The 70,368-nt window shown below is 54.9% G+C and overlaps 2 protein-coding genes across 2 annotated transcripts; both read left to right on the top strand.

Annotated features, from left to right (window-relative positions):
• Window positions 1-27,105: 27,105 nt before the first annotated feature.
• On the top strand, window positions 27,106-28,047 carry LOC310891861 (olfactory receptor 14C36-like; the record flags this gene model as incomplete). Its single annotated transcript, XM_083854091.1, has 1 exon — window positions 27,106-28,047. The coding sequence occupies one exon, from the start codon at window positions 27,106-27,108 to the stop codon at window positions 28,045-28,047; it is 942 nt and encodes a 313-aa protein (XP_083710217.1).
• A 16,852-nt stretch (window positions 28,048-44,899) lies between these two features.
• Window positions 44,900-45,841, top strand: LOC310891860 (olfactory receptor 14C36-like; the record flags this gene model as incomplete). The annotated part of the gene is made up of 1 exon (XM_083854090.1): window positions 44,900-45,841. The coding sequence occupies one exon, from the start codon at window positions 44,900-44,902 to the stop codon at window positions 45,839-45,841; it is 942 nt and encodes a 313-aa protein (XP_083710216.1).
• Window positions 45,842-70,368: the final 24,527 nt, after the last annotated feature.

The following is a 70,368-nucleotide window of genomic DNA, read 5'->3' as shown; positions in this document are numbered from 1 at the left end:
ACGTCAGAACACCAATGTCCCTGAAGGCAAAGGGGACGTGCTCCTTGCTCCTCAGGAGGAAGCAGTACAAGAGGATGGTCTCTTGCACACAGTTCTTCACCACGTGCAGTGGGAAGGAGGTGGCTCGCGATAGCTGCACGCAGTTCAGCGGCTCGATCTTGACACCATCTGCAAGGAGAAGCAACATCCTCACTGCCACAGCAAGCCCAAGTTGCTTGCAACATTCAGAACAAGTTCCCAGAGAAAGGGTCGCTCAGACGAACTGCTCCTGGGGCACAGTTTCTTTTGGGGGAACTCAAGCTGTACCCTGACCGTCGGAGACAATCCTCTACTTCTCCCAGGCCTTTCCAAAGAGCAGGGAGAACAAACCGTTGCGGACATGGGGCAGGAAGAGGGGGGCTGCTGCCTTCTCACCAGGGAGGATCTCAGTGGGACAGTAGATCTCCTCCAGCCACAACTCATCGATGTCCAGCTGGAAGAAAGGTCTTCGAATCAAGAGCAGCTCTTCTTTGCCATGGAACTGCTCTCGGACAACACCAAAGGTCCCGAGTCCCGCAACCCAAACGCCCTGCACACAGAAAAGACAGAAAGGCCGAGGAGGGAGTTCTTGAGAGACGGGAAAAGGGATGACTGTCAGAGCAGGGGGACACTGCTCTGTGCCCTGCCCGCTCCTCAGGGACAATGGGGCAAGGTGGGGCACTTTGGAAAGCTTTGCAAAAGAGCCGCATCCTCTGTTTCTTTCGTCACCCCCCTCACAGGATTTGCCAACATCCCTTGGCTAGAGAAGCGCCCGGAGGTTTCCAGCACACGGATTAGGCCTGGGACTGACTGCCAGCAACTGTCCTAGGCACGGAGCCAGGATATTCCCCCATCTCTCTGCTCGCCCTCCCCACTCAGGCCGCAGGGAAGAGTGAAGCCCTAGGGTGTGCCAAACACCTGAGAGGCAGAGCACATCTGGCCTTGGTTTCTCTCCCAGCTGGCCAAGAAGCTGCTCCGGGCACCCCGGGCAGTCTCAGAGCACTGCCATGGTGCTCGAGCAGGGATTGCTCTGCAGGGCCCAGGACACCAGCCCACCTTACTCCGCTTCAGCTCTTCCAGAATGTACTCGGATACGGAGTACCGAGGCCCCCTCGGGACCCTGGGGTCCCCTCTAGTCCTTGACTAGAGGTGTGGTGCTGAGACCTTGTTCAGGTCCCTTGAGAAAGGCTGGGCATTGACAGATTGGCAGTGGATTCATCTGGTCTCAGCAGCATCTGGCTTCTTTTCAGGGTAACATAAATGTGATTGCCCTCCATCTACAAAAGCTCAGGCAGCTGGGGACAAGTCCAGCCAGCTCCCTCACTCTGCTCTGAGCCACAGGGAATCCCTTTGCCTCTCAGGTCTCACAACCATTCCCTGTGAGTGCAGCAGAAATGCTCAGGATTTCTGACTTCAGAGAACACTGTGTGGGCATGAAGAGGGGGAAGAGAATGTGTATAAAACATTGCCCCTAAAACTCCTTTCTGCCAACTACATTATGTAGCAGCGGAATGCAGATGTTAACATGCTGACATGAAGATGATCAGCATGCTGGAGCACCTCTCCTTCGAAGAAAGGCTGAGAGAGCTGGGGCTGAGCAGGGTGACCTCACTGCAGCTTTTCCGCATTTAAAGGGGTCTTCTAAAAATATGGAGAGCTATTTTTTTGATCAATCAAATCATGACAGGATCAGGGGAATGTTTTTAAACTAAAAGCGGGGAGATTTAGATTAGAGATTAGGAGGAAATTCTTCACTCAGAGGGAGGCGAGGTACTGAAACATATTGCCCAGATAGGCTGGGCATTCATTTCATCTGACAAAATCTGAAAATAAAACCTTGCCCTCCTGCTATGTTCCTGTGTACTCCCTGCACTGGGTCAGGACTGATTCCCTCGCGAGACCAGCAGCAGAGGCCCCTGCTCCTCATCGCACACTGAACCTTAAAAACGAAGCTCATGTCATGGAGCTAAATGAAAGATTCCAGCAGAGAAACAAAAAGCATTGGAGTATGGCAGGGGGAGGTCTACAAGGAATGGCATAGGGTTCACTCAGAGAAACCTGTCCTAACTTTTCATTGCCTTTTACTACATGTACAGATCTCCATACCCAACAGGCATCAGATGTCCAACAGCAGCTCCATCAGCGAGTTCCTCCTCCTGCCATTCGCAGACACGCGGGAGCTGCAGCTCCTGCACTTCGCGCTCTTCCTGGCCATCTACCTGGCTGCCCTCCTGGGCAACGGCCTCATCCTCACCGCCGCAGCCTGCGACCACCGCCTCCACACCCCCATGTACTTCTTCCTCCTCGACCTCGCCCTCCTCGACCTGGGCTGCATCTCCACCACTCTCCCCAAAGCCGTGGTCAATTCCCTCTGGGACACCAGGGCCATTTCCTACACAGGATGTGCTGCCCAGGTCTTTTTCTTTTTCTTTTTGTTTTCAGCAGAGTGTTATCTTCTCACTGTCATGTCCTACGACCGCTACGTTGCCATCTGCAAGCCCCTGCACTACGGGAGCCTCCTGGGCAGCAGAGCTTGTGCCCAGATGGCAGCAGCTGCCTGGGGCAGTGGCTTTCTCCATGCTGTGCTGCACACTGCTAATGCATTTTCTCTGACACTTTGCCAAGGCAATGCTGTGGACCAGTTCTTCTGTGAAGTTCCAAAGATCCTCAAGCTCTCCTGCTCAAACTCCTACCTCAGGGAAGTTTGGATAATTATGGTTGGATTCTGTTTAGCGTCTGGCTGTTTCGTTTTCATCGTGCTGTCCTATGTGCAGATTTTCAGGGCTGTACTGAGGATGCCCTCTGAGCAGGGACAGCTCAAAGCCTTTTCCACGTGCCTCCCTCACCTGGCCGTGGCCTCCCTGTTTCTCAGCATGACCATATTTGCCTACCTGAAGTCCCCCTCCATCTCACCATCTCTGGACCTGGTGGTGGCAGTTCTGTACTCAGTTGTGCCACCGGCATTGAACCCCCTCATCTACAGCATGAGAAACAAGGAGCTTAAGAGTGCTGTTAGGAAAGTGATTGCATGGATATTTCTGATTAGTGATAAATTTAAATGATCTACACAAATGACTTCCCTTGCAGGCCTGCTCCTTGTTTATCATTATTGAAGTTTTTATCCTCAGTATCATTTGCATTTACTAATTTCTTAGAAATATGTTTCTTTATTCTTCGGCCACCTACTGCGGAATGAAACTGTTCTGTTTACTCTCGAGGCTTTATAATATGTGTATAACAGCAGGCCAGAGTAAACTCTGTGATAGCGTCTGCCTAATAAAATTGCATCTCCCCAGTGCTCTTCTTGAAGACTTGGTTCTTCTTTCAAAGCTGGTGCCAAGACCAGGGCTGAGCAGCTGCTCCCCGAAAAGCCTGTTGCTCCACGGATAAGGCAAAGAAAAAGCTCATTTTGTGAGCTGTGAGAGACCGAGGGTAGGATTTAGGAGTAAGCTGTTGGTGTCTGATGACAGCAGAAATGGTGAACAGTCACTGAGGTACACAGCCGTGACTGTCCCACAACCGTCAGGGCAGAGGACATCGTCCAGGAAATTAACGGGGAGCTGCCTGAAGCTGCCACAACCATGGAACCCAGTGAGAGGGTTTGGCAGCAGTGATCCCAACCCAGCTGGGTCTACTTCTCACCCTGTGCAGCTGTGTCTGTTTGCTTCTGTCCTGCAGTTCCTAGGGCCAGCACGCATCCTTGAGACAGTTTCCCCCAAGCTATCTGTTGGCCCTTACCTCAAAAGTCACCACCGGACGAGGCTTCTCAGCTCACGTACACCTGAAGGACTGGAGTGAAGCTGTGATCACAGAAAGAGCAAGCCCTTGGATCCTTGCAACATCCTTGGATCTCTGCATGGCTGGAAGCCTCTGCAAGCCCCATGGGAAAAGAGAGCCTACTGAGAACATCCTGATGCTCCATATACCATCCCCTCAGGCCATCAAGAAAGGTCCCTCAGCCCTAAGATCCAGCCCAGCTTCTTGTTGCATCAGCAACCAGGAGAAATTGCCCCAGAATACCCAACACTCTTGCGCTAGCAAGCAAATACGCCCATGTGTGTACATAAACACACCGTCTTGTACACACACACAAACGTGCACACACGGATACAGCTGAGCACACACAAACCGGTTCAACTGGGAACAGCATTTGCCCAGGGTAGGCAGTGACTGGAGCCTCACAAAGGGAGAGATCAGTCAAGCTGGAGTCACCCACAGGGACAGTACCGAATTAAGATGTCCACAGGCAAAAGATGACTCTGCAGCTCCTGTGGGATTCAGTGGGAGACAGCATGCACGAGGAAGGGAAGACACACAGGGACTGATGCTGTATAACCTGCCAGGCACCTAAGCACCGCACAGCCATTTTTTCCCCTCTCCCCTCACAGCAGGATGAATGAGAGAATTGAAAAAGGTAAAAGTGTGAGAACTCGGGGGTTCAGATGGGTAACAACTTCATAAGAAAGAAGACAAAGAAATAAACCAACAAATATAAGGGGAAAAACAAATACGAAAAAAACCACCTTCTTCTCGTATTTATAGGCATTGGTGAGATCCCTTCAGACCCTCCTCTGCTCTAGGCTAAAAACGTCCCTTATCACCCCGAGCCCGTGTAGAAACAAGCAAAACAAGGTCCCTATTTAGAGTCTGTTTTCTGGTGAGTGTGTTTGACAGCAACTGCGCAAGAAGACCCAAGCCCTCAGGTGCTATCCCGAGCAGCTTCCCTTCACGTGATGCAAATGCTGTGGCAAAGACTTATCCCTTGCTCGTCCCCGCCTGCAGTCACAGGACTGCCACCCAGCAGCACTGTGCCCAAGCTCCAGGAGCAATCGGGCCCAACCCAACACAAGGCCCAGGAGGAGAGCGCGGAAGTGAGAGCAGAGGAAAGAAGCAGCACCGGTTGCCGGGCGCCGATTGGCTGCCAGAGCCGCCAGGCAAAGGGAGCCCCACCCCCTGCCGGCTGCCTGGGGCTCGCTGCCATGGCAACCGTGCGACCGCCTGACCAGGCAGGGCGGGCGCCGCCATCTTAGGGGTCGTGGGCGGGCTGGGGGCGTCTCGGGGCCTGAGGGGGGGACCCGGCCCGTGTGCCCGGGGCGCCCCTGCCCGCCCCTGCCCGCCCCTGCCTTTGCTCGCTCCCTGTGCCTCACCGCCTTGTCTTCCCTTTTCTTTGCGGTGTCGAATGCACGAGAAGCCCGACAGGCTCGGGAAGGCGGCCAGTCACTTGCACGAGAAGCAATAGGGCTGGATGCTCCTGAAATGCTGCTTGTTGCTGGCCGGGGCGGCACCCTGCCACAGTCATGGTGCCAGCCTGGCAGCTTTGTGCCTGGGTATCACTGTGAGATCAGGCTAACAGGATGAAGGCTTTGTTCCTCATCCCTTCTGCTGAGAGAGGGGTTTTGCCTCTCGGCAGCAGCTATCCCCAGGCTCTCAGCATATTTAAGCAAACTAAATGCAGCTACAGCCTCTTCTTTGTCTGAGACCTGATCTCAGCTGATGAGGAAGGAATGGGACCAGCAAACCCTTTCCGGCTGCAGCAGCTCAGGCCCGGCTGCCCTGGCCCTGGGGCAGGAGGAGCTGCCTGAAGACCCCCAGGGATGGCACGGAGGGGCTGCAGGCCTCCCAGGGGCTGGCTTGTGCCTCGGATGTCCCATCTGTGGGGCTGAGCCCTCTGTGCCCCCAGGAGCTGCCGTGCCCTTCAGAGGGACTGGGGCTGTGGTGGCAGTGCCCAGAGCCCTGCAGCAGCCTGCTCCGGACACTGCCCTGGGGCCAGCCCAGCATGAGAAGCTGGGCTGGGCTGGGCAGAGGGCAGGGAGGTGGGCAGAGGGCAGGAAGGTGGGAGTGCCTCCACAGCAGAAAGGGATCCCTCAGCCTCTGTCAGACACCCCTTCTGCCTCTCCCCTCATCCAGACCCTGCAGCCATGCGGTGCCACGTGCACCCACCCTTCCAACCTGTGATGAGTTTTAGGCCTTGGCGGTAACCAAGGTCATGCCCGCTTTAGGAGGAATCAAAGGGTGTCAGAGGCAAGCCCAGGACTCAGGGACCGGGCTCCTGGACATGTCCTGACATCACTCAAGAGCTACTCGAGTGCCCCAGGACGGGAACGGAGCCGGCACACACTTACTCAGGCTGGAGTCTCTCCAGCTTGGCTGCTGCTCCCAACTCCTCTGCTGGGGCAGGGTTCTCAGCCTTCCTCCACCTCTTCCTGACCTCCTTGCTCCTGGGCTGGGCTGGAGGACGGGGAGTCCAAGCATGTTGGCTGTTGAATCGCTGCAAGGAGAAGACGCTCTCATCAAACAGGACTGGACACACAGGTGCTGTTTCCCAGAGGACCTCTTGAAAGGGCCCTGCAACAGGACCTGGGAACCAGGCGACTCGGCGCTGCCAGCCCACGTCTGGCTGCTGCTTTTATCCCTCACTTTCTGCTGACAACCTCTCCCTCACAGGGAGGAGCAGGCAAAGCCCTGCCCTGCGGCCTGGTGCCCGTCCTGCTCCCACCACCCTGGGACCTGCCGCCCTCGGAGCCCTGGCGGAGAGGATCGCTGCTGTTCTCAGCGCTGTTGATCACTGCCAGTAGCTGGGGTATCTGTTGGTCCTCCCCCTCAGACCAGGCTTCCCATGCAGCCATTTCTGCCCGGGCTTGCTCTTGTAGCTTTCGGTACGTGGGCCATGAGCTGTCTGTTTGGTCCCACTGTGAAGACAGGTTCCAGACCTCCTGGAGGAAAAAAAAACAAAACAAAAACACAACAGCAGACAGGATTGGTCTCAGCTGTCCCTCAGGCCTAACCCGCACTCCTGCCCCCTCGCCTCAGCCGGTCTGTCAGCAGTGCTTCGACCCTCCAGGATGAGGGGCCCTGAAGCTAGGCCAGGCTCCTCAACTCGTGACAAACACAGCTGAACAGCCCGCGGTGACCAAAGCCCTCTGCCATCAATGACCCAGAAAGGCCTTGTTCCTTTTCCATGGCCCCTGGTCAAAATGAAGTGGCTCATGGCAACACGGGAGGCAGTAAGAGGCAGGGAAGGTGTGCGGGACGCCACCTTCTGTCTCCTGAGGAAGAGATGAAGGAGGTAACAAACGTGAAAAAGAACGCATCCCAAGGGACCTGCTCGGGATCGCTCCACACAAAGAGGCTTTTGCACAGGCCCAAACAGCACGGTCATTGCAGCAAGGCAGAGCAGGTACCTGCAGCGCTCTCCTGGAGGCTTCAGGAGCAGGGAGCGCAGTGGTGGTTGTAAGGAATGGTCCAGCAATTCGTGCCACTAAGGGATTTGAAGGGTTAACATTGAGGCCTGGGTTTAGGTGATAAGAGAACAAAGGGATTTCTTCAGAGAAAACCTGCTGACTCTGCACGGACGTGCAGTAACTTCTGACAGCCGGCCAAGAGACCACTAGATAAGGAGGAAGAATATGAGCCTCCCCGTCTGAGCGGCCCCCAAGAGACTAACAGAGACTGATAAGCAGGCGCACCTGGGAGGACTTTGGATTCGGGAAACCAATTATAATAACCCTGCCTCTTCTAGAAGTAGTAATGAATATGTATTAGCCTAGGAGCATAAAAACCAGCCGCCTTACGTAACAGGTGTGCGTCCTGGTGGAGCAGAGACTCCCGGCGCACCCAGCGCTGTTTGCTCGCCTCTATTCGTTTAATAAATTGTAAACTTTGATTGTAATCCTATTTGGGACTCAGTCATTTATAACAGTGGTGGACTTGGCTCGAGGAGCTGTTTCCTGCCTGTCTGCCTTCTTCGTCCCGGGGGAGCTGCCCGGACACGGGGGGAGCACACTGCAAACAGACACCAGGAGGAGGCTGCATGAGCCCAGGGGAATTCAGTCTCCAGTCCAAGCTCGCAAGCTGCGTCAGCTGGCCAACAGCGGTCGGATTCCTCACCCTTCACTAGGATTCCCAAAGAAATTGAAGTAGCCCTCAAAACCTCACCAACTTACACTGTGGAGCAGTGCAACAAGGCCCGCAGTGCTCTCCAGACGTTTGACACAGTCCAGATAAAACTTCATGCACGGGAAACCATCTTCGCACGTCAGAACACCAATGTCCCTGAAGGCAAAGGGGACGTGCTCCTTGCTCCTCAGGAGGAAGCAGTACAAGAGGATGGTCTCTTGCACACAGTTCTTCACCACGTGCAGTGGGAAGGAGGTGGCTCGCGATAGCTGCACGCAGTTCAGCGGCTCGATCTTGACACCATCTGCAAGGAGAAGCAACATCCTCACTGCCACAGCAAGCCCAAGTTGCTTGCAACATTCAGAACAAGTTCCCAGAGAAAGGGTCGCTCAGACGAACTGCTCCTGGGGCACAGTTTCTTTTGGGGGAACTCAAGCTGTACCCTGACCGTCGGAGACAATCCTCTACTTCTCCCAGGCCTTTCCAAAGAGCAGGGAGAACAAACCGTTGCGGACATGGGGCAGGAAGAGGGGGGCTGCTGCCTTCTCACCAGGGAGGATCTCAGTGGGACAGTAGATCTCCTCCAGCCACAACTCATCGATGTCCAGCTGGAAGAAAGGTCTTCGAATCAAGAGCAGCTCTTCTTTGCCATGGAACTGCTCTCGGACAACACCAAAGGTCCCGAGTCCCGCAACCCAAACGCCCTGCACACAGAAAAGACAGAAAGGCCGAGGAGGGAGTTCTTGAGAGACGGGAAAAGGGATGACTGTCAGAGCAGGGGGACACTGCTCTGTGCCCTGCCCGCTCCTCAGGGACAATGGGGCAAGGTGGGGCACTTTGGAAAGCTTTGCAAAAGAGCCGCATCCTCTGTTTCTTTCGTCACCCCCCTCACAGGATTTGCCAACATCCCTTGGCTAGAGAAGCGCCCGGAGGTTTCCAGCACACGGATTAGGCCTGGGACTGACTGCCAGCAACTGTCCTAGGCACGGAGCCAGGATATTCCCCCATCTCTCTGCTCGCCCTCCCCACTCAGGCCGCAGGGAAGAGTGAAGCCCTAGGGTGTGCCAAACACCTGAGAGGCAGAGCACATCTGGCCTTGGTTTCTCTCCCAGCTGGCCAAGAAGCTGCTCCGGGCACCCCGGGCAGTCTCAGAGCACTGCCATGGTGCTCGAGCAGGGATTGCTCTGCAGGGCCCAGGACACCAGCCCACCTTACTCCGCTTCAGCTCTTCCAGAATGTACTCGGATACGGAGTACCGAGGCCCCCTCGGGACCCTGGGGTCCCCTCTAGTCCTTGACTAGAGGTGTGGTGCTGAGACCTTGTTCAGGTCCCTTGAGAAAGGCTGGGCATTGACAGATTGGCAGTGGATTCATCTGGTCTCAGCAGCATCTGGCTTCTTTTCAGGGTAACATAAATGTGATTGCCCTCCATCTACAAAAGCTCAGGCAGCTGGGGACAAGTCCAGCCAGCTCCCTCACTCTGCTCTGAGCCACAGGGAATCCCTTTGCCTCTCAGGTCTCACAACCATTCCCTGTGAGTGCAGCAGAAATGCTCAGGATTTCTGACTTCAGAGAACACTGTGTGGGCATGAAGAGGGGGAAGAGAATGTGTATAAAACATTGCCCCTAAAACTCCTTTCTGCCAACTACATTATGTAGCAGCGGAATGCAGATGTTAACATGCTGACATGAAGATGATCAGCATGCTGGAGCACCTCTCCTTCGAAGAAAGGCTGAGAGAGCTGGGGCTGAGCAGGGTGACCTCACTGCAGCTTTTCCGCATTTAAAGGGGTCTTCTAAAAATATGGAGAGCTATTTTTTTGATCAATCAAATCATGACAGGATCAGGGGAATGTTTTTAAACTAAAAGCGGGGAGATTTAGATTAGAGATTAGGAGGAAATTCTTCACTCAGAGGGAGGCGAGGTACTGAAACATATTGCCCAGATAGGCTGGGCATTCATTTCATCTGACAAAATCTGAAAATAAAACCTTGCCCTCCTGCTATGTTCCTGTGTACTCCCTGCACTGGGTCAGGACTGATTCCCTCGCGAGACCAGCAGCAGAGGCCCCTGCTCCTCATCGCACACTGAACCTTAAAAACGAAGCTCATGTCATGGAGCTAAATGAAAGATTCCAGCAGAGAAACAAAAAGCATTGGAGTATGGCAGGGGGAGGTCTACAAGGAATGGCATAGGGTTCACTCAGAGAAACCTGTCCTAACTTTTCATTGCCTTTTACTACATGTACAGATCTCCATACCCAACAGGCATCAGATGTCCAACAGCAGCTCCATCAGCGAGTTCCTCCTCCTGCCATTCGCAGACACGCGGGAGCTGCAGCTCCTGCACTTCGCGCTCTTCCTGGCCATCTACCTGGCTGCCCTCCTGGGCAACGGCCTCATCCTCACCGCCGCAGCCTGCGACCACCGCCTCCACACCCCCATGTACTTCTTCCTCCTCGACCTCGCCCTCCTCGACCTGGGCTGCATCTCCACCACTCTCCCCAAAGCCGTGGTCAATTCCCTCTGGGACACCAGGGCCATTTCCTACACAGGATGTGCTGCCCAGGTCTTTTTCTTTTTCTTTTTGTTTTCAGCAGAGTGTTATCTTCTCACTGTCATGTCCTACGACCGCTACGTTGCCATCTGCAAGCCCCTGCACTACGGGAGCCTCCTGGGCAGCAGAGCTTGTGCCCAGATGGCAGCAGCTGCCTGGGGCAGTGGCTTTCTCCATGCTGTGCTGCACACTGCTAATGCATTTTCTCTGACACTTTGCCAAGGCAATGCTGTGGACCAGTTCTTCTGTGAAGTTCCAAAGATCCTCAAGCTCTCCTGCTCAAACTCCTACCTCAGGGAAGTTTGGATAATTATGGTTGGATTCTGTTTAGCGTCTGGCTGTTTTGTTTTCATCGTGCTGTCCTATGTGCAGATTTTCAGGGCTGTACTGAGGATGCCCTCTGAGCAGGGACAGCTCAAAGCCTTTTCCATGTGTCTCCCTCACCTGGCCGTGGCCTCCCTGTTTCTCAGCATGACCATATTTGCCTACCTGAAGTCCCCCTCCATCTCACCATCTCTGGACCTGGTGGTGGCAGTTCTGTACTCAGTTGTGCCACCGGCATTGAACCCCCTCATCTACAGCATGAGAAACAAGGAGCTTAAGGGTGCTGTTAGGAAAGTGATTGCATGGATATTTCTGATTAGTGATAAATTTAAATGATCTACACAAATGACTTCCCTTGCAGGCCTGCTCCTTGTTTATCATTATTGAAGTTTTTATCCTCAGTATCATTTGCATTTACTAATTTCTTAGAAATATGTTTCTTTATTCTTCGGCCACCTACTGCGGAATGAAACTGTTCTGTTTACTCTCGAGGCTTTATAATATGTGTATAACAGCAGGCCAGAGTAAACTCTGTGATAGCGTCTGCCTAATAAAATTGCATCTCCCCAGTGCTCTTCTTGAAGACTTGGTTCTTCTTTCAAAGCTGGTGCCAAGACCAGGGCTGAGCAGCTGCTCCCCGAAAAGCCTGTTGCTCCACGGATAAGGCAAAGAAAAAGCTCATTTTGTGAGCTGTGAGAGACCGAGGGTAGGATTTAGGAGTAAGCTGTTGGTGTCTGATGACAGCAGAAATGGTGAACAGTCACTGAGGTACACAGCCGTGACTGTCCCACAACTGTCAGGGCAGAGGACATCCTCCAGGAAATTAACGGGGAGCTGCCTGAAGCTGCCACAACCATGGAACCCAGTGAGAGGGTTTGGCAGCAGTGATCCCAACCCAGCTGGGTCTACTTCTCACCCTGTGCAGCTGTGTCTGTTTGCTTCTGTCCTGCAGTTCCTAGGGCCAGCACGCATCCTTGAGACAGTTTCCCCCAAGCTATCTGTTGGCCCTTACCTCAAAAGTCACCACCGGACGAGGCTTCTCAGCTCACGTACACCTGAAGGACTGGAGTGAAGCTGTGATCACAGAAAGAGCAAGCCCTTGGATCCTTGCAACATCCTTGGATCTCTGCATGGCTGGAAGCCTCTGCAAGCCCCATGGGAAAAGAGAGCCTACTGAGAACATCCTGATGCTCCATATACCATCCCCTCAGGCCATCAAGAAAGGTCCCTCAGCCCTAAGATCCAGCCCAGCTTCTTGTTGCATCAGCAACCAGGAGAAATTGCCCCAGAATACCCAACACTCTTGCGCTAGCAAGCAAATACGCCCATGTGTGTACATAAACACACCGTCTTGTACACACACACAAACGTGCACACACGGATACAGCTGAGCACACACAAACCGGTTCAACTGGGAACAGCATTTGCCCAGGGTAGGCAGTGACTGGAGCCTCACAAAGGGAGAGATCAGTCAAGCTGGAGTCACCCACAGGGACAGTACCGAATTAAGATGTCCACAGGCAAAAGATGACTCTGCAGCTCCTGTGGGATTCAGTGGGAGACAGCATGCACGAGGAAGGGAAGACACACAGGGACTGATGCTGTATAACCTGCCAGGCACCTAAGCACCGCACAGCCATTTTTTCCCCTCTCCCCTCACAGCAGGATGAATGAGAGAATTGAAAAAGGTAAAAGTGTGAGAACTCGGGGGTTCAGATGGGTAACAACTTCATAAGAAAGAAGACAAAGAAATAAACCAACAAATATAAGGGGAAAAACAAATACGAAAAAAACCACCTTCTTCTCGTATTTATAGGCATTGGTGAGATCCCTTCAGACCCTCCTCTGCTCTAGGCTAAAAACGTCCCTTATCACCCCGAGCCCGTGTAGAAACAAGCAAAACAAGGTCCCTATTTAGAGTCTGTTTTCTGGTGAGTGTGTTTGACAGCAACTGCGCAAGAAGACCCAAGCCCTCAGGTGCTATCCCGAGCAGCTTCCCTTCACGTGATGCAAATGCTGTGGCAAAGACTCATCCCTTGCTCGTCCCCGCCTGCAGTCACAGGACTGCCACCCAGCAGCACTGTGCCCAAGCTCAAGGAGCAATCGGGCCCAACCCAACACAAGGCCCAGGAGGAGAGCGCGGAAGTGAGAGCAGAGGAAAGAAGCAGCACCGGTTGCCGGGCGCCGATTGGCTGCCAGAGCCGCCAGGCAAACGGAGCCCCACCCCCTGCCGGCTGCCTGGGGCTCGCTGCCATGGCAACCGTGCGACCGCCTGACCAGGCAGGGCGGGCGCCGCCATCTTAGGGGTCGTGGGCGGGCTGGGGGCGTCTCGGGGCCTGAGGGGGGGACCCGGCCCGTGTGCCCGGGGCGCCCCTGCCTTTGCTCGCTCCCTGTGCCTCACCGCCTTGTCTTCCCTTTTCTTTGCGGTGTCGAATGCACGAGAAGCCCGACAGGCTCGGGAAGGCGGCCAGTCACTTGCACGAGAAGCAATAGGGCTGGATGCTCCTGAAATGCTGCTTGTTGCTGGCCGGGGCGGCACCCTGCCACAGTCATGGTGCCAGCCTGGCAGCTTTGTGCCTGGGTATCACTGTGAGATCAGGCTAACAGGATGAAGGCTTTGTTCCTCATCCCTTCTGCTGAGAGAGGGGTTTTGCCTCTCGGCAGCAGCTATCCCCAGGCTCTCAGCATATTTAAGCAAACTAAATGCAGCTACAGCCTCTTCTTTGTCTGAGACCTGATCTCAGCTGATGAGGAAGGAATGGGACCAGCAAACCCTTTCCGGCTGCAGCAGCTCAGGCCCGGCTGCCCTGGCCCTGGGGCAGGAGGAGCTGCCTGAAGACCCCCAGGGATGGCACGGAGGGGCTGCAGGCCTCCCAGGGGCTGGCTTGTGCCTCGGATGTCCCATCTGTGGGGCTGAGCCCTCTGTGCCCCCAGGAGCTGCCGTGCCCTTCAGAGGGACTGGGGCTGTGGTGGCAGTGCCCAGAGCCCTGCAGCAGCCTGCTCCGGACACTGCCCTGGGGCCAGCCCAGCATGAGAAGCTGGGCTGGGCTGGGCAGAGGGCAGGGAGGTGGGCAGAGGGCAGGAAGGTGGGAGTGCCTCCACAGCAGAAAGGGATCCCTCAGCCTCTGTCAGACACCCCTTCTGCCTCTCCCCTCATCCAGACCCTGCAGCCATGCGGTGCCACGTGCACCCACCCTTCCAACCTGTGATGAGTTTTAGGCCTTGGCGGTAACCAAGGTCATGCCCGCTTTAGGAGGAATCAAAGGGTGTCAGAGGCAAGCCCAGGACTCAGGGACCGGGCTCCTGGACATGTCCTGACATCACTCAAGAGCTACTCGAGTGCCCCAGGACGGGAACGGAGCCGGCACACACTTACTCAGGCTGGAGTCTCTCCAGCTTGGCTGCTGCTCCCAACTCCTCTGCTGGGGCAGGGTTCTCAGCCTTCCTCCACCTCTTCCTGACCTCCTTGCTCCTGGGCTGGGCTGGAGGACGGGGAGTCCAAGCATGTTGGCTGTTGAATCGCTGCAAGGAGAAGACGCTCTCATCAAACAGGACTGGACACACAGGTGCTGTTTCCCAGAGGACCTCTTGAAAGGGCCCTGCAACAGGACCTGGGAACCAGGCGACTCGGCGCTGCCAGCCCACGTCTGGCTGCTGCTTTTATCCCTCACTTTCTGCTGACAACCTCTCCCTCACAGGGAGGAGCAGGCAAAGCCCTGCCCTGCGGCCTGGTGCCCGTCCTGCTCCCACCACCCTGGGACCTGCCGCCCTCGGAGCCCTGGCGGAGAGGATCGCTGCTGTTCTCAGCGCTGTTGATCACTGCCAGTAGCTGGGGTATCTGTTGGTCCTCCCCCTCAGACCAGGCTTCCCATGCAGCCATTTCTGCCCGGGCTTGCTCTTGTAGCTTTCGGTACGTGGGCCATGAGCTGTCTGTTTGGTCCCACTGTGAAGACAGGTTCCAGACCTCCTGGAGGAAAAAAAAACAAAACAAAAACACAACAGCAGACAGGATTGGTCTCAGCTGTCCCTCAGGCCTAACCCGCACTCCTGCCCCCTCGCCTCAGCCGGTCTGTCAGCAGTGCTTCGACCCTCCAGGATGAGGGGCCCTGAAGCTAGGCCAGGCTCCTCAACTCGTGACAAACACAGCTGAACAGCCCGCGGTGACCAAAGCCCTCTGCCATCAATGACCCAGAAAGGCCTTGTTCCTTTTCCATGGCCCCTGGTCAAAATGAAGTGGCTCATGGCAACACGGGAGGCAGTAAGAGGCAGGGAAGGTGTGCGGGACGCCACCTTCTGTCTCCTGAGGAAGAGATGAAGGAGGTAACAAACGTGAAAAAGAACGCATCCCAAGGGACCTGCTCGGGATCGCTCCACACAAAGAGGCTTTTGCACAGGCCCAAACAGCACGGTCATTGCAGCAAGGCAGAGCAGGTACCTGCAGCGCTCTCCTGGAGGCTTCAGGAGCAGGGAGCGCAGTGGTGGTTGTAAGGAATGGTCCAGCAATTCGTGCCACTAAGGGATTTGAAGGGTTAACATTGAGGCCTGGGTTTAGGTGATAAGAGAACAAAGGGATTTCTTCAGAGAAAACCTGCTGACTCTGCACGGACGTGCAGTAACTTCTGACAGCCGGCCAAGAGACCACTAGATAAGGAGGAAGAATATGAGCCTCCCCGTCTGAGCGGCCCCCAAGAGACTAACAGAGACTGATAAGCAGGCGCACCTGGGAGGACTTTGGATTCGGGAAACCAATTATAATAACCCTGCCTCTTCTAGAAGTAGTAATGAATATGTATTAGCCTAGGAGCATAAAAACCAGCCGCCTTACGTAACAGGTGTGCGTCCTGGTGGAGCAGAGACTCCCGGCGCACCCAGCGCTGTTTGCTCGCCTCTATTCGTTTAATAAATTGTAAACTTTGATTGTAATCCTATTTGGGACTCAGTCATTTATAACAGTGGTGGACTTGGCTCGAGGAGCTGTTTCCTGCCTGTCTGCCTTCTTCGTCCCGGGGGAGCTGCCCGGACACGGGGGGAGCACACTGCAAACAGACACCAGGAGGAGGCTGCATGAGCCCAGGGGAATTCAGTCTCCAGTCCAAGCTCGCAAGCTGCGTCAGCTGGCCAACAGCGGTCGGATTCCTCACCCTTCACTAGGATTCCCAAAGAAATTGAAGTAGCCCTCAAAACCTCACCAACTTACACTGTGGAGCAGTGCAACAAGGCCCGCAGTGCTCTCCAGACGTTTGACACAGTCCAGATAAAACTTCATGCACGGGAAACCATCTTCGCACGTCAGAACACCAATGTCCCTGAAGGCAAAGGGGACGTGCTCCTTGCTCCTCAGGAGGAAGCAGTACAAGAGGATGGTCTCTTGCACACAGTTCTTCACCACGTGCAGTGGGAAGGAGGTGGCTCGCGATAGCTGCACGCAGTTCAGCGGCTCGATCTTGACACCATCTGCAAGGAGAAGCAACATCCTCACTGCCACAGCAAGCCCAAGTTGCTTGCAACATTCAGAACAAGTTCCCAGAGAAAGGGTCGCTCAGACGAACTGCTCCTGGGGCACAGTTTCTTTTGGGGGAACTCAAGCTGTACCCTGACCGTCGGAGACAATCCTCTACTTCTCCCAGGCCTTTCCAAAGAGCAGGGAGAACAAACCGTTGCGGACATGGGGCAGGAAGAGGGGGGCTGCTGCCTTCTCACCAGGGAGGATCTCAGTGGGACAGTAGATCTCCTCCAGCCACAACTCATCGATGTCCAGCTGGAAGAAAGGTCTTCGAATCAAGAGCAGCTCTTCTTTGCCATGGAACTGCTCTCGGACAACACCAAAGGTCCCGAGTCCCGCAACCCAAACGCCCTGCACACAGAAAAGACAGAAAGGCCGAGGAGGGAGTTCTTGAGAGACGGGAAAAGGGATGACTGTCAGAGCAGGGGGACACTGCTCTGTGCCCTGCCCGCTCCTCAGGGACAATGGGGCAAGGTGGGGCACTTTGGAAAGCTTTGCAAAAGAGCCGCATCCTCTGTTTCTTTCGTCACCCCCCTCACAGGATTTGCCAACATCCCTTGGCTAGAGAAGCGCCCGGAGGTTTCCAGCACACGGATTAGGCCTGGGACTGACTGCCAGCAACTGTCCTAGGCACGGAGCCAGGATATTCCCCCATCTCTCTGCTCGCCCTCCCCACTCAGGCCGCAGGGAAGAGTGAAGCCCTAGGGTGTGCCAAACACCTGAGAGGCAGAGCACATCTGGCCTTGGTTTCTCTCCCAGCTGGCCAAGAAGCTGCTCCGGGCACCCCGGGCAGTCTCAGAGCACTGCCATGGTGCTCGAGCAGGGATTGCTCTGCAGGGCCCAGGACACCAGCCCACCTTACTCCGCTTCAGCTCTTCCAGAATGTACTCGGATACGGAGTACCGAGGCCCCCTCGGGACCCTGGGGTCCCCTCTAGTCCTTGACTAGAGGTGTGGTGCTGAGACCTTGTTCAGGTCCCTTGAGAAAGGCTGGGCATTGACAGATTGGCAGTGGATTCATCTGGTCTCAGCAGCATCTGGCTTCTTTTCAGGGTAACATAAATGTGATTGCCCTCCATCTACAAAAGCTCAGGCAGCTGGGGACAAGTCCAGCCAGCTCCCTCACTCTGCTCTGAGCCACAGGGAATCCCTTTGCCTCTCAGGTCTCACAACCATTCCCTGTGAGTGCAGCAGAAATGCTCAGGATTTCTGACTTCAGAGAACACTGTGTGGGCATGAAGAGGGGGAAGAGAATGTGTATAAAACATTGCCCCTAAAACTCCTTTCTGCCAACTACATTATGTAGCAGCGGAATGCAGATGTTAACATGCTGACATGAAGATGATCAGCATGCTGGAGCACCTCTCCTTCGAAGAAAGGCTGAGAGAGCTGGGGCTGAGCAGGGTGACCTCACTGCAGCTTTTCCGCATTTAAAGGGGTCTTCTAAAAATATGGAGAGCTATTTTTTTGATCAATCAAATCATGACAGGATCAGGGGAATGTTTTTAAACTAAAAGCGGGGAGATTTAGATTAGAGATTAGGAGGAAATTCTTCACTCAGAGGGAGGCGAGGTACTGAAACATATTGCCCAGATAGGCTGGGCATTCATTTCATCTGACAAAATCTGAAAATAAAACCTTGCCCTCCTGCTATGTTCCTGTGTACTCCCTGCACTGGGTCAGGACTGATTCCCTCGCGAGACCAGCAGCAGAGGCCCCTGCTCCTCATCGCACACTGAACCTTAAAAACGAAGCTCATGTCATGGAGCTAAATGAAAGATTCCAGCAGAGAAACAAAAAGCATTGGAGTATGGCAGGGGGAGGTCTACAAGGAATGGCATAGGGTTCACTCAGAGAAACCTGTCCTAACTTTTCATTGCCTTTTACTACATGTACAGATCTCCATACCCAACAGGCATCAGATGTCCAACAGCAGCTCCATCAGCGAGTTCCTCCTCCTGCCATTCGCAGACACGCGGGAGCTGCAGCTCCTGCACTTCGCGCTCTTCCTGGCCATCTACCTGGCTGCCCTCCTGGGCAACGGCCTCATCCTCACCGCCGCAGCCTGCGACCACCGCCTCCACACCCCCATGTACTTCTTCCTCCTCGACCTCGCCCTCCTCGACCTGGGCTGCATCTCCACCACTCTCCCCAAAGCCGTGGTCAATTCCCTCTGGGACACCAGGGCCATTTCCTACACAGGATGTGCTGCCCAGGTCTTTTTCTTTTTCTTTTTGTTTTCAGCAGAGTGTTATCTTCTCACTGTCATGTCCTACGACCGCTACGTTGCCATCTGCAAGCCCCTGCACTACGGGAGCCTCCTGGGCAGCAGAGCTTGTGCCCAGATGGCAGCAGCTGCCTGGGGCAGTGGCTTTCTCCATGCTGTGCTGCACACTGCTAATGCATTTTCTCTGACACTTTGCCAAGGCAATGCTGTGGACCAGTTCTTCTGTGAAGTTCCAAAGATCCTCAAGCTCTCCTGCTCAAACTCCTACCTCAGGGAAGTTTGGATAATTATGGTTGGATTCTGTTTAGCGTCTGGCTGTTTTGTTTTCATCGTGCTGTCCTATGTGCAGATTTTCAGGGCTGTACTGAGGATGCCCTCTGAGCAGGGACAGCTCAAAGCCTTTTCCATGTGTCTCCCTCACCTGGCCGTGGCCTCCCTGTTTCTCAGCATGACCATATTTGCCTACCTGAAGTCCCCCTCCATCTCACCATCTCTGGACCTGGTGGTGGCAGTTCTGTACTCAGTTGTGCCACCGGCATTGAACCCCCTCATCTACAGCATGAGAAACAAGGAGCTTAAGGGTGCTGTTAGGAAAGTGATTGCATGGATATTTCTGATTAGTGATAAATTTAAATGATCTACACAAATGACTTCCCTTGCAGGCCTGCTCCTTGTTTATCATTATTGAAGTTTTTATCCTCAGTATCATTTGCATTTACTAATTTCTTAGAAATATGTTTCTTTATTCTTCGGCCACCTACTGCGGAATGAAACTGTTCTGTTTACTCTCGAGGCTTTATAATATGTGTATAACAGCAGGCCAGAGTAAACTCTGTGATAGCGTCTGCCTAATAAAATTGCATCTCCCCAGTGCTCTTCTTGAAGACTTGGTTCTTCTTTCAAAGCTGGTGCCAAGACCAGGGCTGAGCAGCTGCTCCCCGAAAAGCCTGTTGCTCCACGGATAAGGCAAAGAAAAAGCTCATTTTGTGAGCTGTGAGAGACCGAGGGTAGGATTTAGGAGTAAGCTGTTGGTGTCTGATGACAGCAGAAATGGTGAACAGTCACTGAGGTACACAGCCGTGACTGTCCCACAACTGTCAGGGCAGAGGACATCCTCCAGGAAATTAACGGGGAGCTGCCTGAAGCTGCCACAACCATGGAACCCAGTGAGAGGGTTTGGCAGCAGTGATCCCAACCCAGCTGGGTCTACTTCTCACCCTGTGCAGCTGTGTCTGTTTGCTTCTGTCCTGCAGTTCCTAGGGCCAGCACGCATCCTTGAGACAGTTTCCCCCAAGCTATCTGTTGGCCCTTACCTCAAAAGTCACCACCGGACGAGGCTTCTCAGCTCACGTACACCTGAAGGACTGGAGTGAAGCTGTGATCACAGAAAGAGCAAGCCCTTGGATCCTTGCAACATCCTTGGATCTCTGCATGGCTGGAAGCCTCTGCAAGCCCCATGGGAAAAGAGAGCCTACTGAGAACATCCTGATGCTCCATATACCATCCCCTCAGGCCATCAAGAAAGGTCCCTCAGCCCTAAGATCCAGCCCAGCTTCTTGTTGCATCAGCAACCAGGAGAAATTGCCCCAGAATACCCAACACTCTTGCGCTAGCAAGCAAATACGCCCATGTGTGTACATAAACACACCGTCTTGTACACACACACAAACGTGCACACACGGATACAGCTGAGCACACACAAACCGGTTCAACTGGGAACAGCATTTGCCCAGGGTAGGCAGTGACTGGAGCCTCACAAAGGGAGAGATCAGTCAAGCTGGAGTCACCCACAGGGACAGTACCGAATTAAGATGTCCACAGGCAAAAGATGACTCTGCAGCTCCTGTGGGATTCAGTGGGAGACAGCATGCACGAGGAAGGGAAGACACACAGGGACTGATGCTGTATAACCTGCCAGGCACCTAAGCACCGCACAGCCATTTTTTCCCCTCTCCCCTCACAGCAGGATGAATGAGAGAATTGAAAAAGGTAAAAGTGTGAGAACTCGGGGGTTCAGATGGGTAACAACTTCATAAGAAAGAAGACAAAGAAATAAACCAACAAATATAAGGGGAAAAACAAATACGAAAAAAACCACCTTCTTCTCGTATTTATAGGCATTGGTGAGATCCCTTCAGACCCTCCTCTGCTCTAGGCTAAAAACGTCCCTTATCACCCTGAGCCCGTGTAGAAACAAGCAAAACAAGGTCCCTATTTAGAGTCTGTTTTCTGGTGAGTGTGTTTGACAGCAACTGCGCAAGAAGACCCAAGCCCTCAGGTGCTATCCCGAGCAGCTTCCCTTCACGTGATGCAAATGCTGTGGCAAAGACTCATCCCTTGCTCGTCCCCGCCTGCAGTCACAGGACTGCCACCCAGCAGCACTGTGCCCAAGCTCAAGGAGCAATCGGGCCCAACCCAACACAAGGCCCAGGAGGAGAGCGCGGAAGTGAGAGCAGAGGAAAGAAGCAGCACCGGTTGCCGGGCGCCGATTGGCTGCCAGAGCCGCCAGGCAAACGGAGCCCCACCCCCTGCCGGCTGCCTGGGGCTCGCTGCCATGGCAACCGTGCGACCGCCTGACCAGGCAGGGCGGGCGCCGCCATCTTAGGGGTCGTGGGCGGGCTGGGGGCGTCTCGGGGCCTGAGGGGGGGACCCGGCCCGTGTGCCCGGGGCGCCCCTGCCTTTGCTCGCTCCCTGTGCCTCACCGCCTTGTCTTCCCTTTTCTTTGCGGTGTCGAATGCACGAGAAGCCCGACAGGCTCGGGAAGGCGGCCAGTCACTTGCACGAGAAGCAATAGGGCTGGATGCTCCTGAAATGCTGCTTGTTGCTGGCCGGGGCGGCACCCTGCCACAGTCATGGTGCCAGCCTGGCAGCTTTGTGCCTGGGTATCACTGTGAGATCAGGCTAACAGGATGAAGGCTTTGTTCCTCATCCCTTCTGCTGAGAGAGGGGTTTTGCCTCTCGGCAGCAGCTATCCCCAGGCTCTCAGCATATTTAAGCAAACTAAATGCAGCTACAGCCTCTTCTTTGTCTGAGACCTGATCTCAGCTGATGAGGAAGGAATGGGACCAGCAAACCCTTTCCGGCTGCAGCAGCTCAGGCCCGGCTGCCCTGGCCCTGGGGCAGGAGGAGCTGCCTGAAGACCCCCAGGGATGGCACGGAGGGGCTGCAGGCCTCCCAGGGGCTGGCTTGTGCCTCGGATGTCCCATCTGTGGGGCTGAGCCCTCTGTGCCCCCAGGAGCTGCCGTGCCCTTCAGAGGGACTGGGGCTGTGGTGGCAGTGCCCAGAGCCCTGCAGCAGCCTGCTCCGGACACTGCCCTGGGGCCAGCCCAGCATGAGAAGCTGGGCTGGGCTGGGCAGAGGGCAGGGAGGTGGGCAGAGGGCAGGAAGGTGGGAGTGCCTCCACAGCAGAAAGGGATCCCTCAGCCTCTGTCAGACACCCCTTCTGCCTCTCCCCTCATCCAGACCCTGCAGCCATGCGGTGCCACGTGCACCCACCCTTCCAACCTGTGATGAGTTTTAGGCCTTGGCGGTAACCAAGGTCATGCCCGCTTTAGGAGGAATCAAAGGGTGTCAGAGGCAAGCCCAGGACTCAGGGACCGGGCTCCTGGACATGTCCTGACATCACTCAAGAGCTACTCGAGTGCCCCAGGACGGGAACGGAGCCGGCACACACTTACTCAGGCTGGAGTCTCTCCAGCTTGGCTGCTGCTCCCAACTCCTCTGCTGGGGCAGGGTTCTCAGCCTTCCTCCACCTCTTCCTGACCTCCTTGCTCCTGGGCTGGGCTGGAGGACGGGGAGTCCAAGCATGTTGGCTGTTGAATCGCTGCAAGGAGAAGACGCTCTCATCAAACAGGACTGGACACACAGGTGCTGTTTCCCAGAGGACCTCTTGAAAGGGCCCTGCAACAGGACCTGGGAACCAGGCGACTCGGCGCTGCCAGCCCACGTCTGGCTGCTGCTTTTATCCCTCACTTTCTGCTGACAACCTCTCCCTCACAGGGAGGAGCAGGCAAAGCCCTGCCCTGCGGCCTGGTGCCCGTCCTGCTCCCACCACCCTGGGACCTGCCGCCCTCGGAGCCCTGGCGGAGAGGATCGCTGCTGTTCTCAGCGCTGTTGATCACTGCCAGTAGCTGGGGTATCTGTTGGTCCTCCCCCTCAGACCAGGCTTCCCATGCAGCCATTTCTGCCCGGGCTTGCTCTTGTAGCTTTCGGTACGTGGGCCATGAGCTGTCTGTTTGGTCCCACTGTGAAGACAGGTTCCAGACCTCCTGGAGGAAAAAAAAACAAAACAAAAACACAACAGCAGACAGGATTGGTCTCAGCTGTCCCTCAGGCCTAACCCGCACTCCTGCCCCCTCGCCTCAGCCGGTCTGTCAGCAGTGCTTCGACCCTCCAGGATGAGGGGCCCTGAAGCTAGGCCAGGCTCCTCAACTCGTGACAAACACAGCTGAACAGCCCGCGGTGACCAAAGCCCTCTGCCATCAATGACCCAGAAAGGCCTTGTTCCTTTTCCATGGCCCCTGGTCAAAATGAAGTGGCTCATGGCAACACGGGAGGCAGTAAGAGGCAGGGAAGGTGTGCGGGACGCCACCTTCTGTCTCCTGAGGAAGAGATGAAGGAGGTAACAAACGTGAAAAAGAACGCATCCCAAGGGACCTGCTCGGGATCGCTCCACACAAAGAGGCTTTTGCACAGGCCCAAACAGCACGGTCATTGCAGCAAGGCAGAGCAGGTACCTGCAGCGCTCTCCTGGAGGCTTCAGGAGCAGGGAGCGCAGTGGTGGTTGTAAGGAATGGTCCAGCAATTCGTGCCACTAAGGGATTTGAAGGGTTAACATTGAGGCCTGGGTTTAGGTGATAAGAGAACAAAGGGATTTCTTCAGAGAAAACCTGCTGACTCTGCACGGACGTGCAGTAACTTCTGACAGCCGGCCAAGAGACCACTAGATAAGGAGGAAGAATATGAGCCTCCCCGTCTGAGCGGCCCCCAAGAGACTAACAGAGACTGATAAGCAGGCGCACCTGGGAGGACTTTGGATTCGGGAAACCAATTATAATAACCCTGCCTCTTCTAGAAGTAGTAATGAATATGTATTAGCCTAGGAGCATAAAAACCAGCCGCCTTACGTAACAGGTGTGCGTCCTGGTGGAGCAGAGACTCCCGGCGCACCCAGCGCTGTTTGCTCGCCTCTATTCGTTTAATAAATTGTAAACTTTGATTGTAATCCTATTTGGGACTCAGTCATTTATAACAGTGGTGGACTTGGCTCGAGGAGCTGTTTCCTGCCTGTCTGCCTTCTTCGTCCCGGGGGAGCTGCCCGGACACGGGGGGAGCACACTGCAAACAGACACCAGGAGGAGGCTGCATGAGCCCAGGGGAATTCAGTCTCCAGTCCAAGCTCGCAAGCTGCGTCAGCCTCTGCAGCAGACGGCAGTTCCACAACGAGCGGGCGTATTGGACTGGCTGTGTTCACTTCAGCAGAGACAGAGAGAGCCAAACGCGAAGCTGTGGCACCACCTGCCTTCAGGAAGGCTCGGGATGCCCGCATCCAGGCCCTTTTTGGTGGAAGAAGGAGAGGAGCAGTGTCTTGCGCAAGGACAGGAGCCGAGAGACACCATTATGGCCCACCCGGGCTTTACTTCAGCTTCTCCTCTGTGGCCCTGAAACACGGTGCGCTCATGGGTGGAAAACAGGTTATCGCTGCGGAGCCAGTAGCATCAGAGAAAGCCGTCAGGTAAGGAGGGCAGTCATGCCATCTCCCTACCTCAGCACTCTCTTGTGCCTGCCACAACGTTTGGGATAGCGTTTGAAAAAAATGCCTGAAAGAAACTTTCCCAGGAAGCCTCCCGCTGGGTCAGCCAAGGGCTGCGGAGGAAATGCACTCACCTTGGGAACATCTGGATCCCACGAGCGGTGGTCTCGCCACTGAAGGCGGTCAGATGTGCCGGCCACATTCTCTGCAAAGAGACACAGACCTGCTGGAGGGTTTCTGAGGCGGTTTTCTCACGGCTCTCATTGACAGGAAGCAAACCTGTCTCCCAAGCCAAAAGAAAGCCTTCTCTCCAAAGCCCTCCTCCAAAGCCTCTTCCATGAACCTTTGTTCTGCTCTGGAGGAGCTGCATGGCAGAATATGGAGGCTGTACAGTAACACTGCCAGGCTTTTTGCAGGGGCAAGCGCCCAGATGCTCAGAAGAAACTCTCTTTGTTAACGGAGAAAGCAGCTAAGGGGGCAAGCGAGGGGAAGGGCATTTGACTGGCCTGCCATGTCCGGGCTGGCCAACAGCGGTCGGATTCCTCACCCTTCACTAGGATTCCCAAAGAAACTGAAGTAGCCCTCAAAACCTCACCAACTTACACTGTGGAGCAGTGCAACAAGGCCCGCAGTGCTCTCCAGACGTTTGACACAGTCCAGATAAAACTTCATGCACGGGAAACCATCTTCGCACGTCAGAACACCAATGTCCCTGAAGGCAAAGGGGACGTGCTCCTTGCTCCTCAGGAGGAAGCAGTACAAGAGGATGGTCTCTTGCACACAGTTCTTCACCACGTGCAGTGGGAAGGAGGTGGCTCGCGATAGCTGCACGCAGTTCAGCGGCTCGATCTTGACACCATCTGCAAGGAGAAGCAACATCCTCACTGCCACAGCAAGCCCAAGTTGCTTGCAACATTCAGAACAAGTTCCCAGAGAAAGGGTCGCTCAGACGAACTGCTCCTGGGGCACAGTTTCTTTTGGGGGAACTCAAGCTGTACCCTGACCGTCGGAGACAATCCTCTACTTCTCCCAGGCCTTTCCAAAGAGCAGGGAGAACAAACCGTTGCGGACATGGGGCAGGAAGAGGGGGGCTGCTGCCTTCTCACCAGGGAGGATCTCAGTGGGACAGTAGATCTCCTCCAGCCACAACTCATCGATGTCCAGCTGGAAGAAAGGTCTTCGAATCAAGAGCAGCTCTTCTTTGCCATGGAACTGCTCTCGGACAACACCAAAGGTCCCGAGTCCCGCAACCCAAACGCCCTGCACACAGAAAAGACAGAAAGGCCGAGGAGGGAGTTCTTGAGAGACGGGAAAAGGGATGACTGTCAGAGCAGGGGGACACTGCTCTGTGCCCTGCCCGCTCCTCAGGGACAATGGGGCAAGGTGGGGCACTTTGGAAAGCTTTGCAAAAGAGCCGCATCCTCTGTTTCTTTCGTCACCCCCCTCACAGGATTTGCCAACATCCCTTGGCTAGAGAAGCGCCCGGAGGTTTCCAGCACACGGATTAGGCCTGGGACTGACTGCCAGCAACTGTCCTAGGCACGGAGCCAGGATATTCCCCCATCTCTCTGCTCGCCCTCCCCACTCAGGCCGCAGGGAAGAGTGAAGCCCTAGGGTGTGCCAAACACCTGAGAGGCAGAGCACATCTGGCCTTGGTTTCTCTCCCAGCTGGCCAAGAAGCTGCTCCGGGCACCCCGGGCAGTCTCAGAGCACTGCCATGGTGCTCGAGCAGGGATTGCTCTGCAGGGCCCAGGACACCAGCCCACCTTACTCCGCTTCAGCTCTTCCAGAATGTACTCGGATACGGAGTACCGAGGCCCCCTCGGGACCCTGGGGTCCCCTCTAGTCCTTGACTAGAGGTGTGGTGCTGAGACCTTGTTCAGGTCCCTTGAGAAAGGCTGGGCATTGACAGATTGGCAGTGGATTCATCTGGTCTCAGCAGCATCTGGCTTCTTTTCAGGGTAACATAAATGTGATTGCCCTCCATCTACAAAAGCTCAGGCAGCTGGGGACAAGTCCAGCCAGCTCCCTCACTCTGCTCTGAGCCACAGGGAATCCCTTTGCCTCTCAGGTCTCACAACCATTCCCTGTGAGTGCAGCAGAAATGCTCAGGATTTCTGACTTCAGAGAACACTGTGTGGGCATGAAGAGGGGGAAGAGAATGTGTATAAAACATTGCCCCTAAAACTCCTTTCTGCCAACTACATTATGTAGCAGCGGAATGCAGATGTTAACATGCTGACATGAAGATGATCAGCATGCTGGAGCACCTCTCCTTCGAAGAAAGGCTGAGAGAGCTGGGGCTGAGCAGGGTGACCTCACTGCAGCTTTTCCGCATTTAAAGGGGTCTTCTAAAAATATGGAGAGCTATTTTTTTGATCAATCAAATCATGACAGGATCAGGGGAATGTTTTTAAACTAAAAGCGGGGAGATTTAGATTAGAGATTAGGAGGAAATTCTTCACTCAGAGGGAGGCGAGGTACTGAAACATATTGCCCAGATAGGCTGGGCATTCATTTCATCTGACAAAATCTGAAAATAAAACCTTGCCCTCCTGCTATGTTCCTGTGTACTCCCTGCACTGGGTCAGGACTGATTCCCTCGCGAGACCAGCAGCAGAGGCCCCTGCTCCTCATCGCACACTGAACCTTAAAAATGAAGCTCATGTCATGGAGCTAAATGAAAGATTCCAGCAGAGAAACAAAAAGCATTGGAGTATGGCAGGGGGAGGTCTACAAGGAATGGCATAGGGTTCACTCAGAGAAACCTGTCCTAACTTTTCATTGCCTTTTACTACATGTACAGATCTCCATACCCAACAGGCATCAGATGTCCAACAGCAGCTCCATCAGCGAGTTCCTCCTCCTGCCATTCGCAGACACGCGGGAGCTGCAGCTCCTGCACTTCGCGCTCTTCCTGGCCATCTACCTGGCTGCCCTCCTGGGCAACGGCCTCATCCTCACCGCCGCAGCCTGCGACCACCGCCTCCACACCCCCATGTACTTCTTCCTCCTCGACCTCGCCCTCCTCGACCTGGGCTGCATCTCCACCACTCTCCCCAAAGCCGTGGTCAATTCCCTCTGGGACACCAGGGCCATTTCCTACACAGGATGTGCTGCCCAGGTCTTTTTCTTTTTCTTTTTGTTTTCAGCAGAGTGTTATCTTCTCACTGTCATGTCCTACGACCGCTACGTTGCCATCTGCAAGCCCCTGCACTACGGGAGCCTCCTGGGCAGCAGAGCTTGTGCCCAGATGGCAGCAGCTGCCTGGGGCAGTGGCTTTCTCCATGCTGTGCTGCACACTGCTAATGCATTTTCTCTGACACTTTGCCAAGGCAATGCTGTGGACCAGTTCTTCTGTGAAGTTCCAAAGATCCTCAAGCTCTCCTGCTCAAACTCCTACCTCAGGGAAGTTTGGATAATTATGGTTGGATTCTGTTTAGCGTCTGGCTGTTTCGTTTTCATCGTGCTGTCCTATGTGCAGATTTTCAGGGCTGTACTGAGGATGCCCTCTGAGCAGGGACAGCTCAAAGCCTTTTCCACGTGCCTCCCTCACCTGGCCGTGGCCTCCCTGTTTCTCAGCATGACCATATTTGCCTACCTGAAGTCCCCCTCCATCTCACCATCTCTGGACCTGGTGGTGGCAGTTCTGTACTCAGTTGTGCCACCGGCATTGAACCCCCTCATCTACAGCATGAGAAACAAGGAGCTTAAGAGTGCTGTTAGGAAAGTGATTGCATGGATATTTCTGATTAGTGATAAATTTAAATGATCTACACAAATGACTTCCCTTGCAGGCCTGCTCCTTGTTTATCATTATTGAAGTTTTTATCCTCAGTATCATTTGCATTTACTAATTTCTTAGAAATATGTTTCTTTATTCTTCGGCCACCTACTGCGGAATGAAACTGTTCTGTTTACTCTCGAGGCTTTATAATATGTGTATAACAGCAGGCCAGAGTAAACTCTGTGATAGCGTCTGCCTAATAAAATTGCATCTCCCCAGTGCTCTTCTTGAAGACTTGGTTCTTCTTTCAAAGCTGGTGCCAAGACCAGGGCTGAGCAGCTGCTCCCCGAAAAGCCTGTTGCTCCACGGATAAGGCAAAGAAAAAGCTCATTTTGTGAGCTGTGAGAGACCGAGGGTAGGATTTAGGAGTAAGCTGTTGGTGTCTGATGACAGCAGAAATGGTGAACAGTCACTGAGGTACACAGCCGTGACTGTCCCACAACCGTCAGGGCAGAGGACATCGTCCAGGAAATTAACGGGGAGCTGCCTGAAGCTGCCACAACCATGGAACCCAGTGAGAGGGTTTGGCAGCAGTGATCCCAACCCAGCTGGGTCTACTTCTCACCCTGTGCAGCTGTGTCTGTTTGCTTCTGTCCTGCAGTTCCTAGGGCCAGCACGCATCCTTGAGACAGTTTCCCCCAAGCTATCTGTTGGCCCTTACCTCAAAAGTCACCACCGGACGAGGCTTCTCAGCTCACGTACACCTGAAGGACTGGAGTGAAGCTGTGATCACAGAAAGAGCAAGCCCTTGGATCCTTGCAACATCCTTGGATCTCTGCATGGCTGGAAGCCTCTGCAAGCCCCATGGGAAAAGAGAGCCTACTGAGAACATCCTGATGCTCCATATACCATCCCCTCAGGCCATCAAGAAAGGTCCCTCAGCCCTAAGATCCAGCCCAGCTTCTTGTTGCATCAGCAACCAGGAGAAATTGCCCCAGAATACCCAACACTCTTGCGCTAGCAAGCAAATACGCCCATGTGTGTACATAAACACACCGTCTTGTACACACACACAAACGTGCACACACGGATACAGCTGAGCACACACAAACCGGTTCAACTGGGAACAGCATTTGCCCAGGGTAGGCAGTGACTGGAGCCTCACAAAGGGAGAGATCAGTCAAGCTGGAGTCACCCACAGGGACAGTACCGAATTAAGATGTCCACAGGCAAAAGATGACTCTGCAGCTCCTGTGGGATTCAGTGGGAGACAGCATGCACGAGGAAGGGAAGACACACAGGGACTGATGCTGTATAACCTGCCAGGCACCTAAGCACCGCACAGCCATTTTTTCCCCTCTCCCCTCACAGCAGGATGAATGAGAGAATTGAAAAAGGTAAAAGTGTGAGAACTCGGGGGTTCAGATGGGTAACAACTTCATAAGAAAGAAGACAAAGAAATAAACCAACAAATATAAGGGGAAAAACAAATACGAGAAAAACCACCTTCTTCTCGTATTTATAGGCATTGGTGAGATCCCTTCAGACCCTCCTCTGCTCTAGGCTAAAAACGTCCCTTATCACCCTGAGCCCGTGTAGAAACAAGCAAAACAAGGTCCCTATTTAGAGTCTGTTTTCTGGTGAGTGTGTTTGACAGCAACTGCGCAAGAAGACCCAAGCCCTCAGGTGCTATCCCGAGCAGCTTCCCTTCACGTGATGCAAATGCTGTGGCAAAGACTTATCCCTTGCTCGTCCCCGCCTGCAGTCACAGGACTGCCACCCAGCAGCACTGTGCCCAAGCTCCAGGAGCAATCGGGCCCAACCCAACACAAGGCCCAGGAGGAGAGCGCGGAAGTGAGAGCAGAGGAAAGAAGCAGCACCGGTTGCCGGGCGCCGATTGGCTGCCAGAGCCGCCAGGCAAAGGGAGCCCCACCCCCTGCCGGCTGCCTGGGGCTCGCTGCCATGGCAACCGTGCGACCGCCTGACCAGGCAGGGCGGGCGCCGCCATCTTAGGGGTCGTGGGCGGGCTGGGGGCGTCTCGGGGCCTGAGGGGGGGACCCGGCCCGTGTGCCCGGGGCGCCCCTGCCCGCCCCTGCCTTTGCTCGCTCCCTGTGCCTCACCGCCTTGTCTTCCCTTTTCTTTGCGGTGTCGAATGCACGAGAAGCCCGACAGGCTCGGGAAGGCGGCCAGTCACTTGCACAAGAAGCAATAGGGCTGGATGCTCCTGAAATGCTGCTTGTTGCTGGCCGGGGCGGCACCCTGCCACAGTCATGGTGCCAGCCTGGCAGCTTTGTGCCTGGGTATCACTGTGAGATCAGGCTAACAGGATGAAGGCTTTGTTCCTCATCCCTTCTGCTGAGAGAGGGGTTTTGCCTCTCGGCAGCAGCTATCCCCAGGCTCTCAGCATATTTAAGCAAACTAAATGCAGCTACAGCCTCTTCTTTGTCTGAGACCTGATCTCAGCTGATGAGGAAGGAATGGGACCAGCAAACCCTTTCTGGCTGCAGCAGCTCAGGCCCGGCTGCCCTGGCCCTGGGGCAGGAGGAGCTGCCTGAAGACCCCCAGGGATGGCACGGAGGGGCTGCAGGCCTCCCAGGGGCTGGCTTGTGCCTCGGATGTCCCATCTGTGGGGCTGAGCCCTCTGTGCCCCCAGGAGCTGCCGTGCCCTTCAGAGGGACTGGGGCTGTGGTGGCAGTGCCCAGAGCCCTGCAGCAGCCTGCTCCGGACACTGCCCTGGGGCCAGCCCAGCATGAGAAGCTGGGCTGGGCTGGGCAGGGGGCAGGGAGGTGGGCAGAGGGCAGGAAGGTGGGAGTGCCTCCACAGCAGAAAGGGATCCCTCAGCCTCTGTCAGACACCCCTTCTGCCTCTCCCCTCATCCAGACCCTGCAGCCATGCGGTGCCACGTGCACCCACCCTTCCAACCTGTGATGAGTTTTAGGCCTTGGCGGTAACCAAGGTCATGCCCGCTTTAGGAGGAATCAAAGGGTGTCAGAGGCAAGCCCAGGACTCAGGGACCGGGCTCCTGGACATGTCCTGACATCACTCAAGAGCTACTCGAGTGCCCCAGGACGGGAACGGAGCCGGCACACACTTACTCAGGCTGGAGTCTCTCCAGCTTGGCTGCTGCTCCCAACTCCTCTGCTGGGGCAGGGTTCTCAGCCTTCCTCCACCTCTTCCTGACCTCCTTGCTCCTGGGCTGGGCTGGAGGACGGGGAGTCCAAGCATGTTGGCTGTTGAATCGCTGCAAGGAGAAGACGCTCTCATCAAACAGGACTGGACACACAGGTGCTGTTTCCCAGAGGACCTCTTGAAAGGGCCCTGCAACAGGACCTGGGAACCAGGCGACTCGGCGCTGCCAGCCCACGTCTGGCTGCTGCTTTTATCCCTCCCTTTCTGCTGACAACCTCTCCCTCACAGGGAGGAGCAGGCAAAGCCCTGCCCTGCGGCCTGGTGCCCGTCCTGCTCCCACCACCCTGGGACCTGCCGCCCTCGGAGCCCTGGCGGAGAGGATCGCTGCTGTTCTCAGCGCTGTTGATCACTGCCAGTAGCTGGGGTATCTGTTGGTCCTCCCCCTCAGACCAGGCTTCCCATGCAGCCATTTCTGCCCGGGCTTGCTCTTGTAGCTTTCGGTACGTGGGCCATGAGCTGTCTGTTTGGTCCCACTGTGAAGACAGGTTCCAGACCTCCTGGAGGAAAAAAAAACAAAACAAAAACACAACAGCAGACAGGATTGGTCTCAGCTGTCCCTCAGGCCTAACCCGCACTCCTGCCCCCTCGCCTCAGCCGGTCTGTCAGCAGTGCTTCGACCCTCCAGGATGAGGGGCCCTGAAGCTAGGCCAGGCTCCTCAACTCGTGACAAACACAGCTGAACAGCCCGCGGTGACCAAAGCCCTCTGCCATCAATGACCCAGAAAGGCCTTGTTCCTTTTCCATGGCCCCTGGTCAAAATGAAGTGGCTCATGGCAACACGGGAGGCAGTAAGAGGCAGGGAAGGTGTGCGGGACGCCACCTTCTGTCTCCTGAGGAAGAGATGAAGGAGGTAACAAACGTGGAAATGAACGCATCCCAAGGGACCTGCTCGGGATCGCTCCACACAAAGAGGCTTTTGCACAGGCCCAAACAGCACGGTCATTGCAGCAAGGCAGAGCAGGTACCTGCAGCGCTCTCCTGGAGGCTTCAGGAGCAGGGAGCGCAGTGGTGGTTGTAAGGAATGGTCCAGCAATTCGTGCCACTAAGGGATTTGAAGGGTTAACATTGAGGCCTGGGTTTAGGTGATAAGAGAACAAAGGGATTTCTTCAGAGAAAACCTGCTGACTCTGCACGGACGTGCAGTAACTTCTGACAGCCGGCCAAGAGACCACTAGATAAGGAGGAAGAATATGAGCCTCCCCGTCTGAGCGGCCCCCAAGAGACTAACAGAGACTGATAAGCAGGCGCACCTGGGAGGACTTTGGATTCGGGAAACCAATTATAATAACCCTGCCTCTTCTAGAAGTAGTAATGAATATGTATTAGCCTAGGAGCATAAAAACCAGCCGCCTTACGTAACAGGTGTGCGTCCTGGTGGAGCAGAGACTCCCGGCGCACCCAGCGCTGTTTGCTCGCCTCTATTCGTTTAATAAATTGTAAACTTTGATTGTAATCCTATTTGGGACTCAGTCATTTATAACAGTGGTGGACTTGGCTCGAGGAGCTGTTTCCTGCCTGTCTGCCTTCTTCGTCCCGGGGGAGCTGCCCGGACACGGGGGGAGCACACTGCAAACAGACACCAGGAGGAGGCTGCATGAGCCCAGGGGAATTCAGTCTCCAGTCCAAGCTCGCAAGCTGCGTCAGCCTCTGCAGCAGACGGCAGTTCCACAACGAGCGGGCGTATTGGACTGGCTGTGTTCACTTCAGCAGAGACAGAGAGAGCCAAACGCGAAGCTGTGGCACCACCTGCCTTCAGGAAGGCTCGGGATGCCCGCATCCAGGCCCTTTTTGGTGGAAGAAGGAGAGGAGCAGTGTCTTGCGCAAGGACAGGAGCCGAGAGACACCATTATGGCCCACCCGGGCTTTACTTCAGCTTCTCCTCTGTGGCCCTGAAACACGGTGCGCTCATGGGTGGAAAACAGGTTATCGCTGCGGAGCCAGTAGCATCAGAGAAAGCCGTCAGGTAAGGAGGGCAGTCATGCCATCTCCCTACCTCAGCACTCTCTTGTGCCTGCCACAACGTTTGGGATAGCGTTTGAAAAAAATGCCTGAAAGAAACTTTCCCAGGAAGCCTCCCGCTGGGTCAGCCAAGGGCTGCGGAGGAAATGCACTCACCTTGGGAACATCTGGATCCCACGAGCGGTGGTCTCGCCACTGAAGGCGGTCAGATGTGCCGGCCACATTCTCTGCAAAGAGACACAGACCTGCTGGAGGGTTTCTGAGGCGGTTTTCTCACGGCTCTCATTGACAGGAAGCAAACCTGTCTCCCAAGCCAAAAGAAAGCCTTCTCTCCAAAGCCCTCCTCCAAAGCCTCTTCCATGAACCTTTGTTCTGCTCTGGAGGAGCTGCATGGCAGAATATGGAGGCTGTACAGTAACACTGCCAGGCTTTTTGCAGGGGCAAGCGCCCAGATGCTCAGAAGAAACTCTCTTTGTTAACGGAGAAAGCAGCTAAGGGGGCAAGCGAGGGGAAGGGCATTTGACTGGCCTGCCATGTCCGGGCTGGCCAACAGCGGTCGGATTCCTCACCCTTCACTAGGATTCCCAAAGAAATTGAAGTAGCCCTCAAAACCTCACCAACTTACACTGTGGAGCAGTGCAACAAGGCCCGCAGTGCTCTCCAGACGTTTGACACAGTCCAGATAAAACTTCATGCACGGGAAACCATCTTCGCACGTCAGAACACCAATGTCCCTGAAGGCAAAGGGGACGTGCTCCTTGCTCCTCAGGAGGAAGCAGTACAAGAGGATGGTCTCTTGCACACAGTTCTTCACCACGTGCAGTGGGAAGGAGGTGGCTCGCGATAGCTGCACGCAGTTCAGCGGCTCGATCTTGACACCATCTGCAAGGAGAAGCAACATCCTCACTGCCACAGCAAGCCCAAGTTGCTTGCAACATTCAGAACAAGTTCCCAGAGAAAGGGTCGCTCAGACGAACTGCTCCTGGGGCACAGTTTCTTTTGGGGGAACTCAAGCTGTACCCTGACCGTCGGAGACAATCCTCTACTTCTCCCAGGCCTTTCCAAAGAGCAGGGAGAACAAACCGTTGCGGACATGGGGCAGGAAGAGGGGGGCTGCTGCCTTCTCACCAGGGAGGATCTCAGTGGGACAGTAGATCTCCTCCAGCCACAACTCATCGATGTCCAGCTGGAAGAAAGGTCTTCGAATCAAGAGCAGCTCTTCTTTGCCATGGAACTGCTCTCGGACAACACCAAAGGTCCCGAGTCCCGCAACCCAAACGCCCTGCACACAGAAAAGACAGAAAGGCCGAGGAGGGAGTTCTTGAGAGACGGGAAAAGGGATGACTGTCAGAGCAGGGGGACACTGCTCTGTGCCCTGCCCGCTCCTCAGGGACAATGGGGCAAGGTGGGGCACTTTGGAAAGCTTTGCAAAAGAGCCGCATCCTCTGTTTCTTTCGTCACCCCCCTCACAGGATTTGCCAACATCCCTTGGCTAGAGAAGCGCCCGGAGGTTTCCAGCACACGGATTAGGCCTGGGACTGACTGCCAGCAACTGTCCTAGGCACGGAGCCAGGATATTCCCCCATCTCTCTGCTCGCCCTCCCCACTCAGGCCGCAGGGAAGAGTGAAGCCCTAGGGTGTGCCAAACACCTGAGAGGCAGAGCACATCTGGCCTTGGTTTCTCTCCCAGCTGGCCAAGAAGCTGCTCCGGGCACCCCGGGCAGTCTCAGAGCACTGCCATGGTGCTCGAGCAGGGATTGCTCTGCAGGGCCCAGGACACCAGCCCACCTTACTCCGCTTCAGCTCTTCCAGAATGTACTCGGATACGGAGTACCGAGGCCCCCTCGGGACCCTGGGGTCCCCTCTAGTCCTTGACTAGAGGTGTGGTGCTGAGACCTTGTTCAGGTCCCTTGAGAAAGGCTGGGCATTGACAGATTGGCAGTGGATTCATCTGGTCTCAGCAGCATCTGGCTTCTTTTCAGGGTAACATAAATGTGATTGCCCTCCATCTACAAAAGCTCAGGCAGCTGGGGACAAGTCCAGCCAGCTCCCTCACTCTGCTCTGAGCCACAGGGAATCCCTTTGCCTCTCAGGTCTCACAACCATTCCCTGTGAGTGCAGCAGAAATGCTCAGGATTTCTGACTTCAGAGAACACTGTGTGGGCATGAAGAGGGGGAAGAGAATGTGTATAAAACATTGCCCCTAAAACTCCTTTCTGCCAACTACATTATGTAGCAGCGGAATGCAGATGTTAACATGCTGACATGAAGATGATCAGCATGCTGGAGCACCTCTCCTTCGAAGAAAGGCTGAGAGAGCTGGGGCTGAGCAGGGTGACCTCACTGCAGCTTTTCCGCATTTAAAGGGGTCTTCTAAAAATATGGAGAGCTATTTTTTTGATCAATCAAATCATGACAGGATCAGGGGAATGTTTTTAAACTAAAAGCGGGGAGATTTAGATTAGAGATTAGGAGGAAATTCTTCACTCAGAGGGAGGCGAGGTACTGAAACATATTGCCCAGATAGGCTGGGCATTCATTTCATCTGACAAAATCTGAAAATAAAACCTTGCCCTCCTGCTATGTTCCTGTGTACTCCCTGCACTGGGTCAGGACTGATTCCCTCGCGAGACCAGCAGCAGAGGCCCCTGCTCCTCATCGCACACTGAACCTTAAAAATGAAGCTCATGTCATGGAGCTAAATGAAAGATTCCAGCAGAGAAACAAAAAGCATTGGAGTATGGCAGGGGGAGGTCTACAAGGAATGGCATAGGGTTCACTCAGAGAAACCTGTCCTAACTTTTCATTGCCTTTTACTACATGTACAGATCTCCATACCCAACAGGCATCAGATGTCCAACAGCAGCTCCATCAGCGAGTTCCTCCTCCTGCCATTCGCAGACACGCGGGAGCTGCAGCTCCTGCACTTCGCGCTCTTCCTGGCCATCTACCTGGCTGCCCTCCTGGGCAACGGCCTCATCCTCACCGCCGCAGCCTGCGACCACCGCCTCCACACCCCCATGTACTTCTTCCTCCTCGACCTCGCCCTCCTCGACCTGGGCTGCATCTCCACCACTCTCCCCAAAGCCGTGGTCAATTCCCTCTGGGACACCAGGGCCATTTCCTACACAGGATGTGCTGCCCAGGTCTTTTTCTTTTTCTTTTTGTTTTCAGCAGAGTGTTATCTTCTCACTGTCATGTCCTACGACCGCTACGTTGCCATCTGCAAGCCCCTGCACTACGGGAGCCTCCTGGGCAGCAGAGCTTGTGCCCAGATGGCAGCAGCTGCCTGGGGCAGTGGCTTTCTCCATGCTGTGCTGCACACTGCTAATGCATTTTCTCTGACACTTTGCCAAGGCAATGCTGTGGACCAGTTCTTCTGTGAAGTTCCAAAGATCCTCAAGCTCTCCTGCTCAAACTCCTACCTCAGGGAAGTTTGGATAATTATGGTTGGATTCTGTTTAGCGTCTGGCTGTTTCGTTTTCATCGTGCTGTCCTATGTGCAGATTTTCAGGGCTGTACTGAGGATGCCCTCTGAGCAGGGACAGCTCAAAGCCTTTTCCACGTGCCTCCCTCACCTGGCCGTGGCCTCCCTGTTTCTCAGCATGACCATATTTGCCTACCTGAAGTCCCCCTCCATCTCACCATCTCTGGACCTGGTGGTGGCAGTTCTGTACTCAGTTGTGCCACCGGCATTGAACCCCCTCATCTACAGCATGAGAAACAAGGAGCTTAAGAGTGCTGTTAGGAAAGTGATTGCATGGATATTTCTGATTAGTGATAAATTTAAATGATCTACACAAATGACTTCCCTTGCAGGCCTGCTCCTTGTTTATCATTATTGAAGTTTTTATCCTCAGTATCATTTGCATTTACTAATTTCTTAGAAATATGTTTCTTTATTCTTCGGCCACCTACTGCGGAATGAAACTGTTCTGTTTACTCTCGAGGCTTTATAATATGTGTATAACAGCAGGCCAGAGTAAACTCTGTGATAGCGTCTGCCTAATAAAATTGCATCTCCCCAGTGCTCTTCTTGAAGACTTGGTTCTTCTTTCAAAGCTGGTGCCAAGACCAGGGCTGAGCAGCTGCTCCCCGAAAAGCCTGTTGCTCCACGGATAAGGCAAAGAAAAAGCTCATTTTGTGAGCTGTGAGAGACCGAGGGTAGGATTTAGGAGTAAGCTGTTGGTGTCTGATGACAGCAGAAATGGTGAACAGTCACTGAGGTACACAGCCGTGACTGTCCCACAACCGTCAGGGCAGAGGACATCGTCCAGGAAATTAACGGGGAGCTGCCTGAAGCTGCCACAACCATGGAACCCAGTGAGAGGGTTTGGCAGCAGTGATCCCAACCCAGCTGGGTCTACTTCTCACCCTGTGCAGCTGTGTCTGTTTGCTTCTGTCCTGCAGTTCCTAGGGCCAGCACGCATCCTTGAGACAGTTTCCCCCAAGCTATCTGTTGGCCCTTACCTCAAAAGTCACCACCGGACGAGGCTTCTCAGCTCACGTACACCTGAAGGACTGGAGTGAAGCTGTGATCACAGAAAGAGCAAGCCCTTGGATCCTTGCAACATCCTTGGATCTCTGCATGGCTGGAAGCCTCTGCAAGCCCCATGGGAAAAGAGAGCCTACTGAGAACATCCTGATGCTCCATATACCATCCCCTCAGGCCATCAAGAAAGGTCCCTCAGCCCTAAGATCCAGCCCAGCTTCTTGTTGCATCAGCAACCAGGAGAAATTGCCCCAGAATACCCAACACTCTTGCGCTAGCAAGCAAATACGCCCATGTGTGTACATAAACACACCGTCTTGTACACACACACAAACGTGCACACACGGATACAGCTGAGCACACACAAACCGGTTCAACTGGGAACAGCATTTGCCCAGGGTAGGCAGTGACTGGAGCCTCACAAAGGGAGAGATCAGTCAAGCTGGAGTCACCCACAGGGACAGTACCGAATTAAGATGTCCACAGGCAAAAGATGACTCTGCAGCTCCTGTGGGATTCAGTGGGAGACAGCATGCACGAGGAAGGGAAGACACACAGGGACTGATGCTGTATAACCTGCCAGGCACCTAAGCACCGCACAGCCATTTTTTCCCCTCTCCCCTCACAGCAGGATGAATGAGAGAATTGAAAAAGGTAAAAGTGTGAGAACTCGGGGGTTCAGATGGGTAACAACTTCATAAGAAAGAAGACAAAGAAATAAACCAACAAATATAAGGGGAAAAACAAATACGAGAAAAACCACCTTCTTCTCGTATTTATAGGCATTGGTGAGATCCCTTCAGACCCTCCTCTGCTCTAGGCTAAAAACGTCCCTTATCACCCTGAGCCCGTGTAGAAACAAGCAAAACAAGGTCCCTATTTAGAGTCTGTTTTCTGGTGAGTGTGTTTGACAGCAACTGCGCAAGAAGACCCAAGCCCTCAGGTGCTATCCCGAGCAGCTTCCCTTCACGTGATGCAAATGCTGTGGCAAAGACTTATCCCTTGCTCGTCCCCGCCTGCAGTCACAGGACTGCCACCCAGCAGCACTGTGCCCAAGCTCCAGGAGCAATCGGGCCCAACCCAACACAAGGCCCAGGAGGAGAGCGCGGAAGTGAGAGCAGAGGAAAGAAGCAGCACCGGTTGCCGGGCGCCGATTGGCTGCCAGAGCCGCCAGGCAAAGGGAGCCCCACCCCCTGCCGGCTGCCTGGGGCTCGCTGCCATGGCAACCGTGCGACCGCCTGACCAGGCAGGGCGGGCGCCGCCATCTTAGGGGTCGTGGGCGGGCTGGGGGCGTCTCGGGGCCTGAGGGGGGGACCCGGCCCGTGTGCCCGGGGCGCCCCTGCCCGCCCCTGCCTTTGCTCGCTCCCTGTGCCTCACCGCCTTGTCTTCCCTTTTCTTTGCGGTGTCGAATGCACGAGAAGCCCGACAGGCTCGGGAAGGCGGCCAGTCACTTGCACAAGAAGCAATAGGGCTGGATGCTCCTGAAATGCTGCTTGTTGCTGGCCGGGGCGGCACCCTGCCACAGTCATGGTGCCAGCCTGGCAGCTTTGTGCCTGGGTATCACTGTGAGATCAGGCTAACAGGATGAAGGCTTTGTTCCTCATCCCTTCTGCTGAGAGAGGGGTTTTGCCTCTCGGCAGCAGCTATCCCCAGGCTCTCAGCATATTTAAGCAAACTAAATGCAGCTACAGCCTCTTCTTTGTCTGAGACCTGATCTCAGCTGATGAGGAAGGAATGGGACCAGCAAACCCTTTCTGGCTGCAGCAGCTCAGGCCCGGCTGCCCTGGCCCTGGGGCAGGAGGAGCTGCCTGAAGACCCCCAGGGATGGCACGGAGGGGCTGCAGGCCTCCCAGGGGCTGGCTTGTGCCTCGGATGTCCCATCTGTGGGGCTGAGCCCTCTGTGCCCCCAGGAGCTGCCGTGCCCTTCAGAGGGACTGGGGCTGTGGTGGCAGTGCCCAGAGCCCTGCAGCAGCCTGCTCCGGACACTGCCCTGGGGCCAGCCCAGCATGAGAAGCTGGGCTGGGCTGGGCAGGGGGCAGGGAGGTGGGCAGAGGGCAGGAAGGTGGGAGTGCCTCCACAGCAGAAAGGGATCCCTCAGCCTCTGTCAGACACCCCTTCTGCCTCTCCCCTCATCCAGACCCTGCAGCCATGCGGTGCCACGTGCACCCACCCTTCCAACCTGTGATGAGTTTTAGGCCTTGGCGGTAACCAAGGTCATGCCCGCTTTAGGAGGAATCAAAGGGTGTCAGAGGCAAGCCCAGGACTCAGGGACCGGGCTCCTGGACATGTCCTGACATCACTCAAGAGCTACTCGAGTGCCCCAGGACGGGAACGGAGCCGGCACACACTTACTCAGGCTGGAGTCTCTCCAGCTTGGCTGCTGCTCCCAACTCCTCTGCTGGGGCAGGGTTCTCAGCCTTCCTCCACCTCTTCCTGACCTCCTTGCTCCTGGGCTGGGCTGGAGGACGGGGAGTCCAAGCATGTTGGCTGTTGAATCGCTGCAAGGAGAAGACGCTCTCATCAAACAGGACTGGACACACAGGTGCTGTTTCCCAGAGGACCTCTTGAAAGGGCCCTGCAACAGGACCTGGGAACCAGGCGACTCGGCGCTGCCAGCCCACGTCTGGCTGCTGCTTTTATCCCTCCCTTTCTGCTGACAACCTCTCCCTCACAGGGAGGAGCAGGCAAAGCCCTGCCCTGCGGCCTGGTGCCCGTCCTGCTCCCACCACCCTGGGACCTGCCGCCCTCGGAGCCCTGGCGGAGAGGATCGCTGCTGTTCTCAGCGCTGTTGATCACTGCCAGTAGCTGGGGTATCTGTTGGTCCTCCCCCTCAGACCAGGCTTCCCATGCAGCCATTTCTGCCCGGGCTTGCTCTTGTAGCTTTCGGTACGTGGGCCATGAGCTGTCTGTTTGGTCCCACTGTGAAGACAGGTTCCAGACCTCCTGGAGGAAAAAAAAACAAAACAAAAACACAACAGCAGACAGGATTGGTCTCAGCTGTCCCTCAGGCCTAACCCGCACTCCTGCCCCCTCGCCTCAGCCGGTCTGTCAGCAGTGCTTCGACCCTCCAGGATGAGGGGCCCTGAAGCTAGGCCAGGCTCCTCAACTCGTGACAAACACAGCTGAACAGCCCGCGGTGACCAAAGCCCTCTGCCATCAATGACCCAGAAAGGCCTTGTTCCTTTTCCATGGCCCCTGGTCAAAATGAAGTGGCTCATGGCAACACGGGAGGCAGTAAGAGGCAGGGAAGGTGTGCGGGACGCCACCTTCTGTCTCCTGAGGAAGAGATGAAGGAGGTAACAAACGTGGAAATGAACGCATCCCAAGGGACCTGCTCGGGATCGCTCCACACAAAGAGGCTTTTGCACAGGCCCAAACAGCACGGTCATTGCAGCAAGGCAGAGCAGGTACCTGCAGCGCTCTCCTGGAGGCTTCAGGAGCAGGGAGCGCAGTGGTGGTTGTAAGGAATGGTCCAGCAATTCGTGCCACTAAGGGATTTGAAGGGTTAACATTGAGGCCTGGGTTTAGGTGATAAGAGAACAAAGGGATTTCTTCAGAGAAAACCTGCTGACTCTGCACGGACGTGCAGTAACTTCTGACAGCCGGCCAAGAGACCACTAGATAAGGAGGAAGAATATGAGCCTCCCCGTCTGAGCGGCCCCCAAGAGACTAACAGAGACTGATAAGCAGGCGCACCTGGGAGGACTTTGGATTCGGGAAACCAATTATAATAACCCTGCCTCTTCTAGAAGTAGTAATGAATATGTATTAGCCTAGGAGCATAAAAACCAGCCGCCTTACGTAACAGGTGTGCGTCCTGGTGGAGCAGAGACTCCCGGCGCACCCAGCGCTGTTTGCTCGCCTCTATTCGTTTAATAAATTGTAAACTTTGATTGTAATCCTATTTGGGACTCAGTCATTTATAACAGTGGTGGACTTGGCTCGAGGAGCTGTTTCCTGCCTGTCTGCCTTCTTCGTCCCGGGGGAGCTGCCCGGACACGGGGGGAGCACACTGCAAACAGACACCAGGAGGAGGCTGCATGAGCCCAGGGGAATTCAGTCTCCAGTCCAAGCTCGCAAGCTGCGTCAGCCTCTGCAGCAGACGGCAGTTCCACAACGAGCGGGCGTATTGGACTGGCTGTGTTCACTTCAGCAGAGACAGAGAGAGCCAAACGCGAAGCTGTGGCACCACCTGCCTTCAGGAAGGCTCGGGATGCCCGCATCCAGGCCCTTTTTGGTGGAAGAAGGAGAGGAGCAGTGTCTTGCGCAAGGACAGGAGCCGAGAGACACCATTATGGCCCACCCGGGCTTTACTTCAGCTTCTCCTCTGTGGCCCTGAAACACGGTGCGCTCATGGGTGGAAAACAGGTTATCGCTGCGGAGCCAGTAGCATCAGAGAAAGCCGTCAGGTAAGGAGGGCAGTCATGCCATCTCCCTACCTCAGCACTCTCTTGTGCCTGCCACAACGTTTGGGATAGCGTTTGAAAAAAATGCCTGAAAGAAACTTTCCCAGGAAGCCTCCCGCTGGGTCAGCCAAGGGCTGCGGAGGAAATGCACTCACCTTGGGAACATCTGGATCCCACGAGCGGTGGTCTCGCCACTGAAGGCGGTCAGATGTGCCGGCCACATTCTCTGCAAAGAGACACAGACCTGCTGGAGGGTTTCTGAGGCGGTTTTCTCACGGCTCTCATTGACAGGAAGCAAACCTGTCTCCCAAGCCAAAAGAAAGCCTTCTCTCCAAAGTCCTCCTCCAAAGCCTCTTCCATGAACCTTTGTTCTGCTCTGGAGGAGCTGCATGGCAGAATATGGAGGCTGTACAGTAACACTGCCAGGCTTTTTGCAGGGGCAAGCGCCCAGATGCTCAGAAGAAACTCTCTTTGTTAACGGAGAAAGCAGCTAAGGGGGCAAGCGAGGGGAAGGGCATTTGACTGGCCTGCCATGTCCGGGCTGGCCAACAGCGGTCGGATTCCTCACCCTTCACTAGGATTCCCAAAGAAACTGAAGTAGCCCTCAAAACCTCACCAACTTACACTGTGGAGCAGTGCAACAAGGCCCGCAGTGCTCTCCAGACGTTTGACACAGTCCAGATAAAACTTCATGCACGGGAAACCATCTTCGCACGTCAGAACACCAATGTCCCTGAAGGCAAAGGGGACGTGCTCCTTGCTCCTCAGGAGGAAGCAGTACAAGAGGATGGTCTCTTGCACACAGTTCTTCACCACGTGCAGTGGGAAGGAGGTGGCTCGCGATAGCTGCACGCAGTTCAGCGGCTCGATCTTGACACCATCTGCAAGGAGAAGCAACATCCTCACTGCCACAGCAAGCCCAAGTTGCTTGCAACATTCAGAACAAGTTCCCAGAGAAAGGGTCGCTCAGACGAACTGCTCCTGGGGCACAGTTTCTTTTGGGGGAACTCAAGCTGTACCCTGACCGTCGGAGACAATCCTCTACTTCTCCCAGGCCTTTCCAAAGAGCAGGGAGAACAAACCGTTGCGGACATGGGGCAGGAAGAGGGGGGCTGCTGCCTTCTCACCAGGGAGGATCTCAGTGGGACAGTAGATCTCCTCCAGCCACAACTCATCGATGTCCAGCTGGAAGAAAGGTCTTCGAATCAAGAGCAGCTCTTCTTTGCCATGGAACTGCTCTCGGACAACACCAAAGGTCCCGAGTCCCGCAACCCAAACGCCCTGCACACAGAAAAGACAGAAAGGCCGAGGAGGGAGTTCTTGAGAGACGGGAAAAGGGATGACTGTCAGAGCAGGGGGACACTGCTCTGTGCCCTGCCCGCTCCTCAGGGACAATGGGGCAAGGTGGGGCACTTTGGAAAGCTTTGCAAAAGAGCCGCATCCTCTGTTTCTTTCGTCACCCCCCTCACAGGATTTGCCAACATCCCTTGGCTAGAGAAGCGCCCGGAGGTTTCCAGCACACGGATTAGGCCTGGGACTGACTGCCAGCAACTGTCCTAGGCACGGAGCCAGGATATTCCCCCATCTCTCTGCTCGCCCTCCCCACTCAGGCCGCAGGGAAGAGTGAAGCCCTAGGGTGTGCCAAACACCTGAGAGGCAGAGCACATCTGGCCTTGGTTTCTCTCCCAGCTGGCCAAGAAGCTGCTCCGGGCACCCCGGGCAGTCTCAGAGCACTGCCATGGTGCTCGAGCAGGGATTGCTCTGCAGGGCCCAGGACACCAGCCCACCTTACTCCGCTTCAGCTCTTCCAGAATGTACTCGGATACGGAGTACCGAGGCCCCCTCGGGACCCTGGGGTCCCCTCTAGTCCTTGACTAGAGGTGTGGTGCTGAGACCTTGTTCAGGTCCCTTGAGAAAGGCTGGGCATTGACAGATTGGCAGTGGATTCATCTGGTCTCAGCAGCATCTGGCTTCTTTTCAGGGTAACATAAATGTGATTGCCCTCCATCTACAAAAGCTCAGGCAGCTGGGGACAAGTCCAGCCAGCTCCCTCACTCTGCTCTGAGCCACAGGGAATCCCTTTGCCTCTCAGGTCTCACAACCATTCCCTGTGAGTGCAGCAGAAATGCTCAGGATTTCTGACTTCAGAGAACACTGTGTGGGCATGAAGAGGGGGAAGAGAATGTGTATAAAACATTGCCCCTAAAACTCCTTTCTGCCAACTACATTATGTAGCAGCGGAATGCAGATGTTAACATGCTGACATGAAGATGATCAGCATGCTGGAGCACCTCTCCTTCGAAGAAAGGCTGAGAGAGCTGGGGCTGAGCAGGGTGACCTCACTGCAGCTTTTCCGCATTTAAAGGGGTCTTCTAAAAATATGGAGAGCTATTTTTTTGATCAATCAAATCATGACAGGATCAGGGGAATGTTTTTAAACTAAAAGCGGGGAGATTTAGATTAGAGATTAGGAGGAAATTCTTCACTCAGAGGGAGGCGAGGTACTGAAACATATTGCCCAGATAGGCTGGGCATTCATTTCATCTGACAAAATCTGAAAATAAAACCTTGCCCTCCTGCTATGTTCCTGTGTACTCCCTGCACTGGGTCAGGACTGATTCCCTCGCGAGACCAGCAGCAGAGGCCCCTGCTCCTCATCGCACACTGAACCTTAAAAATGAAGCTCATGTCATGGAGCTAAATGAAAGATTCCAGCAGAGAAACAAAAAGCATTGGAGTATGGCAGGGGGAGGTCTACAAGGAATGGCATAGGGTTCACTCAGAGAAACCTGTCCTAACTTTTCATTGCCTTTTACTACATGTACAGATCTCCATACCCAACAGGCATCAGATGTCCAACAGCAGCTCCATCAGCGAGTTCCTCCTCCTGCCATTCGCAGACACGCGGGAGCTGCAGCTCCTGCACTTCGCGCTCTTCCTGGCCATCTACCTGGCTGCCCTCCTGGGCAACGGCCTCATCCTCACCGCCGCAGCCTGCGACCACCGCCTCCACACCCCCATGTACTTCTTCCTCCTCGACCTCGCCCTCCTCGACCTGGGCTGCATCTCCACCACTCTCCCCAAAGCCGTGGTCAATTCCCTCTGGGACACCAGGGCCATTTCCTACACAGGATGTGCTGCCCAGGTCTTTTTCTTTTTCTTTTTGTTTTCAGCAGAGTGTTATCTTCTCACTGTCATGTCCTACGACCGCTACGTTGCCATCTGCAAGCCCCTGCACTACGGGAGCCTCCTGGGCAGCAGAGCTTGTGCCCAGATGGCAGCAGCTGCCTGGGGCAGTGGCTTTCTCCATGCTGTGCTGCACACTGCTAATGCATTTTCTCTGACACTTTGCCAAGGCAATGCTGTGGACCAGTTCTTCTGTGAAGTTCCAAAGATCCTCAAGCTCTCCTGCTCAAACTCCTACCTCAGGGAAGTTTGGATAATTATGGTTGGATTCTGTTTAGCGTCTGGCTGTTTCGTTTTCATCGTGCTGTCCTATGTGCAGATTTTCAGGGCTGTACTGAGGATGCCCTCTGAGCAGGGACAGCTCAAAGCCTTTTCCACGTGCCTCCCTCACCTGGCCGTGGCCTCCCTGTTTCTCAGCATGACCATATTTGCCTACCTGAAGTCCCCCTCCATCTCACCATCTCTGGACCTGGTGGTGGCAGTTCTGTACTCAGTTGTGCCACCGGCATTGAACCCCCTCATCTACAGCATGAGAAACAAGGAGCTTAAGAGTGCTGTTAGGAAAGTGATTGCATGGATATTTCTGATTAGTGATAAATTTAAATGATCTACACAAATGACTTCCCTTGCAGGCCTGCTCCTTGTTTATCATTATTGAAGTTTTTATCCTCAGTATCATTTGCATTTACTAATTTCTTAGAAATATGTTTCTTTATTCTTCGGCCACCTACTGCGGAATGAAACTGTTCTGTTTACTCTCGAGGCTTTATAATATGTGTATAACAGCAGGCCAGAGTAAACTCTGTGATAGCGTCTGCCTAATAAAATTGCATCTCCCCAGTGCTCTTCTTGAAGACTTGGTTCTTCTTTCAAAGCTGGTGCCAAGACCAGGGCTGAGCAGCTGCTCCCCGAAAAGCCTGTTGCTCCACGGATAAGGCAAAGAAAAAGCTCATTTTGTGAGCTGTGAGAGACCGAGGGTAGGATTTAGGAGTAAGCTGTTGGTGTCTGATGACAGCAGAAATGGTGAACAGTCACTGAGGTACACAGCCGTGACTGTCCCACAACCGTCAGGGCAGAGGACATCGTCCAGGAAATTAACGGGGAGCTGCCTGAAGCTGCCACAACCATGGAACCCAGTGAGAGGGTTTGGCAGCAGTGATCCCAACCCAGCTGGGTCTACTTCTCACCCTGTGCAGCTGTGTCTGTTTGCTTCTGTCCTGCAGTTCCTAGGGCCAGCACGCATCCTTGAGACAGTTTCCCCCAAGCTATCTGTTGGCCCTTACCTCAAAAGTCACCACCGGACGAGGCTTCTCAGCTCACGTACACCTGAAGGACTGGAGTGAAGCTGTGATCACAGAAAGAGCAAGCCCTTGGATCCTTGCAACATCCTTGGATCTCTGCATGGCTGGAAGCCTCTGCAAGCCCCATGGGAAAAGAGAGCCTACTGAGAACATCCTGATGCTCCATATACCATCCCCTCAGGCCATCAAGAAAGGTCCCTCAGCCCTAAGATCCAGCCCAGCTTCTTGTTGCATCAGCAACCAGGAGAAATTGCCCCAGAATACCCAACACTCTTGCGCTAGCAAGCAAATACGCCCATGTGTGTACATAAACACACCGTCTTGTACACACACACAAACGTGCACACACGGATACAGCTGAGCACACACAAACCGGTTCAACTGGGAACAGCATTTGCCCAGGGTAGGCAGTGACTGGAGCCTCACAAAGGGAGAGATCAGTCAAGCTGGAGTCACCCACAGGGACAGTACCGAATTAAGATGTCCACAGGCAAAAGATGACTCTGCAGCTCCTGTGGGATTCAGTGGGAGACAGCATGCACGAGGAAGGGAAGACACACAGGGACTGATGCTGTATAACCTGCCAGGCACCTAAGCACCGCACAGCCATTTTTTCCCCTCTCCCCTCACAGCAGGATGAATGAGAGAATTGAAAAAGGTAAAAGTGTGAGAACTCGGGGGTTCAGATGGGTAACAACTTCATAAGAAAGAAGACAAAGAAATAAACCAACAAATATAAGGGGAAAAACAAATACGAGAAAAACCACCTTCTTCTCGTATTTATAGGCATTGGTGAGATCCCTTCAGACCCTCCTCTGCTCTAGGCTAAAAACGTCCCTTATCACCCTGAGCCCGTGTAGAAACAAGCAAAACAAGGTCCCTATTTAGAGTCTGTTTTCTGGTGAGTGTGTTTGACAGCAACTGCGCAAGAAGACCCAAGCCCTCAGGTGCTATCCCGAGCAGCTTCCCTTCACGTGATGCAAATGCTGTGGCAAAGACTTATCCCTTGCTCGTCCCCGCCTGCAGTCACAGGACTGCCACCCAGCAGCACTGTGCCCAAGCTCCAGGAGCAATCGGGCCCAACCCAACACAAGGCCCAGGAGGAGAGCGCGGAAGTGAGAGCAGAGGAAAGAAGCAGCACCGGTTGCCGGGCGCCGATTGGCTGCCAGAGCCGCCAGGCAAAGGGAGCCCCACCCCCTGCCGGCTGCCTGGGGCTCGCTGCCATGGCAACCGTGCGACCGCCTGACCAGGCAGGGCGGGCGCCGCCATCTTAGGGGTCGTGGGCGGGCTGGGGGCGTCTCGGGGCCTGAGGGGGGGACCCGGCCCGTGTGCCCGGGGCGCCCCTGCCCGCCCCTGCCTTTGCTCGCTCCCTGTGCCTCACCGCCTTGTCTTCCCTTTTCTTTGCGGTGTCGAATGCACGAGAAGCCCGACAGGCTCGGGAAGGCGGCCAGTCACTTGCACAAGAAGCAATAGGGCTGGATGCTCCTGAAATGCTGCTTGTTGCTGGCCGGGGCGGCACCCTGCCACAGTCATGGTGCCAGCCTGGCAGCTTTGTGCCTGGGTATCACTGTGAGATCAGGCTAACAGGATGAAGGCTTTGTTCCTCATCCCTTCTGCTGAGAGAGGGGTTTTGCCTCTCGGCAGCAGCTATCCCCAGGCTCTCAGCATATTTAAGCAAACTAAATGCAGCTACAGCCTCTTCTTTGTCTGAGACCTGATCTCAGCTGATGAGGAAGGAATGGGACCAGCAAACCCTTTCTGGCTGCAGCAGCTCAGGCCCGGCTGCCCTGGCCCTGGGGCAGGAGGAGCTGCCTGAAGACCCCCAGGGATGGCACGGAGGGGCTGCAGGCCTCCCAGGGGCTGGCTTGTGCCTCGGATGTCCCATCTGTGGGGCTGAGCCCTCTGTGCCCCCAGGAGCTGCCGTGCCCTTCAGAGGGACTGGGGCTGTGGTGGCAGTGCCCAGAGCCCTGCAGCAGCCTGCTCCGGACACTGCCCTGGGGCCAGCCCAGCATGAGAAGCTGGGCTGGGCTGGGCAGGGGGCAGGGAGGTGGGCAGAGGGCAGGAAGGTGGGAGTGCCTCCACAGCAGAAAGGGATCCCTCAGCCTCTGTCAGACACCCCTTCTGCCTCTCCCCTCATCCAGACCCTGCAGCCATGCGGTGCCACGTGCACCCACCCTTCCAACCTGTGATGAGTTTTAGGCCTTGGCGGTAACCAAGGTCATGCCCGCTTTAGGAGGAATCAAAGGGTGTCAGAGGCAAGCCCAGGACTCAGGGACCGGGCTCCTGGACATGTCCTGACATCACTCAAGAGCTACTCGAGTGCCCCAGGACGGGAACGGAGCCGGCACACACTTACTCAGGCTGGAGTCTCTCCAGCTTGGCTGCTGCTCCCAACTCCTCTGCTGGGGCAGGGTTCTCAGCCTTCCTCCACCTCTTCCTGACCTCCTTGCTCCTGGGCTGGGCTGGAGGACGGGGAGTCCAAGCATGTTGGCTGTTGAATCGCTGCAAGGAGAAGACGCTCTCATCAAACAGGACTGGACACACAGGTGCTGTTTCCCAGAGGACCTCTTGAAAGGGCCCTGCAACAGGACCTGGGAACCAGGCGACTCGGCGCTGCCAGCCCACGTCTGGCTGCTGCTTTTATCCCTCCCTTTCTGCTGACAACCTCTCCCTCACAGGGAGGAGCAGGCAAAGCCCTGCCCTGCGGCCTGGTGCCCGTCCTGCTCCCACCACCCTGGGACCTGCCGCCCTCGGAGCCCTGGCGGAGAGGATCGCTGCTGTTCTCAGCGCTGTTGATCACTGCCAGTAGCTGGGGTATCTGTTGGTCCTCCCCCTCAGACCAGGCTTCCCATGCAGCCATTTCTGCCCGGGCTTGCTCTTGTAGCTTTCGGTACGTGGGCCATGAGCTGTCTGTTTGGTCCCACTGTGAAGACAGGTTCCAGACCTCCTGGAGGAAAAAAAAACAAAACAAAAACACAACAGCAGACAGGATTGGTCTCAGCTGTCCCTCAGGCCTAACCCGCACTCCTGCCCCCTCGCCTCAGCCGGTCTGTCAGCAGTGCTTCGACCCTCCAGGATGAGGGGCCCTGAAGCTAGGCCAGGCTCCTCAACTCGTGACAAACACAGCTGAACAGCCCGCGGTGACCAAAGCCCTCTGCCATCAATGACCCAGAAAGGCCTTGTTCCTTTTCCATGGCCCCTGGTCAAAATGAAGTGGCTCATGGCAACACGGGAGGCAGTAAGAGGCAGGGAAGGTGTGCGGGACGCCACCTTCTGTCTCCTGAGGAAGAGATGAAGGAGGTAACAAACGTGGAAATGAACGCATCCCAAGGGACCTGCTCGGGATCGCTCCACACAAAGAGGCTTTTGCACAGGCCCAAACAGCACGGTCATTGCAGCAAGGCAGAGCAGGTACCTGCAGCGCTCTCCTGGAGGCTTCAGGAGCAGGGAGCGCAGTGGTGGTTGTAAGGAATGGTCCAGCAATTCGTGCCACTAAGGGATTTGAAGGGTTAACATTGAGGCCTGGGTTTAGGTGATAAGAGAACAAAGGGATTTCTTCAGAGAAAACCTGCTGACTCTGCACGGACGTGCAGTAACTTCTGACAGCCGGCCAAGAGACCACTAGATAAGGAGGAAGAATATGAGCCTCCCCGTCTGAGCGGCCCCCAAGAGACTAACAGAGACTGATAAGCAGGCGCACCTGGGAGGACTTTGGATTCGGGAAACCAATTATAATAACCCTGCCTCTTCTAGAAGTAGTAATGAATATGTATTAGCCTAGGAGCATAAAAACCAGCCGCCTTACGTAACAGGTGTGCGTCCTGGTGGAGCAGAGACTCCCGGCGCACCCAGCGCTGTTTGCTCGCCTCTATTCGTTTAATAAATTGTAAACTTTGATTGTAATCCTATTTGGGACTCAGTCATTTATAACAGTGGTGGACTTGGCTCGAGGAGCTGTTTCCTGCCTGTCTGCCTTCTTCGTCCCGGGGGAGCTGCCCGGACACGGGGGGAGCACACTGCAAACAGACACCAGGAGGAGGCTGCATGAGCCCAGGGGAATTCAGTCTCCAGTCCAAGCTCGCAAGCTGCGTCAGCCTCTGCAGCAGACGGCAGTTCCACAACGAGCGGGCGTATTGGACTGGCTGTGTTCACTTCAGCAGAGACAGAGAGAGCCAAACGCGAAGCTGTGGCACCACCTGCCTTCAGGAAGGCTCGGGATGCCCGCATCCAGGCCCTTTTTGGTGGAAGAAGGAGAGGAGCAGTGTCTTGCGCAAGGACAGGAGCCGAGAGACACCATTATGGCCCACCCGGGCTTTACTTCAGCTTCTCCTCTGTGGCCCTGAAACACGGTGCGCTCATGGGTGGAAAACAGGTTATCGCTGCGGAGCCAGTAGCATCAGAGAAAGCCGTCAGGTAAGGAGGGCAGTCATGCCATCTCCCTACCTCAGCACTCTCTTGTGCCTGCCACAACGTTTGGGATAGCGTTTGAAAAAAATGCCTGAAAGAAACTTTCCCAGGAAGCCTCCCGCTGGGTCAGCCAAGGGCTGCGGAGGAAATGCACTCACCTTGGGAACATCTGGATCCCACGAGCGGTGGTCTCGCCACTGAAGGCGGTCAGATGTGCCGGCCACATTCTCTGCAAAGAGACACAGACCTGCTGGAGGGTTTCTGAGGCGGTTTTCTCACGGCTCTCATTGACAGGAAGCAAACCTGTCTCCCAAGCCAAAAGAAAGCCTTCTCTCCAAAGCCCTCCTCCAAAGCCTCTTCCATGAACCTTTGTTCTGCTCTGGAGGAGCTGCATGGCAGAATATGGAGGCTGTACAGTAACACTGCCAGGCTTTTTGCAGGGGCAAGCGCCCAGATGCTCAGAAGAAACTCTCTTTGTTAACGGAGAAAGCAGCTAAGGGGGCAAGCGAGGGGAAGGGCATTTGACTGGCCTGCCATGTCCGGGCTGGCCAACAGCGGTCGGATTCCTCACCCTTCACTAGGATTCCCAAAGAAACTGAAGTAGCCCTCAAAACCTCACCAACTTACACTGTGGAGCAGTGCAACAAGGCCCGCAGTGCTCTCCAGACGTTTGACACAGTCCAGATAAAACTTCATGCACGGGAAACCATCTTCGCACGTCAGAACACCAATGTCCCTGAAGGCAAAGGGGACGTGCTCCTTGCTCCTCAGGAGGAAGCAGTACAAGAGGATGGTCTCTTGCACACAGTTCTTCACCACGTGCAGTGGGAAGGAGGTGGCTCGCGATAGCTGCACGCAGTTCAGCGGCTCGATCTTGACACCATCTGCAAGGAGAAGCAACATCCTCACTGCCACAGCAAGCCCAAGTTGCTTGCAACATTCAGAACAAGTTCCCAGAGAAAGGGTCGCTCAGACGAACTGCTCCTGGGGCACAGTTTCTTTTGGGGGAACTCAAGCTGTACCCTGACCGTCGGAGACAATCCTCTACTTCTCCCAGGCCTTTCCAAAGAGCAGGGAGAACAAACCGTTGCGGACATGGGGCAGGAAGAGGGGGGCTGCTGCCTTCTCACCAGGGAGGATCTCAGTGGGACAGTAGATCTCCTCCAGCCACAACTCATCGATGTCCAGCTGGAAGAAAGGTCTTCGAATCAAGAGCAGCTCTTCTTTGCCATGGAACTGCTCTCGGACAACACCAAAGGTCCCGAGTCCCGCAACCCAAACGCCCTGCACACAGAAAAGACAGAAAGGCCGAGGAGGGAGTTCTTGAGAGACGGGAAAAGGGATGACTGTCAGAGCAGGGGGACACTGCTCTGTGCCCTGCCCGCTCCTCAGGGACAATGGGGCAAGGTGGGGCACTTTGGAAAGCTTTGCAAAAGAGCCGCATCCTCTGTTTCTTTCGTCACCCCCCTCACAGGATTTGCCAACATCCCTTGGCTAGAGAAGCGCCCGGAGGTTTCCAGCACACGGATTAGGCCTGGGACTGACTGCCAGCAACTGTCCTAGGCACGGAGCCAGGATATTCCCCCATCTCTCTGCTCGCCCTCCCCACTCAGGCCGCAGGGAAGAGTGAAGCCCTAGGGTGTGCCAAACACCTGAGAGGCAGAGCACATCTGGCCTTGGTTTCTCTCCCAGCTGGCCAAGAAGCTGCTCCGGGCACCCCGGGCAGTCTCAGAGCACTGCCATGGTGCTCGAGCAGGGATTGCTCTGCAGGGCCCAGGACACCAGCCCACCTTACTCCGCTTCAGCTCTTCCAGAATGTACTCGGATACGGAGTACCGAGGCCCCCTCGGGACCCTGGGGTCCCCTCTAGTCCTTGACTAGAGGTGTGGTGCTGAGACCTTGTTCAGGTCCCTTGAGAAAGGCTGGGCATTGACAGATTGGCAGTGGATTCATCTGGTCTCAGCAGCATCTGGCTTCTTTTCAGGGTAACATAAATGTGATTGCCCTCCATCTACAAAAGCTCAGGCAGCTGGGGACAAGTCCAGCCAGCTCCCTCACTCTGCTCTGAGCCACAGGGAATCCCTTTGCCTCTCAGGTCTCACAACCATTCCCTGTGAGTGCAGCAGAAATGCTCAGGATTTCTGACTTCAGAGAACACTGTGTGGGCATGAAGAGGGGGAAGAGAATGTGTATAAAACATTGCCCCTAAAACTCCTTTCTGCCAACTACATTATGTAGCAGCGGAATGCAGATGTTAACATGCTGACATGAAGATGATCAGCATGCTGGAGCACCTCTCCTTCGAAGAAAGGCTGAGAGAGCTGGGGCTGAGCAGGGTGACCTCACTGCAGCTTTTCCGCATTTAAAGGGGTCTTCTAAAAATATGGAGAGCTATTTTTTTGATCAATCAAATCATGACAGGATCAGGGGAATGTTTTTAAACTAAAAGCGGGGAGATTTAGATTAGAGATTAGGAGGAAATTCTTCACTCAGAGGGAGGCGAGGTACTGAAACATATTGCCCAGATAGGCTGGGCATTCATTTCATCTGACAAAATCTGAAAATAAAACCTTGCCCTCCTGCTATGTTCCTGTGTACTCCCTGCACTGGGTCAGGACTGATTCCCTCGCGAGACCAGCAGCAGAGGCCCCTGCTCCTCATCGCACACTGAACCTTAAAAATGAAGCTCATGTCATGGAGCTAAATGAAAGATTCCAGCAGAGAAACAAAAAGCATTGGAGTATGGCAGGGGGAGGTCTACAAGGAATGGCATAGGGTTCACTCAGAGAAACCTGTCCTAACTTTTCATTGCCTTTTACTACATGTACAGATCTCCATACCCAACAGGCATCAGATGTCCAACAGCAGCTCCATCAGCGAGTTCCTCCTCCTGCCATTCGCAGACACGCGGGAGCTGCAGCTCCTGCACTTCGCGCTCTTCCTGGCCATCTACCTGGCTGCCCTCCTGGGCAACGGCCTCATCCTCACCGCCGCAGCCTGCGACCACCGCCTCCACACCCCCATGTACTTCTTCCTCCTCGACCTCGCCCTCCTCGACCTGGGCTGCATCTCCACCACTCTCCCCAAAGCCGTGGTCAATTCCCTCTGGGACACCAGGGCCATTTCCTACACAGGATGTGCTGCCCAGGTCTTTTTCTTTTTCTTTTTGTTTTCAGCAGAGTGTTATCTTCTCACTGTCATGTCCTACGACCGCTACGTTGCCATCTGCAAGCCCCTGCACTACGGGAGCCTCCTGGGCAGCAGAGCTTGTGCCCAGATGGCAGCAGCTGCCTGGGGCAGTGGCTTTCTCCATGCTGTGCTGCACACTGCTAATGCATTTTCTCTGACACTTTGCCAAGGCAATGCTGTGGACCAGTTCTTCTGTGAAGTTCCAAAGATCCTCAAGCTCTCCTGCTCAAACTCCTACCTCAGGGAAGTTTGGATAATTATGGTTGGATTCTGTTTAGCGTCTGGCTGTTTCGTTTTCATCGTGCTGTCCTATGTGCAGATTTTCAGGGCTGTACTGAGGATGCCCTCTGAGCAGGGACAGCTCAAAGCCTTTTCCACGTGCCTCCCTCACCTGGCCGTGGCCTCCCTGTTTCTCAGCATGACCATATTTGCCTACCTGAAGTCCCCCTCCATCTCACCATCTCTGGACCTGGTGGTGGCAGTTCTGTACTCAGTTGTGCCACCGGCATTGAACCCCCTCATCTACAGCATGAGAAACAAGGAGCTTAAGAGTGCTGTTAGGAAAGTGATTGCATGGATATTTCTGATTAGTGATAAATTTAAATGATCTACACAAATGACTTCCCTTGCAGGCCTGCTCCTTGTTTATCATTATTGAAGTTTTTATCCTCAGTATCATTTGCATTTACTAATTTCTTAGAAATATGTTTCTTTATTCTTCGGCCACCTACTGCGGAATGAAACTGTTCTGTTTACTCTCGAGGCTTTATAATATGTGTATAACAGCAGGCCAGAGTAAACTCTGTGATAGCGTCTGCCTAATAAAATTGCATCTCCCCAGTGCTCTTCTTGAAGACTTGGTTCTTCTTTCAAAGCTGGTGCCAAGACCAGGGCTGAGCAGCTGCTCCCCGAAAAGCCTGTTGCTCCACGGATAAGGCAAAGAAAAAGCTCATTTTGTGAGCTGTGAGAGACCGAGGGTAGGATTTAGGAGTAAGCTGTTGGTGTCTGATGACAGCAGAAATGGTGAACAGTCACTGAGGTACACAGCCGTGACTGTCCCACAACCGTCAGGGCAGAGGACATCGTCCAGGAAATTAACGGGGAGCTGCCTGAAGCTGCCACAACCATGGAACCCAGTGAGAGGGTTTGGCAGCAGTGATCCCAACCCAGCTGGGTCTACTTCTCACCCTGTGCAGCTGTGTCTGTTTGCTTCTGTCCTGCAGTTCCTAGGGCCAGCACGCATCCTTGAGACAGTTTCCCCCAAGCTATCTGTTGGCCCTTACCTCAAAAGTCACCACCGGACGAGGCTTCTCAGCTCACGTACACCTGAAGGACTGGAGTGAAGCTGTGATCACAGAAAGAGCAAGCCCTTGGATCCTTGCAACATCCTTGGATCTCTGCATGGCTGGAAGCCTCTGCAAGCCCCATGGGAAAAGAGAGCCTACTGAGAACATCCTGATGCTCCATATACCATCCCCTCAGGCCATCAAGAAAGGTCCCTCAGCCCTAAGATCCAGCCCAGCTTCTTGTTGCATCAGCAACCAGGAGAATTTGCCCCAGAATACCCAACACTCTTGCGCTAGCAAGCAAATACGCCCATGTGTGTACATAAACACACCGTCTTGTACACACACACAAACGTGCACACACGGATACAGCTGAGCACACACAAACCGGTTCAACTGGGAACAGCATTTGCCCAGGGTAGGCAGTGACTGGAGCCTCACAAAGGGAGAGATCAGTCAAGCTGGAGTCACCCACAGGGACAGTACCGAATTAAGATGTCCACAGGCAAAAGATGACTCTGCAGCTCCTGTGGGATTCAGTGGGAGACAGCATGCACGAGGAAGGGAAGACACACAGGGACTGATGCTGTATAACCTGCCAGGCACCTAAGCACCGCACAGCCATTTTTTCCCCTCTCCCCTCACAGCAGGATGAATGAGAGAATTGAAAAAGGTAAAAGTGTGAGAACTCGGGGGTTCAGATGGGTAACAACTTCATAAGAAAGAAGACAAAGAAATAAACCAACAAATATAAGGGGAAAAACAAATATGAGAAAAACCACCTTCTTCTCGTATTTATAGGCATTGGTGAGATCCCTTCAGACCCTCCTCTGCTCTAGGCTAAAAACGTCCCTTATCACCCCGAGCCCGTGTAGAAACAAGCAAAACAAGGTCCCTATTTAGAGTCTGTTTTCTGGTGAGTGTGTTTGACAGCAACTGCGCAAGAAGACCCAAGCCCTCAGGTGCTATCCCGAGCAGCTTCCCTTCACGTGATGCAAATGCTGTGGCAAAGACTTATCCCTTGCTCGTCCCCGCCTGCAGTCACAGGACTGCCACCCAGCAGCACTGTGCCCAAGCTCCAGGAGCAATCGGGCCCAACCCAACACAAGGCCCAGGAGGAGAGCGCGGAAGTGAGAGCAGAGGAAAGAAGCAGCACCGGTTGCCGGGCGCCGATTGGCTGCCAGAGCCGCCAGGCAAAGGGAGCCCCACCCCCTGCCGGCTGCCTGGGGCTCGCTGCCATGGCAACCGTGCGACCGCCTGACCAGGCAGGGCGGGCGCCGCCATCTTAGGGGTCGTGGGCGGGCTGGGGGCGTCTCGGGGCCTGAGGGGGGGACCCGGCCCGTGTGCCCGGGGCGCCCCTGCCCGCCCCTGCCTTTGCTCGCTCCCTGTGCCTCACCGCCTTGTCTTCCCTTTTCTTTGCGGTGTCGAATGCACGAGAAGCCCGACAGGCTCGGGAAGGCGGCCAGTCACTTGCACAAGAAGCAATAGGGCTGGATGCTCCTGAAATGCTGCTTGTTGCTGGCCGGGGCGGCACCCTGCCACAGTCATGGTGCCAGCCTGGCAGCTTTGTGCCTGGGTATCACTGTGAGATCAGGCTAACAGGATGAAGGCTTTGTTCCTCATCCCTTCTGCTGAGAGAGGGGTTTTGCCTCTCGGCAGCAGCTATCCCCAGGCTCTCAGCATATTTAAGCAAACTAAATGCAGCTACAGCCTCTTCTTTGTCTGAGACCTGATCTCAGCTGATGAGGAAGGAATGGGACCAGCAAACCCTTTCTGGCTGCAGCAGCTCAGGCCCGGCTGCCCTGGCCCTGGGGCAGGAGGAGCTGCCTGAAGACCCCCAGGGATGGCACGGAGGGGCTGCAGGCCTCCCAGGGGCTGGCTTGTGCCTCGGATGTCCCATCTGTGGGGCTGAGCCCTCTGTGCCCCCAGGAGCTGCCGTGCCCTTCAGAGGGACTGGGGCTGTGGTGGCAGTGCCCAGAGCCCTGCAGCAGCCTGCTCCGGACACTGCCCTGGGGCCAGCCCAGCATGAGAAGCTGGGCTGGGCTGGGCAGGGGGCAGGGAGGTGGGCAGAGGGCAGGAAGGTGGGAGTGCCTCCACAGCAGAAAGGGATCCCTCAGCCTCTGTCAGACACCCCTTCTGCCTCTCCCCTCATCCAGACCCTGCAGCCATGCGGTGCCACGTGCACCCACCCTTCCAACCTGTGATGAGTTTTAGGCCTTGGCGGTAACCAAGGTCATGCCCGCTTTAGGAGGAATCAAAGGGTGTCAGAGGCAAGCCCAGGACTCAGGGACCGGGCTCCTGGACATGTCCTGACATCACTCAAGAGCTACTCGAGTGCCCCAGGACGGGAACGGAGCCGGCACACACTTACTCAGGCTGGAGTCTCTCCAGCTTGGCTGCTGCTCCCAACTCCTCTGCTGGGGCAGGGTTCTCAGCCTTCCTCCACCTCTTCCTGACCTCCTTGCTCCTGGGCTGGGCTGGAGGACGGGGAGTCCAAGCATGTTGGCTGTTGAATCGCTGCAAGGAGAAGACGCTCTCATCAAACAGGACTGGACACACAGGTGCTGTTTCCCAGAGGACCTCTTGAAAGGGCCCTGCAACAGGACCTGGGAACCAGGCGACTCGGCGCTGCCAGCCCACGTCTGGCTGCTGCTTTTATCCCTCCCTTTCTGCTGACAACCTCTCCCTCACAGGGAGGAGCAGGCAAAGCCCTGCCCTGCGGCCTGGTGCCCGTCCTGCTCCCACCACCCTGGGACCTGCCGCCCTCGGAGCCCTGGCGGAGAGGATCGCTGCTGTTCTCAGCGCTGTTGATCACTGCCAGTAGCTGGGGTATCTGTTGGTCCTCCCCCTCAGACCAGGCTTCCCATGCAGCCATTTCTGCCCGGGCTTGCTCTTGTAGCTTTCGGTACGTGGGCCATGAGCTGTCTGTTTGGTCCCACTGTGAAGACAGGTTCCAGACCTCCTGGAGGAAAAAAAAACAAAACAAAAACACAACAGCAGACAGGATTGGTCTCAGCTGTCCCTCAGGCCTAACCCGCACTCCTGCCCCCTCGCCTCAGCCGGTCTGTCAGCAGTGCTTCGACCCTCCAGGATGAGGGGCCCTGAAGCTAGGCCAGGCTCCTCAACTCGTGACAAACACAGCTGAACAGCCCGCGGTGACCAAAGCCCTCTGCCATCAATGACCCAGAAAGGCCTTGTTCCTTTTCCATGGCCCCTGGTCAAAATGAAGTGGCTCATGGCAACACGGGAGGCAGTAAGAGGCAGGGAAGGTGTGCGGGACGCCACCTTCTGTCTCCTGAGGAAGAGATGAAGGAGGTAACAAACGTGGAAATGAACGCATCCCAAGGGACCTGCTCGGGATCGCTCCACACAAAGAGGCTTTTGCACAGGCCCAAACAGCACGGTCATTGCAGCAAGGCAGAGCAGGTACCTGCAGCGCTCTCCTGGAGGCTTCAGGAGCAGGGAGCGCAGTGGTGGTTGTAAGGAATGGTCCAGCAATTCGTGCCACTAAGGGATTTGAAGGGTTAACATTGAGGCCTGGGTTTAGGTGATAAGAGAACAAAGGGATTTCTTCAGAGAAAACCTGCTGACTCTGCACGGACGTGCAGTAACTTCTGACAGCCGGCCAAGAGACCACTAGATAAGGAGGAAGAATATGAGCCTCCCCGTCTGAGCGGCCCCCAAGAGACTAACAGAGACTGATAAGCAGGCGCACCTGGGAGGACTTTGGATTCGGGAAACCAATTATAATAACCCTGCCTCTTCTAGAAGTAGTAATGAATATGTATTAGCCTAGGAGCATAAAAACCAGCCGCCTTACGTAACAGGTGTGCGTCCTGGTGGAGCAGAGACTCCCGGCGCACCCAGCGCTGTTTGCTCGCCTCTATTCGTTTAATAAATTGTAAACTTTGATTGTAATCCTATTTGGGACTCAGTCATTTATAACAGTGGTGGACTTGGCTCGAGGAGCTGTTTCCTGCCTGTCTGCCTTCTTCGTCCCGGGGGAGCTGCCCGGACACGGGGGGAGCACACTGCAAACAGACACCAGGAGGAGGCTGCATGAGCCCAGGGGAATTCAGTCTCCAGTCCAAGCTCGCAAGCTGCGTCAGCCTCTGCAGCAGACGGCAGTTCCACAACGAGCGGGCGTATTGGACTGGCTGTGTTCACTTCAGCAGAGACAGAGAGAGCCAAACGCGAAGCTGTGGCACCACCTGCCTTCAGGAAGGCTCGGGATGCCCGCATCCAGGCCCTTTTTGGTGGAAGAAGGAGAGGAGCAGTGTCTTGCGCAAGGACAGGAGCCGAGAGACACCATTATGGCCCACCCGGGCTTTACTTCAGCTTCTCCTCTGTGGCCCTGAAACACGGTGCGCTCATGGGTGGAAAACAGGTTATCGCTGCGGAGCCAGTAGCATCAGAGAAAGCCGTCAGGTAAGGAGGGCAGTCATGCCATCTCCCTACCTCAGCACTCTCTTGTGCCTGCCACAACGTTTGGGATAGCGTTTGAAAAAAATGCCTGAAAGAAACTTTCCCAGGAAGCCTCCCGCTGGGTCAGCCAAGGGCTGCGGAGGAAATGCACTCACCTTGGGAACATCTGGATCCCACGAGCGGTGGTCTCGCCACTGAAGGCGGTCAGATGTGCCGGCCACATTCTCTGCAAAGAGACACAGACCTGCTGGAGGGTTTCTGAGGCGGTTTTCTCACGGCTCTCATTGACAGGAAGCAAACCTGTCTCCCAAGCCAAAAGAAAGCCTTCTCTCCAAAGCCCTCCTCCAAAGCCTCTTCCATGAACCTTTGTTCTGCTCTGGAGGAGCTGCATGGCAGAATATGGAGGCTGTACAGTAACACTGCCAGGCTTTTTGCAGGGGCAAGCGCCCAGATGCTCAGAAGAAACTCTCTTTGTTAACGGAGAAAGCAGCTAAGGGGGCAAGCGAGGGGAAGGGCATTTGACTGGCCTGCCATGTCCGGGCTGGCCAACAGCGGTCGGATTCCTCACCCTTCACTAGGATTCCCAAAGAAACTGAAGTAGCCCTCAAAACCTCACCAACTTACACTGTGGAGCAGTGCAACAAGGCCCGCAGTGCTCTCCAGACGTTTGACACAGTCCAGATAAAACTTCATGCACGGGAAACCATCTTCGCACGTCAGAACACCAATGTCCCTGAAGGCAAAGGGGACGTGCTCCTTGCTCCTCAGGAGGAAGCAGTACAAGAGGATGGTCTCTTGCACACAGTTCTTCACCACGTGCAGTGGGAAGGAGGTGGCTCGCGATAGCTGCACGCAGTTCAGCGGCTCGATCTTGACACCATCTGCAAGGAGAAGCAACATCCTCACTGCCACAGCAAGCCCAAGTTGCTTGCAACATTCAGAACAAGTTCCCAGAGAAAGGGTCGCTCAGACGAACTGCTCCTGGGGCACAGTTTCTTTTGGGGGAACTCAAGCTGTACCCTGACCGTCGGAGACAATCCTCTACTTCTCCCAGGCCTTTCCAAAGAGCAGGGAGAACAAACCGTTGCGGACATGGGGCAGGAAGAGGGGGGCTGCTGCCTTCTCACCAGGGAGGATCTCAGTGGGACAGTAGATCTCCTCCAGCCACAACTCATCGATGTCCAGCTGGAAGAAAGGTCTTCGAATCAAGAGCAGCTCTTCTTTGCCATGGAACTGCTCTCGGACAACACCAAAGGTCCCGAGTCCCGCAACCCAAACGCCCTGCACACAGAAAAGACAGAAAGGCCGAGGAGGGAGTTCTTGAGAGACGGGAAAAGGGATGACTGTCAGAGCAGGGGGACACTGCTCTGTGCCCTGCCCGCTCCTCAGGGACAATGGGGCAAGGTGGGGCACTTTGGAAAGCTTTGCAAAAGAGCCGCATCCTCTGTTTCTTTCGTCACCCCCCTCACAGGATTTGCCAACATCCCTTGGCTAGAGAAGCGCCCGGAGGTTTCCAGCACACGGATTAGGCCTGGGACTGACTGCCAGCAACTGTCCTAGGCACGGAGCCAGGATATTCCCCCATCTCTCTGCTCGCCCTCCCCACTCAGGCCGCAGGGAAGAGTGAAGCCCTAGGGTGTGCCAAACACCTGAGAGGCAGAGCACATCTGGCCTTGGTTTCTCTCCCAGCTGGCCAAGAAGCTGCTCCGGGCACCCCGGGCAGTCTCAGAGCACTGCCATGGTGCTCGAGCAGGGATTGCTCTGCAGGGCCCAGGACACCAGCCCACCTTACTCCGCTTCAGCTCTTCCAGAATGTACTCGGATACGGAGTACCGAGGCCCCCTCGGGACCCTGGGGTCCCCTCTAGTCCTTGACTAGAGGTGTGGTGCTGAGACCTTGTTCAGGTCCCTTGAGAAAGGCTGGGCATTGACAGATTGGCAGTGGATTCATCTGGTCTCAGCAGCATCTGGCTTCTTTTCAGGGTAACATAAATGTGATTGCCCTCCATCTACAAAAGCTCAGGCAGCTGGGGACAAGTCCAGCCAGCTCCCTCACTCTGCTCTGAGCCACAGGGAATCCCTTTGCCTCTCAGGTCTCACAACCATTCCCTGTGAGTGCAGCAGAAATGCTCAGGATTTCTGACTTCAGAGAACACTGTGTGGGCATGAAGAGGGGGAAGAGAATGTGTATAAAACATTGCCCCTAAAACTCCTTTCTGCCAACTACATTATGTAGCAGCGGAATGCAGATGTTAACATGCTGACATGAAGATGATCAGCATGCTGGAGCACCTCTCCTTCGAAGAAAGGCTGAGAGAGCTGGGGCTGAGCAGGGTGACCTCACTGCAGCTTTTCCGCATTTAAAGGGGTCTTCTAAAAATATGGAGAGCTATTTTTTTGATCAATCAAATCATGACAGGATCAGGGGAATGTTTTTAAACTAAAAGCGGGGAGATTTAGATTAGAGATTAGGAGGAAATTCTTCACTCAGAGGGAGGCGAGGTACTGAAACATATTGCCCAGATAGGCTGGGCATTCATTTCATCTGACAAAATCTGAAAATAAAACCTTGCCCTCCTGCTATGTTCCTGTGTACTCCCTGCACTGGGTCAGGACTGATTCCCTCGCGAGACCAGCAGCAGAGGCCCCTGCTCCTCATCGCACACTGAACCTTAAAAATGAAGCTCATGTCATGGAGCTAAATGAAAGATTCCAGCAGAGAAACAAAAAGCATTGGAGTATGGCAGGGGGAGGTCTACAAGGAATGGCATAGGGTTCACTCAGAGAAACCTGTCCTAACTTTTCATTGCCTTTTACTACATGTACAGATCTCCATACCCAACAGGCATCAGATGTCCAACAGCAGCTCCATCAGCGAGTTCCTCCTCCTGCCATTCGCAGACACGTGGGAGCTGCAGCTCCTGCACTTCGCGCTCTTCCTGGCCATCTACCTGGCTGCCCTCCTGGGCAACGGCCTCATCCTCACCGCCGCAGCCTGCGACCACCGCCTCCACACCCCCATGTACTTCTTCCTCCTCGACCTCGCCCTCCTCGACCTGGGCTGCATCTCCACCACTCTCCCCAAAGCCGTGGTCAACTCCCTCTGGGACACCAGGGCCATTTCCTACACAGGATGTGCTGCCCAGGTCTTTTTCTTTTTCTTTTTGTTTTCAGCAGAGTGTTATCTTCTCACTGTCATGTCCTACGACCGCTACGTTGCCATCTGCAAGCCCCTGCACTACGGGAGCCTCCTGGGCAGCAGAGCTTGTGCCCAGATGGCAGCAGCTGCCTGGGGCAGTGGCTTTCTCCATGCTGTGCTGCACACTGCTAATGCATTTTCTCTGACACTTTGCCAAGGCAATGCTGTGGACCAGTTCTTCTGTGAAGTTCCAAAGATCCTCAAGCTCTCCTGCTCAAACTCCTACCTCAGGGAAGTTTGGATAATTATGGTTGGATTCTGTTTAGCGTCTGGCTGTTTCGTTTTCATCGTGCTGTCCTATGTGCAGATTTTCAGGGCTGTACTGAGGATGCCCTCTGAGCAGGGACAGCTCAAAGCCTTTTCCACGTGCCTCCCTCACCTGGCCGTGGCCTCCCTGTTTCTCAGCATGACCATATTTGCCTACCTGAAGTCCCCCTCCATCTCACCATCTCTGGACCTGGTGGTGGCAGTTCTGTACTCAGTTGTGCCACCGGCATTGAACCCCCTCATCTACAGCATGAGAAACAAGGAGCTTAAGAGTGCTGTTAGGAAAGTGATTGCATGGATATTTCTGATTAGTGATAAATTTAAATGATCTACACAAATGACTTCCCTTGCAGGCCTGCTCCTTGTTTATCATTATTGAAGTTTTTATCCTCAGTATCATTTGCATTTACTAATTTCTTAGAAATATGTTTCTTTATTCTTCGGCCACCTACTGCGGAATGAAACTGTTCTGTTTACTCTCGAGGCTTTATAATATGTGTATAACAGCAGGCCAGAGTAAACTCTGTGATAGCGTCTGCCTAATAAAATTGCATCTCCCCAGTGCTCTTCTTGAAGACTTGGTTCTTCTTTCAAAGCTGGTGCCAAGACCAGGGCTGAGCAGCTGCTCCCCGAAAAGCCTGTTGCTCCACGGATAAGGCAAAGAAAAAGCTCATTTTGTGAGCTGTGAGAGACCGAGGGTAGGATTTAGGAGTAAGCTGTTGGTGTCTGATGACAGCAGAAATGGTGAACAGTCACTGAGGTACACAGCCGTGACTGTCCCACAACCGTCAGGGCAGAGGACATCGTCCAGGAAATTAATGGGGAGCTGCCTGAAGCTGCCACAACCATGGAACCCAGTGAGAGGGTTTGGCAGCAGTGATCCCAACCCAGCTGGGTCTACTTCTCACCCTGTGCAGCTGTGTCTGTTTGCTTCTGTCCTGCAGTTCCTAGGGCCAGCACGCATCCTTGAGACAGTTTCCCCCAAGCTATCTGTTGGCCCTTACCTCAAAAGTCACCACCGGACGAGGCTTCTCAGCTCACGTACACCTGAAGGACTGGAGTGAAGCTGTGATCACAGAAAGAGCAAGCCCTTGGATCCTTGCAACATCCTTGGATCTCTGCATGGCTGGAAGCCTCTGCAAGCCCCATGGGAAAAGAGAGCCTACTGAGAACATCCTGATGCTCCATATACCATCCCCTCAGGCCATCAAGAAAGGTCCCTCAGCCCTAAGATCCAGCCCAGCTTCTTGTTGCATCAGCAACCAGGAGAAATTGCCCCAGAATACCCAACACTCTTGCGCTAGCAAGCAAATACGCCCATGTGTGTACATAAACACACCGTCTTGTACACACACACAAACGTGCACACACGGATACAGCTGAGCACACACAAACCGGTTCAACTGGGAACAGCATTTGCCCAGGGTAGGCAGTGACTGGAGCCTCACAAAGGGAGAGATCAGTCAAGCTGGAGTCACCCACAGGGACAGTACCGAATTAAGATGTCCACAGGCAAAAGATGACTCTGCAGCTCCTGTGGGATTCAGTGGGAGACAGCATGCACGAGGAAGGGAAGACACACAGGGACTGATGCTGTATAACCTGCCAGGCACCTAAGCACCGCACAGCCATTTTTTCCCCTCTCCCCTCACAGCAGGATGAATGAGAGAATTGAAAAAGGTAAAAGTGTGAGAACTCGGGGGTTCAGATGGGTAACAACTTCATAAGAAAGAAGACAAAGAAATAAACCAACAAATATAAGGGGAAAAACAAATATGAGAAAAACCACCTTCTTCTCGTATTTATAGGCATTGGTGAGATCCCTTCAGACCCTCCTCTGCTCTAGGCTAAAAACGTCCCTTATCACCCTGAGCCCGTGTAGAAACAAGCAAAACAAGGTCCCTATTTAGAGTCTGTTTTCTGGTGAGTGTGTTTGACAGCAACTGCGCAAGAAGACCCAAGCCCTCAGGTGCTATCCCGAGCAGCTTCCCTTCACGTGATGCAAATGCTGTGGCAAAGACTTATCCCTTGCTCGTCCCCGCCTGCAGTCACAGGACTGCCACCCAGCAGCACTGTGCCCAAGCTCCAGGAGCAATCGGGCCCAACCCAACACAAGGCCCAGGAGGAGAGCGCGGAAGTGAGAGCAGAGGAAAGAAGCAGCACCGGTTGCCGGGCGCCGATTGGCTGCCAGAGCCGCCAGGCAAAGGGAGCCCCACCCCCTGCCGGCTGCCTGGGGCTCGCTGCCATGGCAACCGTGCGACCGCCTGACCAGGCAGGGCGGGCGCCGCCATCTTAGGGGTCGTGGGCGGGCTGGGGGCGTCTCGGGGCCTGAGGGGGGGACCCGGCCCGTGTGCCCGGGGCGCCCCTGCCCGCCCCTGCCTTTGCTCGCTCCCTGTGCCTCACCGCCTTGTCTTCCCTTTTCTTTGCGGTGTCGAATGCACGAGAAGCCCGACAGGCTCGGGAAGGCGGCCAGTCACTTGCACAAGAAGCAATAGGGCTGGATGCTCCTGAAATGCTGCTTGTTGCTGGCCGGGGCGGCACCCTGCCACAGTCATGGTGCCAGCCTGGCAGCTTTGTGCCTGGGTATCACTGTGAGATCAGGCTAACAGGATGAAGGCTTTGTTCCTCATCCCTTCTGCTGAGAGAGGGGTTTTGCCTCTCGGCAGCAGCTATCCCCAGGCTCTCAGCATATTTAAGCAAACTAAATGCAGCTACAGCCTCTTCTTTGTCTGAGACCTGATCTCAGCTGATGAGGAAGGAATGGGACCAGCAAATCCTTTCTGGCTGCAGCAGCTCAGGCCCGGCTGCCCTGGCCCTGGGGCAGGAGGAGCTGCCTGAAGACCCCCAGGGATGGCACGGAGGGGCTGCAGGCCTCCCAGGGGCTGGCTTGTGCCTCGGATGTCCCATCTGTGGGGCTGAGCCCTCTGTGCCCCCAGGAGCTGCCGTGCCCTTCAGAGGGACTGGGGCTGTGGTGGCAGTGCCCAGAGCCCTGCAGCAGCCTGCTCCGGACACTGCCCTGGGGCCAGCCCAGCATGAGAAGCTGGGCTGGGCTGGGCAGAGGGCAGGGAGGTGGGCAGAGGGCAGGAAGGTGGGAGTGCCTCCACAGCAGAAAGGGATCCCTCAGCCTCTGTCAGACACCCCTTCTGCCTCTCCCCTCATCCAGACCCTGCACCCATGCGGTGCCACGTGCACCCACCCTTCCAACCTGTGATGAGTTTTAGGCCTTGGCGGTAACCAAGGTCATGCCCGCTTTAGGAGGAATCAAAGGCTGTCAGAGGCAAGCCCAGGACTCAGGGACCAGGCTCCTGGACATGTCCTGACATCACTCAAGAGCTACTCGAGTGCCCCAGGACGGGAACGGAGCCGGCACACACTTACTCAGGCTGGAGTCTCTCCAGCTTGGCTGCTGCTCCCAACTCCTCTGCTGGGGCAGGGTTCTCAGCCTTCCTCCACCTCTTCCTGACCTCCTTGCTCCTGGGCTGGGCTGGAGGACGGGGAGTCCAAGCATGTTGGCTGTTGAATCGCTGCAAGGAGAAGACGCTCTCATCAAACAGGACTGGACACACAGGTGCTGTTTCCCAGAGGACCTCTTGAAAGGGCCCTGCAACAGGACCTGGGAACCAGGCGACTCGGCGCTGCCAGCCCACGTCTGGCTGCTGCTTTTATCCCTCCCTTTCTGCTGACAACCTCTCCCTCACAGGGAGGAGCAGGCAAAGCCCTGCCCTGCGGCCTGGTGCCCGTCCTGCTCCCACCACCCTGGGACCTGCCGCCCTCGGAGCCCTGGCGGAGAGGATCGCTGCTGTTCTCAGCGCTGTTGATCACTGCCAGTAGCTGGGGTATCTGTTGGTCCTCCCCCTCAGACCAGGCTTCCCATGCAGCCATTTCTGCCCGGGCTTGCTCTTGTAGCTTTCGGTACGTGGGCCATGAGCTGTCTGTTTGGTCCCACTGTGAAGACAGGTTCCAGACCTCCTGGAGGAAAAAAAACAAAACAAAACAAAACAAAAACACAACAGCAGACAGGATTGGTCTCAGCTGTCCCTCAGGCCTAACCCGCACTCCTGCCCCCTCGCCTCAGCCAGTCTGTCAGCAGTGCTTCAACACTCAAGGATGAGGGGCCCTGAAGCTAGGCCAGGCTCCTCAACTCGTGACAAACACAGCTGAACAGCCCGCGGTGACCAAAGCCCTCTGCCATCAATGACCCAGAAAGGCCTTGTTCCTTTTCCATGGCCCCTGGTCAAAATGAAGTGGCTCATGGCAACACGGGAGGCAGTAAGAGGCAGGGAATGTGTGCGGGACGTCACCTTCTGTCTCCTGAGGAAGAGATGAAGGAGGTAACAAACGTGGAAATGAACGCATCCCAAGGGACCTGCTCGGGATCGCTCCACACAAAGAGGCTTTTGCACAGGCCCAAACAGCACGGTCATTGCAGCAAGGCAGAGCAGGTACCTGCAGCGCTCTCCTGGAGGCTTCAGGAGCAGGGAGCGCAGTGGTGGTTGTAAGGAATGGTCCAGCAATTCGTGCCACTAAGGGATTTGAAGGGTTAACATTGAGGCCTGGGTTTAGGTGATAAGAGAACAAAGGGATTTCTTCAGAGAAAACCTGCTGACTCTGCACGGACGTGCAGTAACTTCTGACAGCCGGCCAAGAGAGCACTAGATAAGGAGGAAGAATATGAGCCTCCCCGTCTGAGCGGCCCCCAAGAGACTAACAGAGACTGATAAGCAGGCGCACCTGGGAGGACTTTGGATTCGGGAAACCAATTATAATAACCCTGCCTCTTCTAGAAGTATTAATGAATATGTATTAGCCTAGGAGCATAAAAACCAGCCGCCTTACGTAACAGGTGTGCGTCCTGGTGGAGCAGAGACTCCCGGCGCACCCAGCGCTGTTTGCTCGCCTCTATTCGTTTAATAAATTGTAAACTTTGATTGTAATCCTACTTGGGACTCAGTCATTTATAACAGTGGTGGACTTGGCTCGAGGAGCTGTTTCCTGCCTGTCTGCCTTCTTCGTCCCGGGGGAGCTGCCTGGACACGGGGGGAGCACACTGCAAACAGACACCAGGAGGAGGCTGCATGAGCCCAGGGGAATTCGGTCTCCAGTCCGCGCTCGCAAGCTGCGTCAGCCTCTGCAGCAGACGGCAGTTCCGCAGCGAGCGGGCGTATTGGACTGGCCGTGTTCTCTTCAGCAGAGACAGAGAGAGCCAAACGCGAAGCTGTGGCACCACCTGCCTTCAGGAAGGCTCGGGATGCCCACATCCAGGCCCTTTTTGGTGGAAGAAGGAGAGGAGCGGTGTCTTGTGCAAGGACAGGAGCCGAGAGACACCATTATGGCCCACCCGGGCTTTACTTCAGCTTCTCCTCTGTGGCCCTGAAACACGGTGCGCTTACGGGTGGAAAACAGATTATCGCTGCGGAGGGGAGCCAGTAACATTTGAGAAAGCCGTCAGGTAAGGAGGGCAGTCATGCCATCTCCCTACCTCAGCACTCTCTTGTGCCTGCCACAACGTTTGGGATAGCGTTTGAAAAAAATGCCTGAAAGAAACTTTTCCATCTGGTATCACAGCTCCTTAGGCTGGAAGAAACAGCAGGGGCCACGGCAATCCTAAGCCACGGTGAGACATGTTAGAATGAAGGCAGGGGACATTTGCTCCCACAGACAAGAAGATGGACTCTGCTGCAATGTGGGGGGGCTCCTGAAGGGAGAAGAGCTTCTGCAACAAGGCCCTGCATTCAGCTCCCCCAGGGATCGGGGCCCTGGTGGAAAATGAAGCTGGTGTGCCAGTCTCAGGCAAACGTGCTGCACGCTTGCCATCCGTTGAGAGAGCGGCCTCCGCTGGGACGTGTGTCAGGAGCCACCCTGCGGCTGGTGGGTCCAAAGGGGACATCTCTCCTGTGTGGCTGCAAGTGGCTCCTTCCTCCTTTCCCCCAGGGGTCTCACCTGGTAGACGGCTTCTTCTCCACATCTTGCTGCCTTGTGCCCGGCTCCCAGCTTGTCAGGATGGGGAGGGAAAGCTTCTTCCTCCTCTGCAGCAGCTTGCCAGGATGGCTCTCTGAAACTAGGAAAGGAGGAAGCTCTTCAGAGCAGCCGCGTGGGCACTGCCTTTTAACCTGGTTCAAGTCAGCCAGCATGGGACAGGGACCACCTCCAGACAGCAGGGACCTGTTCCCTTACCTCTTCTGATCCTGCGCTCTCCTGAAGCTTCCTCCTGTGAGGTGGTGGAAGCTTTGGCCTCTGGCCTTCTCCTCACAGTCAGATGAAACCTGGCAACCAAACGATGACACGGGCTTGAAGAAGGCTGGCCTCCTACCCGTTGCAGCTTGCTGGCAGTAATCCTCCTGGTGTTGCACGAGGCATGGCATCCCTTTTCCGTCATGCCCATGCATGGGGTTTGTTGTCAGTCTTCCCGCAGCACCAGAAAAGGTAGCCTAAATTCCCCTCCACATGCAGGCAACTCTCTTTGACGGGAATCGGAACAGCGCGGGCACAAGGAACACAACCACAATGCCCCTCCGCTCCAGGTGAAGACACTCGTAGCCGAAACTCAGCATTAGTTAAGCAGGAACCAGTCTCCCCGGGATTTAGCCCTGACTGGGTGCTGAAGGTGGAGACCCAGCCGCGCACGGTCCAAAGCAGGAGGTGGGAAGCCTCCCGCTGGGTCAGCCAAGGGCTGCAGAGGAAATGCACTCACCTTGGGAACATCTGGATCCCACGAGGGGTGGTCTCGCCACTGAAGGCGGTCAGATGTGCCGGCCACATTCTCTGCAAAGAGACACAGACCTGCTGGAGGGTTTCTGAGGCGGTTTTCTCACGGCTCTCATTGACAGGAAGCAAACCTGTCTTCCAAGCCAAAAGAAAGCCTTCTCTCCAAAGCCCTCCTCCAAAGCCTCTTCCATGAACCTTTGTTCTGCTCTGGAGGAGCTGCATGGCAGAATATGGAGGCTGTACAGTAACACTGCCAGGCTTTTTGCAGGGGCAAGCATCCAGATGCTCAGAAGAAACTCTCTTTGTTAACGGAGAAAGCAGCTAAGGGGGCAAGCGAGGGGAAGGGCATTTGACTG

Source organism: Anser anser (genome assembly GCF_964211835.1).
Source record: "Anser anser genome assembly, contig: HAP1_SCAFFOLD_64, whole genome shotgun sequence".
Lineage (NCBI taxonomy): Eukaryota > Metazoa > Chordata > Aves > Anseriformes > Anatidae > Anser > Anser anser.
Note: the sequence above shows the minus strand (reverse complement) of the source record. Positions and strands in the feature narration are given on the sequence as shown.